Source organism: Trichosurus vulpecula, chromosome 3 (assembly GCF_011100635.1).
Source record: "Trichosurus vulpecula isolate mTriVul1 chromosome 3, mTriVul1.pri, whole genome shotgun sequence".
NCBI classification, from domain to species: Eukaryota; Metazoa; Chordata; class Mammalia; order Diprotodontia; family Phalangeridae; genus Trichosurus; species Trichosurus vulpecula.
The window spans coordinates 408,907,611-408,979,699 of NC_050575.1; the positions used below are offsets into that span (position 1 = coordinate 408,907,611).

The window sequence follows — 72,089 nt, forward strand, 5'->3', positions numbered from 1 at the left end:
GGGGAGGGCCTGCTGGTAGGAATTAAGAGAGTCAAGACACGATCCCTGGGTAATAGAGACTAAGGAATGAAGGGGTCACCCTTCTCAGTCAGCTGTAACAGAAGAGGAAGTTAAAACCAACGGGGAGTGCTAGGTGAAGCAGTAGATAGAGAACAGGCCATGGAGTCAGCAGGACCTGAGTTCAAATCCAGCCTCAGGCATTTGATAGTGACTAGCTATATAATCCTGGGCAATTCACTTAAACCTGATCTCCTGACGAAAAGAACCTGGGAGGCAGATGGGGGTGGGGTGGCTCAGTGTTCAAGACAGGAAGGTGCCAAAGAATCAGGTTAAAACGAAAAAGATGGGAGCAGGGCAGTGTTGTTACTACTCTATTCAATTTCATGCCTATTTTTATAAAGAAACGATCCATAAGGCAGGTATCACTAGCTTCATAAACCATCCTCCAGGTCTATGGAAATGGCTGGATTGCCAATTTTGGTCAAGCCTGTGGATGGACTGCACTCACCTGGGCTGGGGTTTGGTTTCTCCCACGCGCCATTCCCTCTGAATCCAGGCTCCCTGTGTAGGTAGCAAAGGAACCAAGTGACTCCATTTTGTAAAGTTTCTCCGTCTTATCCCTGAACATTGTCTGCCTCAGGGACCTGCTCCCCCACAGATGGAGCAACAGGCAAAGCTCTTCCTCACATATGTCCCAACTACTCAGGGAGTGTCCCTGTTCTAAGCCTTTCTGATAACCAGGAGACAGCCCGGAGCCACCTGGAAAGTGCTTCCCTTCTTTACCTCCACACAGAAAAGCCCATCTGCCCCCCTTGTAACCTGAACCCCAGGCTGCCTGCCTTGGTGCTCATAGTCTGGGTGATTGCTATTTGTTGTACTTCATTAATAAAACTTCTAATTTCCCTCTACCTTTGGTCTCTGGATTTGACCCAATATCTGCTTGGGCCAGGCATTAGTCCCTCTGCATAGTAAGCTGGGGAGGGAGAAGGATCCCAGATCTGGAGAGCTCTTACCCCTCTCCTCCTAGGCAGCAGGCTGCCCCATGGGGATTTAGAGAGGGTGAGACATCATAAGAGTTAGAAAGATTCAGACCCTGCCCTCAGGGGAAAGACTCCAACCTATAAAGGGTGGGAGGCAACAGGGAGAGTCAGGCTTGGAAATGAGGACTGGCTGAACAGAAAGACAACTTCCCTCCATCTCTTGCTCCTCTTCTGCCCCTCTCCCCTTCTCATCTTCCTACAGAGCCCCAGGAGGCAGAGGTGGTTTGGGATCCCAGATAGAATGAGACCAGTCAGAGCCTTAATGACCCCTAAGATGGAGCTCTCCCTCCAACTCTTCCTCTGCCCTCCCTGCATCCCCTCTCTCCAATTAACACACATGTTATCTAAACAATTGACTGAATGCCAGATCTGGTAGGGAGGAAAGCCAGGGAAGTTTGATGATGGGGAGGAATCTGGAATGGAGCCACTAGGGAATGACCAGGGAAGCCTGAGACTGGGAGACAAAACCCAACTTGGGATTGAGCTCCCTGGTAGGGGACCTGAGAGGTCTGAAAGAAGTGAGGGCAGGGAAGCAGGAGGCCTGGGGAAGGGGAGCAGAGGTAGGGTCTGTCCTGAGGTCTAACTAGTATCTGGGTTGGATGCCTGAGACCCTCTGGTACAGCTTAGGCTTGGGAGAAGTTGATTCACTGAGGACCCCTACTCCATTCCCATCAGTATCAATCAATTTGATGTGATTCTATAGAGGTAGCGATGAGAAATTCTCAGTATTTGTCCCCACATCTATGAGCTGCACATTGTAAGTTCGCTTGATCAATCATAGGCAATTAACTAGAGACCCTCCACCCTTGTTTTTCCTTGTCATGGTGACCAAGTCCAGTGTGGTGGAGTTGACTCAACTACATGGAAAAACCTCCCAACATATTTTTGTGCCTCTGGGTCATTGTCTCTTGTTCAACAGGAGCCAGTAACAATCTTATGACCATTTGGTCTCCGGAGGTGCCCCATGCTTTGCCCAAACTGTGACACCCCCACTCCAATGCTGATATGTCATTTTTGGCTCTCAAGGGCTGTTACCAATGAGATTTTGCAGTGGAAAAATTCTTCCTTTGCTAACCCTGTCTTATAATGTTTTGCAACTGCCATTTAGAAAACTGAGTATTTTCACCTTCGCCTATACTTAAGTGGAAGTTGCAGGTAAAACAATTTGGCTCTCACTTATGAAAATTGTGAGATTGTTAACTAAGATATTTTGGTTATTTTTAATGCTAAAACCTAAAACTTGTAATTGATTACTGTGTATGTGTGTGTGTGGAAAGGAGGGGATGAAGCCTTATGTGGATTGGTTCTGCCGATTCAGAGCATCCCTCAGGGCTAGTCAAAAAGCACAAACCACAGCAGCTATAAGAGTAGATGGGGTGGAGAAGAAACTCTTCTCAGGGTTTCTTATCAATTCCCCAGTTTTGTAAACTGCAGAAAGAACTTGTTTGGCTTATGGAGATCCAATGAACTTGGCTTTGTGACAATTTACAAGTATACAGAAAGGATATCTAATGATTAGCTTTTACACCAGGACAAATTTTAAATTTGAGATGTAAGTCCTGGAAAATTTTCTCTTAAGCTGTAATTAGTGAAATTTGCTGTTGATGTAAAAGCTTATAGGACCATAACTGATTTTGAGTTGTCTAAGGGATCATAGTAATCCATCAATAAATCAATAGTCGGTAATCTACCATCTGAGAGAAATGCCACAAACTAGTCAGAGAGAATGTGATACAGGTGGAGGTCTGCATCTGGAAAAACTGAGAGGCCAGTTTTAGCCTCATTCTAAGATGGGATCCTCCTGACTCAGTTTCCCCATTGTGTTCATTTGAAAAGGAGTGTTACCTACCTAGCTATGAGGTGCAATTGATACTGCATGATTGGAAAACTGAATTATCTAAATTCAAACAGAGTGAAGGATGTTTTATAATGTCACACTTGATATAATCATGTACCTGCTTTATCCTTTTCTACCAAATTTCTATATTCTGAATAAATGGTCAAAGACAGGATCATAACGCAAGCATGTGTGAGATCTTGTTGTTTTGACCTGAATGTGTAGTCAAACAACAAATTTACTCCAACAACTGGTCTAATTAATACTCAGGCAGTGGCTGCTGCCATCCTGGGGGTTGGGGCTGGGGCTGGGGCTGAGGTGGGACCACCATCCCCTCTCACTCAGGTGAAGGACCTTTCCCACTGACCTTTGAAGCTGTCTTTGGCATTTGTGGGTTGAGAAGTCTGGAAACTGCCAAAGCTGCCAGTAATTCAGTGCCCTGAAGCTTTCTCCAGTTCCATCTCTGCCCATGAGGCCCACGCTGGGCTGTGCTCTGCTCCAAACTCAGTGCAATAGACCCTTCTTGTTAGCATTCTAGATTGTCTTGGGCTGGAAATGTGCTTGACTCTGTCATTTGTGGTTTCTGCTGCTGGAGAATTGGCTTAGAATCATTTTTTGCAGGTATTTAAAGGAATTTGGTGGGGAGAGCTCAAAAAGGTAGCTGCTTCTGCTCCACCATCTTGGTTCCACTCCCCTGACTTTGTTTTCCCCCAATCTGATATCACTTTTAATTCCCCGTGTATTTGGACCCTGCACATTGAACCTGCTTGTGAGATTTGTGTCTTACAAACTACAGGACATTAACCTATGTTTGACAGCAAACAATGGGTACCAATCCATGTTCCCCTCTTTGCACTGGATGCGGCCTGTGTTCAGTTCCAGTCAACCTCCTCTCTGGGACCTCACTGAGGCAGGGACAGCTGTATGGCCCTTGCCAGCAGGAAGCAGTTTCAGAAGGTGAGACTTTGCCCCTTACCCCAAAAGATATTGTGTCCCATTTGTTTGGGGTGGAAGTAATGTGATACTTATGATGGACCCCTAAAAGACCATGTCTTTGAAAGCATCCCACCCCTGAATTTTCCCATACATTTCAGCAGCCCAGATCACTGGCATCTGGCATAGTCCTCCTTTAGGACTGGCACTTAAACTGATGTTTTCTTACCCAGTGGCCACTTTTGATGTTTCCAAATTTGATTGCATATTGAATGCAGTGCTTTATTTTTTCTTTTGCAAAAAATTTCATGTTTTCTTTTTTCCAATTCCATGCAAAAAGAATATTTAAACAATCTTGGAAAAAAAAAACATTTTGAGTTCCAAATTCTTTTCTTCCCTCTTCCCTTTACTCCAGGCTTGTGATGTAAAACTGTATTTGCAATACAAGATGTTTCTGTGCCCAATGTCAGCAAAGGGTTCCTTATAATCTCCTTCTGACCAGTTGTCTGACACCTTTACTGTTAGTGAGCTGAGAGCTATCCAAGCTGCTGCTATTGCTTTGGTGAGGAATGGCCTTCATCACACTGCTGTCCAGGTCCAACCCCCAGTACTTTTCCTGTGGCCTCCCTAAGTTGTCTTGAAAAATTGTTTCATCCTGACTTTTTGTTAGTTCTTCCTCTCCAGAATTGGATTCAAAGCACCATTTAAAGTTGTTTTGAGGAAGATCTAGGAGAGCTCATGTGAGTTTCTGCCCTTACTAGGGAATCATTGCACCACCTTCCTTCTGAAAGTCATAAATTTAGTCTTTACTTAATGACATTATAAATTTCTGTGGACTGGAAAAAAAAATTGGTGCCTTCCTGTATGTCTTTAGTATGCCTCCCCATCTTGACCAGAATTGGAAAGACACGTCCCCATGGAGTACATTCATAAGGTTTCTTCCTAGTATGTATTGAGAAAGGAATTTATAATTTTCATATTAATCAATATGATATGTGTAATGAATATACTAATAATCTAATTTTTTCAAGAACTAGCTCTCTGGCTTGGGAGTCAGAGCTCACAACTCAGCTTGAACTGATAAATCAAAACTCTGACAAGGGCCACAATCACTATGCCTTCAGTGAAGCAAAGACTCTAGAATCTGTTCCCCTCACAGAACTCTGGTTCTCTCCTTTAGGGGAGGCAATCACAACCTCCAAAGACATGACTCCAGAACTGTTGTGTTGTAGGACTTGTGGATTTCTCCTGGGAAACTACTAAAAGATTGTTTGTAATCCACCTTCTGCTCTCCTTCCCCAGTTGTGACTTAAGTATAAAACCTCTGCTTTTACTTCAGCAAAGGAAGATTCCTCACTCTGACACTGATTAATTAAAAGATTTGATTACTGGCACTCCTGTATCTAGGCCTGCTTTGTGTGGCTCCAAGCATTCTCAGGTTTAGAGATGGCTTAGTAAAAACCCTGTTAACAGAATCCTCTGATGAGAGGATAAGAGATGATTTCAGTCAATTTCTATTTTACCCTATGGTTCTAGAATATTGGAGCAGTTTTCCTTGATAATTTCTTGAAAAATGATGTCTAGGCATTTTTTTTTTATCGTGGCTTTCAGGTAATCCAATAATTTTTAAACTATCTGTCCTGCGTCTATTCTCCAGGTCAGTGGTTTTTTCAATGAGATATTTCACATTGTCTTCCATTTTTTCATTCTTTTGGTTCTGTTTTATAATTTCTTGATTTTTCATAAAGTCACTAGCTTCCACTTGCTCCATTCTAATTTTTAAGGCAGCATTTTCTTCAGTGATCTTTTGGACGTCCTTTTCCATTCTTCTCATTGGCTGGGAGTCCGAATCAGAACTCAACTTTACTCAGGCAAGCAACAGACTTTTATACTGTTTCTGAGCCATTACCTCATGCATTGCTTTGTTACTTTCCTGGAACATCTTTGATACTTTACTGGGACATCCTGCCACGTGTCTCACGTAGCCCACGTAACTCCAATACACTGATGCTGACTATATTGCAACACTCCTGATCATTCCCATGCAGATACCTGTACTGAAACATTTCTGTTCTTTTCCATGAGGATCACAGCTGCGAGGGCGGTTCCTGGCCACTTCCTCTTATCTTTGTACGGTCTTGCCTTGCACAGACCTTGCCTCGGCCGGCCTTGTCTTACACAGGCCTAGGAGGCTTAGCAAGATATAGCTGGATCTCCACATGCCGATCTGCACGTTCTCAAAGATAGCTAGAACAGGCTCAGGCTTAAGGGAGAACCTGTCATTTACCTTTCTCACCACGGACTATCTCAGAGCTGGCCCCTACAATCTTGGGAGGTGATTTATGCAAAGCTTAGCCTTGGATTACTTCCAAGTAAGGCAATAACCTTCACTCATGCTGCTTGATTAGAGTGGGAAAATTATGAAAACAGGCTGCCTGGGTCCTCTACAAATGTAGGCTGCATAATCTAAACTCAACCATCATCGTGGCAAGGCAATCCTTTGACATCTCTGTAACTAATTCCCCATGCCACTCACCACAGCAGCTTTTCCAAATATTTTCATTCATCCTCAATCCTTCCTTATGGCTTGTTTTCTTTCGCCCCAACCCCACCCACCCACACATTCTTGCTTAAGAGCTTGGCCTCCTTTTTCTTTCTTTCATTCATTCTTTTCTTTTTTTTGCAGGGGGGAAGGCAGGGCAATTGGGGTTAAGTGACTTGCCCAAAGTCACACTGCTAGTAAGTGTATCAAGTTTCTGAGGTTGAATTTGAACTTAGGTCCTCCTGACTCCAGGGCTGATGCTCTACTCACTGCACCACCTAGTTGCCCCTTGGCCTCCTTTGACATTGAAAAAAACTGGACATTTATCAGAAGCTCTCTTATTCTCCTTATCTCACATTACTCAGATGCCTTCCTTTCCCTATCAGATAAAAAGGTCCTACTTTTGCTTGCTTTAACTTTGTGCAGATAATCCCATTCTATCTCTCATCTATCTTGGTACCTTCTTCCCCTACTATCTACATTTTTTCACTGTTTTTTACTCTCTCCCACACTAAGGACTCCTTTCCTGTTGTCAGAAATAAAATCATTTCTCTCAAAACACACTCAATGAACCATGCTGCCCCATGAGATATTGTACCATATCTTTCCTCCATTTCATGGCCAGAGAGCTAGAGACAGCCATTTACAACTGGTGCATCCAACTCCTTTCCTTTACTTTCTTTGAAATTCTCTGTAGTCTGCCTCAAGCTTCTCCCCACTCTAATCTGTCCTCTATTCAGCCACTAAAGTGATTTTTCCTAAAGGGAGGCTCTGACTATGTCACCACCCTACCCTCCACTCAATAACCACCAGTACAAAACACAAATACAAGTCATGCAAAGCCCTTTATGACTTAGTCCCTACCTAGATGTACTGTTCTATCCAGTGACCCTGGCCTCCTGGCTGTTTCCTAAACAACACCCTCCATCTCTCAGCTCCACACATTTTCAGTGGCCAGCCCCATTTCAATGGACAGCCCCACTGCCCCACTCTTCCTCCTCATCTCTGCCTCCTGCCTTCACAAATGTTGCTTTTGTTGCTCAGTCACGTTCACCTCTTCATGATTTTGGGGTTTCCTTGGCAAAGATACTAGAGTGGTTGGCCACTGCCTTCTCCAGCTCATTTTACAGAGGAGGAAACTGAGGCAAACAGGGTCAAGTGACTTGCCCAGGGTCACACAGCTAGTAAGAGTCTGAGGCCGGATTTGAACTCAGGTTTCCTGACTCCAGACCTCACAGTGTTTCCACTGCACCACCTATCTGCCCTACTGGCTGCACTGGCTGTCTTATGTCCCAACTTCAGTCTCATCTATGGAAACATTTCCCAATCCCTCTTAATTCTAGTGCTTTCCCTCTTTTAATTATGTTCTGTTCTGCACAATTCCCCAATCTGTTCTGAGGTCCTTCAGTAACTGTATCATCTCTTGCCTCTCTGTGTGTCCTAAGGACTTAATGAATGTTTACTGATCAATTATCTTAGTGACAGATTTCTTCCAGGAGCTTTCATCTTCCTCCTCTGCCAAGAGCACTGGTCTAGGAGTCAGGAAGACTGACCCTGGGGACGACCTGGGCTCACATGAAGTCTCACACACTCATGGCTATGTGATCCTGGGCAAATCCCTTAACATCTGGGCCAGTTTTCTCAACTTAGGTAACCTGAGGATAATGTTTCTAGGCATGGCAGAATCAAGATGGCAGAGTGAGGAAGGAATGCAGTGAACTCCTCTCCACAAACAGCTAAGAGATCTGGACAATGTACCAGACCAAATTCTGATGGGGAAAACCAGAAGAACCTGTGAGTCCTGGGTCCAGGTTGGCACGGGGAGTGGGGTGGGGAAGGGGAGGTCCATGGACCCTGGGAACAAATCTAGTGAGGAAGACACTGCACAAGAAGCATTCCTGCAATGAAATCCTGAGTAACAGGGCAAGGAGATTCAGACCCAAATCAGAAAACTACAACAGGATGGCTGCCACTGGCAGCTCTCTCACCCTCTACCCAGGCCCAGCTCCCACAACCGGGGTCAAGGGAATCTGTGCCAAGCACTGGAATTACTGGGTGGGGAGGCCCTGGGGAATGAAGCAAGGAAGTGCAGAAGCCTGAGGGAAGCAGGGGTATAGCTCAGGCCTGGGATGCCAAGCAGGGTCTGCCTTCCAATGTCCAGCCCAGCCTACAGTGGAATAATAAGGGCAGGAATCCCAAAATAAAGAGAAACTTAACTTCTCTGAGCCAGCCAGCAGAGCTTATTAGTTGGCCAGCAGGGACAGAGCCTGGCAGCAGTCCACTCTTGTATAGACTCAAACCCAGGTCAGAAACTTGGAGAGCTCAGAACAGCAGGGCAATAATCTCATTTTGCTCTGGATCAGATCACTTTGGAAACAATGAGAGCTCATAGGCCTCTATTCTGCCCCTGATATCCTGGAATAAAACAACACTCAGGACTCTAAGAAAGCAGCAACAAGAGCAGCCCAGACATTCCCTCCAAGGTGCTGCAGAGGAAGTAGGCTGAAAGAATGAGCCAACAAAAGAAGAACCTCACCATAATGAATTGTTATGGTGGCAAGGGAATGGGAGACACAAAAAGAAGAGTGACTTCTATCTGCAAGCACTGCCTCTAAAAAACACAGCTTGGGCACAAACTCACCTGAAATTTCTGGAAGCATTGAAGTAAGAGTTAAACATGTTTAGAAGTGGAATTGGGAGTGCTTGAGGGGGAAAAAATGGAAAAGATATGAGTGGTGAGGGAGAAAGAATCAAGGAGGTAACAGACTGGTACAAGGGGTATAAAACCTTGGCCAAGCAACAAACTCTAAAATTTTGAATACAACAAACAGAAGCCACAAGGCAATAACAAATATTAAAACAAATTTAAAAGGTTGCATAAAAGAAGAAAATGTCATTATCTCCGGTTAAAAAAAAACTCACATAGAAAAAAGATAAGGGAAAATTTAAATAACACTGGAGTATCTGAATGCCATGTTAAAAAAAAAAAGCAGCCTCATTATGAGATTTCAAGAAATCTTAAAACTGCCCAGATGTCTTACAACCAGAGCATAAAGTCAAAATAAACTTTCTGAAAGAAATCTCTGAAAACTCCCAGGAACACCACTGCCAAAAACAGCGCTAACAGGTGAATGAGAAAAAAAACAGCAAGCAGTCAGAAACAAAACAAAACAATTCCAGTACCAAACAGCCAGAGGATCACGCACAATTTGGCAATAACCATCACTTAAAGAGCACAGAGCTTGAACTAGGATATGCTAGAAGGTAAAGGATATGGCCTTATAATGAAGAGTAATTTATCCAACAAAACTGACTATAATGATACAAGGGGAAAATGACCCATAAGGAAAGGACTTCCAAGCATTCTTGATGAAAAGACCATAACTGCGGAGAGCTTTTGAAGCTCAAACACAACTGAAGAGATACATAAGAAAGTAAAGAAGAATGAACTAGCCTAGGGGAATAAAAAAAATAAAAAATAAACTACTTTTATTTAAATGTGGAGAAGTTATATGTGTCCCTCAGGGCTCAAGGAGGGAATCAAATTAGAGAAGACCTGGAAGGGGTCCTGATATGTCTTGATCTTTAAAAAAAAAAAAAAAGGTGGAAAGAGAGGAAGAAGAATACATTAAAGTGGGTGGATGGAAAGGAAAGTTAGGAAATAGTATTTGACATAATGATGGGTCATAAGTAGACATCTATACAAACAACTACGATGGAAGACTGAGGCAGAGGTCTGAGCCAATGGCACCTTATTTAAGAATCCATGGTGCCCTCTAATGAAGTGGACCTCAGATCTTCCTCAGGATCTTAGATGGCCCCTTCTTCCAGTACCTTCTTTTATAGTGTTTCATACCAAAATATGGAAAAGAGGCATGGCAAAATACAGCATCTCATTAGTTGATAGATATTGCTCGAGGGCCAAAAATAACATTAGCAGGGGGTGGGGCAGTTCATAGGTTGGGTGAAGCCTGTGGCATCTCCCCTGACAAAGTGGTCATAAGATGATCACCTGTACAGGTTGGATGAGAGAATGGAATGGAGGCATAAAAATAACTTGAGGGCCTTTCCAAAGAATCAAGCAATCCTACCCATCCTGGTTTTGGACATGGAATTTGAGTAAAATGTGATGGAGATCTCTTTGTCCACATTCTTGTGGTTGCCCAAGTGAGGCTCAGAACTTGGTAAACACATAGTGAACATTATGTTAAAGTTTGAGGCCCACTATAAGAACCTAGCTATCCCTATATGATTTATGAAGAATATCAGATTGATTGATATTGACTGGAATAGGGCAAGGGTCCAAATGAATGCTTTTTCATAGTAGGTGAGATCTTATTGCAAAATATTCATAAAATTTGATAGGAAGGTGATGTTTAGAAATTTTAAGGATAAGAAATAAAAGCATGATTGGACCAAAATTCTATTACACTGGTCTCTGAACGCAATTAGCCCAGAGTGTCAAATTGAGAGATACATGAAGCAATTTCTTATATAAGACAATTTGGAAATGCAATAAATTGAATTGATGTCATTAGACTGCCAATAATTTTACCTCGTCTTTTAAATCCATAACATCATATTGCTATTATCTCCTAGTTTTCCTTATGTTGGGATATTTAGGAAACTATTGTGTATGAAATGTTGCCGCTTCTAGAAGAAGCAATTATTTTTGTTGTTCACTCATTCCTTACTCTTTGTCACCTCGGGGACCACAGCTTGCCAAGCCTTTCCATCCTTCAGTGTCTCCCAAAGTTTTTTTTTCCAAGCTCAAGCTCATTGCTTCCATAACACTGTCCACCTCATCCTTTGCCATCTCTTTCTCTTTCTGCCTTTAATCCTTACCAACACCAAAGTCTTTCCAGTGAGTCCTGTCTCCTCATTATGTGGCCAAAGAATTTAAGCTTCAACTTCAGTGTCTGATCTTCTAGTGAATAGTATGAATTAATTGGATTTGATGTTCTTGCAGGCCAAGGGACTCTCAAAAGTCTTCTGCAGCACCACAATCGGAAAGTGTCAATTCTGTGGCAATCAGCTTTCCTTAGATTCCAACTCTTCTAGCCATACATTGCTACTGGAAAAAAAATGGCTTTGACTAAAGGTACCTTCATTGGCAAGGTGATGTCTCTGCTTTTCAGTATGCTGTCCAGATTAGCCATAGCTTTCCCGACAAAGAGGAAGCATCTCTTAATTTGATGACTACAGTTGCCATTTACAGTGATCTTTGAGTCTAAGAATATAAAATCTGACACTGCTTCATTTCTTCTCCTCTCTCTGCCAGGAGCTAATGGAACCTTTGCCATGATCTTAGTTTTTTAATGTTAAGTTTCAAGTTAGCTTTAATACTTTCCTCTTTTACCTTCATCAAGAGGCTTCTTAATTTTTTACTTTCTGATATCAGAATATAATCCTGCACATATCTGACATTAAGCCAATTAGGGTCAAGTGACTGGCCCAGGGTCCCACAGCTAGGAAGTGTCTGAGGTCAGATATGAACTCAAGTCCTCTTCATTCCAGGGCCAGTGCTCTAACCAAGGTAGTACCTAACTGCCTCTGACATTGGTAACATTTCTCCCAGCAATCTTAATTTCGTCTTTTGATGTGTCCAGACCAACATTTAACCTGATGTACTCTGAATATGTGAAATAAATAATGTGGCTATAGACAGTCTTGTACTCCTTCCCCAATTGTAAATCAGTCAGTAAGACTGCGCCTTCCTGTAAAAGCCTTTCCACTTTTATTACTCATAAGGTTTAAAAAAAATTTTAACTATACATTTTTTAAAAATCTCTATAATTTACTTTTAACATTCACTTCCATAAGATTTTGATTTTTGAATTTTCTCCCCCACCCTTGCCTCCCTCCTCCCCAAGACAGCATGCAACCTGATATAGGTTCTGCTTATACATTCATATTAAACAGATTTTCACATTATTCATGATGTCAAGAAGAAGGCTCACTAATGGGAGGAACCAGGAGAAAGAAGAAACAAAACAAAAGGAGAGCAAATAGTATGCTTCCAACTGAATTCAGACTCCAAAATTCTTTCCTGGATGTAGATAGAATTTTCAATGAGTCTTTTGGAGTTGTCTTAGATCCTTGCATTGCTGAGAATAGCTAATTCCATAAAGGTCAGTTATCATGCAATGTGGCTGTTACTGTGTACAGGGTTCTCCTAGTTCTGCTCACCTCACTCGGCATCAGTTCATATAAGACTTTTCAGATTTCTCTGAAGTCTGTCTGCTCATCTTTTCTTGCAGCACAATAGTATTCCATTACATTCATATACCACAACTTATACATCCATATTCCTCAACTGATGGACATCCCCTCAATTTCCAACTTTTTGCCACCACAAAAAGAGCTGCTATAAATATTTTTGTACATGTGGGTCTTTTTCCCATTTTTCTGATCTCTTTGAGATACAGACATAGAAGTGGTACTGCTGGGTCAATGGGTATGCATAATTTTATGGCCCTTAGGGCATAGTTCCAAATTGCTCTCCAGAAAGGTTGGATCAGTTCACACTTAGTGTTCCAATTTTCCCACGTCTTCTCCAGCATTTATAATTTTCCTGTTTTGTCATGTTAGCCAATCTGAGAGGTGTGACAGGATACCTCAGAGTCATTTTGATTTGTATTTCTCTAATTAATAGTGATTTAGAACGCTTTTTCATTTGACTATAGTTTTGATTTCTTCCTCTGAAAACTGCCTGTTCATATACTTAGAAATTCAACTCAGTTCTCTATATATTTTAGAAATGAGGCATTTATCAGAGACACTGGTTATAAATATTGTTTCCCAGCTTTCTGCTTCCATTCCAATTTTGGCTGCATTGGCTTTGTTTGTGCAAAAACTTTTCAATTTGATGTAATCAAAATCAATCATTTTGCATTTCATGATGTTTTCTATCATCTTGTTTGGTCATAAATTCTTCCCTTCTCCATAGATCTGACAGATAAACTATTCCTTGCTCTATCAGTTTGCTTATAATATCTGTCTTTACATCTAAATCATGTACCCATTTTAACTTTATCTTGGTATAGGGTATAAGATGTTGATCTATGCCTAGTTTCTGCCATACTCTTTTTCCAGTTTTCCCAGGAGTTTTTTGTTTTCAACATTCATTTCAACAAGATGCTGAGTAACAAATTTTCTCCCCATCTCTACCCTCACCTCCCACGATGGCATGCATTCTGATTGCCTCCTTCCCCAATCTGACCTCCCTTCTATTAGTGCACTCTGTGCCGCCCCCCCCCCTGCCCATCACTTTTCCTCTTACTTTCTTGTAGGGCAAGATAGATTTTTTATATCCCATTGCCTGTATATCTTATTTCCCAGTTGCATGTAAAAACAATTTTTTTTTCAACATTTGATTTTCGAACTTTGAATTCCAATTTCTCTCCCGTTTTCCCTCCACACTCACCCTCCTTGAGAAAGCAAGCAATTCAATATAGGTTATACATGTATTGCCATGCAAAACATTTCCATAATAGTCATGTTGGGAAAGACTAACTATATAACCCTACATCCAGTCCTGTCCCCCTTTATTCAATTTTCTCCTTTGTCCCTGTCCATGCTCAAGTGTTTACTTTTGACTACCTCCTCCCCCAATCTGCCCACTCTTCTATCATCCCCCCAGTTATCTTCTTCCCTAATACTTTTCTGTAGGGTAAGATACCCAAATGAGTGGGTAGATTATTCCCTCCTTAAGCCAAATCCAATGAGAGCAAGTTTCACTCATTCCCTTTCACCTACCCCCTCTTGCCTTCTATTACAACAGCTTTTTCTTGACACTTTTTTTTTGCCTTTTTTTAAAATTTAATTTATTTGACATATTTAGTTTTCAGCATTGATTTTCACAATAGTTTGAATTACAAATTTTCTCCCCATTTCTACCCTCCCCCCCACTCCAAGATGGCATATATTCTGGTTGCCCTGTTCCCCAGTCAGCCCTCCCCTCTATCACCCCCCTCCCCTCTCATCTCCTTTTCCCTTCCTTTCTTGTAGGGCAAGATACATTTCTACGCCCCATTGCCTGTGTATCTTATTTTTTAATTGCATGCAAAAACTTTTTTTTGTTTGTTTTTGAACATCTGATTTTAAAACTTTGAGTTCCAAATTCTCTCCCCTCTTCCCTTCCCACCCACCCTCCCTAAGAAGTCGAGCAATTCAACCTAGGCCACATGTGTATCATTATGTATAACCCTTCCATAATACTCATGTTGTGAAAGACTAACTACATTTTGCTCCTTCCCCACCCATCCCGCTTTATTGAATTTTCTCCCTTGACCCTGTCCCCTTTCCAAAGTGTTTGTTTTTGATTACCTTCACCCCCATCTGCCCTCCCCTCCATCATCCCCCCCTTTTATTTTTTTTTCTTCCTCCCTCTTCTTTCCTGTGGGGTAAGATACACAACTGAGTACGTATGGTATTCCCTCCTCAGGCCAAATCTGATGAGCGCAAGGTTCACTCATTCCCCCCTCACCTGCCCTCTCCCCTCCTCCCACAGAACTGCTTCCTCTTGCCACCTTTATGTGAGATAATCCACCCCATTCTATCTCTCCCTATCTCCCTCTCTCAGTATGATGCTCTCTCATCCCTTAATTTCATTTTATTTCTTTTAGATATCTTCCCTTCATCTTCAACTCACCCTGTGTCACACATATATATACACATAGATATATACATACATACACATTCACTTATATATATATACATAAACATATATATATATATATATATATATATATGCATATTCCCTTCAGCTACCCTAATACTGAGGTCTCATGAATCATCCATGTCCTCTTTCCATGTAGGAATGTAAACAAAACAGTTCAACTTTAGTAAGTCCCTTGCAATTTCTGTTTCTTGATTACCTTTTCATGCTTCTCTTGATTCTTATGTTTGAAAGTCAAATTTTCTGTTCAGTTCTGGTCTTTTCACTGAGAAAGCTTGAAAGTCCTCTATTTTATTGAAAATCCATATTTTGCCTTGGAGCATGATACTCAGTTTTGCTGGATAGGTGATTCGAGGTTTTAATCCTAGCTCCATTGACCTCCGGAATATCGCATTCCAAGCCCTTCGATCTCTTAATGTAGAAGCTGCCAGATCCTGGGTTATTCTGATTGGGTTTCCACAATACTCAAATTGTTTCTTTCTGGCTGCTTGCAGTATTTTCTCCTTGATCTGGGAGCTCTGGAATTTGGCGACAATATTCCTAGGAGATTTCTTTTTTGGATCTATTTGAGGAGGCGATCGATGGATTCTTTCAATTTCTATTTTGCCCTGTGGCTCTAGAATATCAGGGCAGTTCTCCTTGATAATTTCTTGAAAGATGATATCTAGGCTCTTTTTTTGATCATGGCTTTCAGGTAGTCCAATAATTTTTAAATTATCTCTCCTGGATCTATTTTCCAGGTCAGTGGTTTTTCCAAGGAGATATTTCACATTGTCTTCCATTTTTCATTCCTTTGGTTCTGTTTTATAATATCCTGGTTTCTCATAAAGTCACTAGCTTCCACTTGCTCCAATCTAATTTTTAAAGTAGTATTTTCTTCAGTGGTCTTTTGGACCTCCTTTTCCATTTGGCTAATTCTGCCTTTCAAGGCATTCTTCTCCTCATTGGCTTTTTGGAGCTCTTTTGCCATTTGAGTTAATCTGTTTTTTAAGGTGTTGTTTTCTTCAGTGTATTTTTCAGTATTTTTTTGGGTCTCCTTTAGCAAGTCATTGACTTGTTTTTCATGGTTTTCTTGCATCCTTCTCATTTCTCTTCCCAATTTTTCCTCTACTTCTCTAACTTGCTTTTCCAAATCCTTTTTGAGCTCTTCCATGGCCTGGGACCAGTTCATGTTTTTCTTGGAGGTATCTGTTGTAGGCTCTTTGACTTTATTAATTTCTTCTGTCTGTATGTTTTGGTCTTCTTTGTCAGCAAAGAAAGAATGCAGAGTCTGAGACTAAATCTCGGTGCGTTTTCGCTGCCTGACCATAATCCCAGCCAACTAACTTGACCTTTGAGTTTTTCAGTGGGGTATGACTGCTTGTAGACTACAGAGTTCTATGTTCCACGTTTGGGGGGGAGGTGCCAGCTCTGCCACACCAGCACTGCTCCTTCCCCAAGGACCCCCAACCCGAACTGGGCTCAGATCTTCGGCAGGCTGTGCACCCCTGCTCTGATCCGCCACTTAATTCCTCCCACCAGGTGGGCCTGGAGCCGGAAGCAGCAGCAGCCTTAGCTGCCCCACCTCCGCTGCCCCCGGGGCTGGAAGCCGAACTGCGAACTCCTTCCACTCCCGCAGCTTTTCCCACTAACCTTCTCAGCAGTCCTTGGTGTTTGTGGGTTGAGAAGTCTCATAACTGCTGCAGCTCACTGAATCAGGGCGCTAGGGCCCCCTCCGCCCGGCTTCTGGTCTGGATGGTCCAAGTCGCTCAGGCTGGGCTCTGCTCCACTCCGTTCCCAGCTCCCAGCTCCGTGCGGGATAGACCTTACCCAGAGACCATCCAGGCTGTCCTGGGCTGGAGCCCTGCTTCCCTCTGCTGTTCTGTGGGTTCTGCCATTCTAGAATTGGTTCAGAGCCATTTTTTATAGGTTTTTGGAGGGGCTCGGCAGGGAGCTCAGGCTGGTCCCTGCTTTCCAGCCACCATCTTGGCTCCGCCCCCCCTTTCTTGACACTTTTATGCAAGATATTTTACCCTATTCTATCTCTCCCTTTCTCCTCCTAACATATTCCTCTCACCCCTCAATTTTATTTTTTTTAGACATCATCCCTCCTTATTCAGCTCATCTTGTGCCGTCTGTCTATATGTATATGTATATTCCCTTCAACTACCCTAATACTGAGAAAGGTCTCATGAGTTACAAATATCATCTTTCCATGGAGGAATGCAAACAGTTCAACTTTAGTAAGTCCCTTGCGGTTTCTCTTTCCTATTTATTTGAAAGTAAATTTTTCTATTCAGCTCTGGTCTTTTCATCAAGAATGCTTGAACATCCTCTGTTTCATTGCAAATCCATATTTGACCCTGAAGTATTATACTCAATTTTGCTGGGTAGGAGATTCTCAGTTTTACTCCCAGCTCTTTTGACCTCCAGAATATCATATTCCAAGCCTCTCAATCCCCTAATGTAGAAGCTGCTAGATCTTGTGTTGTCCTGATTGTATTTCCACAATACTCAAATTGTTTTTTTGTGGCTGCTTGCAGAATTTTCTCCTTGACCTAGGAACCGTAGAATTTGGCTACAATATTCCTAGGAGTTTTCTTTTGGGGATCTTTTTTTTTTTTTGGATTTTAAATGATTTCTTTATTGAATTTAGAAGTCACTTAGGGGATACACAGATATAGAACTACTCTGATCAGCAACAAGTATTTTTCCAGACCCCTTTATCTTGGTATATGAGATCCAGTTCACTTTTTCCCCATGTTCAACAGTCAGCTTTGGTAAGAGTTCAGTACACATTGCTTCATCTGTTTCTAAAGCATTATCATTTCCTTTTTGTTTGGGACAGGCTGATGTTTTAGGCTTTTCCTACGGGTGAATTTTACAGGACTCTTCTATCTTCCCCCAACTTTGCTGCTCACATCCCATAACAGTACCTTCCCATCATTCCCTCCACTGAGCAACAAATAGGAATCTGGAAGGAAGTGCACCTGTGACACCCCCAGTGTATGGCCCTTAAACCCTAGTTCCTGTTCACATTTAACCCCCAACACTCTAAAAATTCGGACTTTGCCATCTTCAGCGCCACAGCTAAAAACATTTCCATAAGATGCCATGGAGAGAGAGTGAGTGAGGGCAGGATTAAAGACCTGACCGGGTGCCTGTTCTCCCGCCTCATTTGTTTCGTCTTTCTGTAAGTTTGCCATCCAGAGTGGCTGAGCTTTCTGTAGGTTCCACAGCATTACCTGCATGTCTAGTCCACATGACGATAGGCTCTGAGGTATCTGAGGCCAAAAACCAACAGAAGAACAGATGTTTGAATGTTTCCTCAGCGATCGGCTAACCTGTTTGTTTTCCAAGTCTAAGATTTTGATCATTCCGGAGTCATATGCAGAAGCTAGGAGTTTTTCTGTTTCATTCAATGTAAGACAATTGATTTCCTCTTCATTCATGTGAAAATCGTCAATGGAACCTTTGAAGGATCTGACATCCAGAATGCTAATAACTTCACCATGTGATGCATATAGTTTGTTAGGACAGGTAGGAGAAAATCTGACACAGGTAACATCATCAGTCCCGTGGAATTGTATCTGTCCCAATGGAATCCTTTCTTGGCTCCAAGTTATGAGGTCACCACCTTCTGCTCCTGAAGCCACCAGCCCTTCTTTATATGCACCCAAGCACAGAATAGGAGAAGAATGTCCACCAGTCCATTTGACTGCCATAATAGATCAGAAGCGTCTGTCCAAACACTTGGCCTTCCCGGCGCCTGTTTGGGGATCTTTTTCAAGAGGTGATTGGAGGATTCTTTCAGTTTCTGTTTTACCCTCTGGTTCTAGAATATCAGGGCAGTTATCCTTAATAATTTCTTGAAAGATGATGTCTAGGCTCTTTTTTTGATCATGACTTTCAGGTAGTCCAATAATTTTTAAATTGTCTCTCCTGGATCTATTCTGCAGGTCAGTGGCTTTTCCAATGAGATATTTCACAGTCTTCCATTTTTTTTTCATTCTTTTGGTTCTATTTCATAAATTCTTGATTTCTAATAAAGGCACTAGCTTTCGCTTGCTCCAATCTAATTTTTAAGGTAGTATTTTCTTCAGTGGTCTTTTGGACCTCCTTTTCCATTTGGCTAATTCTGCCTTTCAAGGCATTCTTCTCCTCATTGGCTTTTTGGAGCTCTTATGCCATTTGAGTTAGTCTATTTTTTAAGGTGTTATTTTCTTCAGTATTTTTTTGGGTCTCCTTTAGCAAGTCATTGACTTGTTTTTCATGGTTTTCTCACATCATTCTCATTTCTCTTCCCAATTTTTCCTCTATTTCTCTAACTTGCTTTTCCAAATCCTTTTTGAGCTCTTCCGTGGCCTGAGAACAGTTCATGTTTTTCTTGGAGGCTTTTGATGTAGGCTCTCTGACTTTGTTGACTTCTTCTGGCTGTATGTTTTGGTCTTCTTTGTCACCAAAGAAAGATTCCATGTTACTTAACCCTTGAGTTTTTCGTGAGGGTATGATTACTTGTAAAGAGTACTTTGTTCCTAGCTTGAGGGGATGCGCCGTTGTTTTCAGAGCTATTTCTACACAGCCAGTTCTGCCACACCAACACTCCTCCTCCCCCAAGAACCAGCAGCCTGGACCTGACTCAGATCTTAAGCAGGCTCCGCACTCCTGCTCTGATCCATCACTTATTTCTTCCCACCAGGTGGGCCTGGGGCCGGAAGCACCTGCAGCTGTGGTTCTGTAGCTGCACCACCCCTGCTGCCCCTGGAGGCGTGACCAAACTGCTAACTCCTTTCACTCTGTCTCCTGCAAGTTTTCCCACTAACCTTCTCTGATGTCTTTGGTGTTCGTGGGTTGAGAAGTCTGGTGACTGCCACAGCTCACTGATTCAGGGCACTAGAGCTTGTTCTGCCTGGCTCCTGGTCTGGTTGGTCCTGCCACCGCACACGCTGGGCTCCGCTCCCCTCTGCTTTTTTGTGGGTTCTGCAGCTCTAGAATTTGTTCAGAGCCATTTTGCAGGTTTTTGGAGGGACCTGGCAGGGAGCTCAAACAAGTCCCTGCTTTCCAGCCACCATCTTGGCTCCACTCTGCACACCACCACCCCCACCCCAGTTTTTGTTAAATAGTGAGTTCTTTTCCCAGAAGCTGGAGACTGGATTTATCAAACAGAAAATTACTATAGTTTTTGACTGTTGTGTCTTGCATAATTCACCTATTCTACTGATCCACCACTCTGTTTCTTAGCCAGTACCAAATACTTTGGATGATTCCTGCTTTACAATTTAAGATCTGGTAACACTAAAACACCTCCCTTGCATTTCTTTTCATTAATTCCTTTGGGATTCTAGACCTTTTGTTCTTGTAGATGAACTTTCTTATTCTTTTTTCCAGCTCTACAAAATCATTTTTGGTAGTTTGATTGATATGGCACTGAATAAGTAATTTAATTTAGGTAGAATTATAATTTTTATTATAATAGTTTGGCCCATCCATGAGCAACTGATGTTTCCTCCAATTACTTAGATCTGACTTTCTTTGCGTGAAAAGTGTTTTGCAATTGTGTTCATATAGTTCCTGGTTTGTTTTGGCAGGTAGATTCCCAATTATTTTATGATGTTTACAGTAACTTTACATGGAATTTCTCTTTCTATCTGTTGCTATTAGTCTTTGTTAGTTATATCTAGAAATGCAGATAATTTATGTGGGTTTATTTTATAGCCTGCAACTTCGCTAAAGTTGTTTATTATTCCAAGTAATTTTTAACTTGATTTTCTAGGATTCTCCAAATATGCCATATCTCCTCTGCAGAAAATGATAGCTTTGTTTCTTTGTCTATTCTAATTCTTTCAATTTCTTTTTCTTCTCATTGTTAGAGCTAACATTTCTAGCACAATATGAATAACAGTGGTGATAATGGACGTCCTTATTTCTCCCCCAATCTTATTGGATAATGCTTCTAGCTTATCCCCATTACATATCATACTTGTTGATAGTTTTAGATAGGCACTGTCTCTCGTTTTAACAAGACTCCATCTCTTCCTATGATCTCTGTTTTTAATAGGAATGGGTGTTGTATTTTGTCAAATGCTTATTCTGCATCTTTTAAGATAATCATATGATTTGTTAGTTTTGTTGTGGATACAGACACTCAAGGTTTTTCTCCAGTGTGTTTTCTCTGATATACATTAAGAATGGATCTGAGTCTGAAACTATTTCTGCATTGATTGCACTTATGCGTTTCTTTCCAGTGTAGATTCTCTCATGTTCAGCAAGACTCAACCTCTTCCTGAAAGCCTTTCCACACTGATTATATTCATAAGATTTCCCTTCAGTGTGGATTCTTTGATGAAGTAAGACTACCCCTCTGTGGAAAAGTCATCCCACATTGATTACATGCCTAAAGTTTCTCTCCAGTGAGGATTCTTTTAGGTAAAACAAGATTGGCACTCTTTAGAAAAGATTTTCCACACTGATTACATTCATAAGATTCTTCTCTGGTATGGATTCTATGATGTCTAGCAAAATTGGAACTTCCTCTGAAACCTTCTCAGGCTGATTACATGCATAAGATAGTTTTCCATTGTGGATTCTCTGATGGTTAACAAGAGTGGACCTTTCTCTAAAAGCCTTTTCACACTGATTACATTCCTAAGGTTTCTTTCCAGTGTGGATTCTCTGATGCTTGGCAAGAGTGGACCTGTCTCTAAAAGGCTTCCCGCACTGATTACATTCATAAGGTTTCTCTCCAGTGTGGATTCTCTGATGTACATTAAGAATGGACTTGAGTCTGAAAGTGTTTCCACAGTGATTACATTCATAAGGTCTCTCCCCAGTGTGGATTCTATAGTGTTCAGAAAGACTGGAGCTACCTTTGAAAGTCTTTCCACATCGATTACATTCATAAGCTTTATCTCCAGTGTGCATTCTCTGATGTTCAGTAAGACGAGTCCTCCGTGTAAAAGCCTTTCCACAGTGATTACATTCATAAGGTATCTCTCCAGTGTGGATTCTCTGATGTACTCTAAGACTGGTCCTCTGTGTAAAAGCCTTTCCACATTGATCACATTTATAAGGTTTCTCCCCACTGTGGATTCTCTGATGTACAACAAGAATGTAGCTGAATCTGAAAGCCTTTCCACACTGATTACATTCATAAGCTTTCTCTCCAGTGTGGATTCTCTGATGCTTGGCAAGAGCGGACCTGTCTCTAAAAGGCTTTCCACATTGATTACATGCATAAGGTTTCTCTCCAGTGTGGATTCTCTGATGTACATTAAGACTTGACCTGAGTCTGAAAGCCTTTCCACACTGATTACATTCATAAGGTTTCTCTCCATTGTGGATTCTCTGATGTTCAGCAAGACTGGAGCTACTTCTGAAATCCTTTCTACACTGATTACATCTATAACATTTCTCTTCAGTATGGATTCCCTGATTAAGAGCACAGATTTCTCTCCAAGTAAAGTCACAGGGAAAATCACCCATGAATCTTTGCTCCTGAGTTTCCTCCACACAAAGGCTTAGGTCTGCAGGAATCTTCTTCACTTCAAGTCGGATCTCTCCTTCTGAAAGAAATAAGCAAAAAAAAAAAATACATGTACAGACACATATATAATTATATCCCCTTCTCTTCATTGGCAGAACATAAACTCCTTTACATTCTGTTTCTCCAGGCAAAGAGAAAAGCCTTCAACCTTCAAACATCTTTAAATGGGCAGAACCAATTATTTCAAAATGCCCTTAGTTCATATCCCAAGGATGATTTAATTTACAAAGAGCTTCACACATGGTTACTCCGGATCCTTACAAAAAACCTGTGATATAGGCATAGCATTCTTGGCACATTCACAATTCAGGTCACGAGTTAAGAATGGCTGAGTGGCTTGACCCAAATCCCAGCAGCTGAGGCAAGAACCAAGTCTTGTGACTGGGTATGCTCTGTCCATAATACTAGACACATTTGTTTCCACTTTCAATCTTTCCTTTTCACTTTCAGTTTCATTGTTTGCATTTTCAACCCTTTCTTCATGGATATTATGACATTTGGTGCATATATACTTAATATTCTAGTTATTTCATGATCTCTCACATCTGTAAGTATAATGCAACTTCCCTAGTAATAATTTTCTGTGATTTTTTTCTGTTGCATTATTTGAGGTCACATGAAGAATACCAGTACTGTTTTTGTATTTAACAAAGGCATAAGATTTAGTTTGGTCTATATGGGGCAATCAGGGTCAAGTGACTTGTCCTGGTTCATACAATAGTAAATGTCAAATAGTAAAAGTTTCTGAGGCTGGATTTGAACTTAGGTCATCCTAATTCCAAGGCTAGTGCTCTGTCAGCTGCACCACCTAGCTACCAGTGCCTATTAATTTTCTGGGATAGCAATTACTTACTCCTTTTTTTAAAAAAAAAATGTGTCTAAATGCCTCTGTTCACTAAAATAAAAATAAAATCCTTGTAATAAAAATTGCACATGTAGAACCTATATGAGATTGTTGACCATCACAAGGAGGGGAGCAGGGAAGGACTGAAAGAATTTGGAATTTTAAATTTAAAGAAATGTTGAAAACTTGTTTTAATATCTAATAGGAGAAAATAAAATATTATGTTAAAAATAAAATCCGTTTTTATTGAAAAAAAAAGTCCTTGTAATAAGCAGAAGTCTGAAAATGTATGGCGTTTCCCATCTCCAAAAATGTTCTAAATAGTGGTCCAAAGGATTTGAACTAAAAATTTGTCAGTGGCACCTTAAGCAGCAAATAACTACCCCATTTTGTTGCTAAGATATTTATCCTCTGGGACAACAAGCATGGGTATGTTTCAACCAGTATAAGATACTTTCTGCAGTGATTCCAAATCATGATGGTCAGGCATATAATGCTTTTGGGGTTCATGCAATGAGAATATCACATTCTGACTGCTTCTGACTGTGTTGTTTCCAAACTTGCAGGAAGGTTGGACATTCATGTGCAAATGGTCACAGGCATGCACAGACCCTCACTGGCTGGTTGTTATTGCACCAGAGTGGTCCTCTCATTCCTGGGTTCCCTTGTAATCACATCTCATCAAAACTGTAATTACCAGAGCAAGATGTTATTGGGGTTGGCATTCTTGCCACAGAGATACCAGGCTCTTTAAACCCATGATTGCTATGCCTGATGACCTAGGGCTGACAGGCCCCAGGCTCTAACTCAATCTCTGTATTCAGGTCTCTCTCCTAATTGTCAAATGCATGTTCTGGCTTCAGTCATGGTTCCGTCTCTTTCTTGCATCCAATCACCTCTAAGTTAGGTCCTAACCCTGAAGGAACCTGACTACACCCAACATTGAAGATCACAGAGGCTTCTTTCTAGGCTCCTGATGCATCACATACCATGGGATACCTTCAAGTTTCTACCTCCTAGCTCCCTAAAAGGAAATGGTCATCACCTACATGAATCCAGTCAATGATTCTCCAAGAATCAGACAGAGACTGAGTCATAGAGATCAGGAAAGGGCCTTGGGTGATGATTTATGCAAAGCTCGCACCCCTCACTCTTACTCATGCTGCTAGATGAGAGTGAGAAATTCATGAAACGAGGCTGCCTGGGTACACAACAAATGTAGGCTGCATAATCTCAGCTGGACCCTCACTGTGGCAAGGTAATCCTTTGAAATCTCCCCAACTAATTCCCCATGCCAGTCAGTACAGTAGCTTTTCCAAATCTTTTCATTCATCCCCAACTCTCCCTTATGGCTTATTCTCTGCCCTGCCCACCCCCATCTGCACCTTCTTACTTAAGAACTTGGCCTCTTATTTCATCAGAAAAACTGGACATTTATCATGAGCTATCTTATTCTGCCTATCTCACATAAATCAGATGCCTTCCTTTCTTTTTGGCCCCAGCATCAGATGAAAAGGTCATCCTTTTGCTTGCTAAAGCAAATCACTTTGTGTGTGCAAATAATCCCATTCAATCCCTCATCTACCCTTGGGATATTCTTCCTCTAGAATCTCCATGTTTTCACTAATTCTCACTCTCTCCCACACTAAGGACTCATTTCCTATTGTCACAAATGAAACCATTTCTCCCAAAACAATCCATGCATCTCCCTGAGATATTGTCCAGTATCTTTCCTCCATATCATGGCCAAATATCTAGTGAGGGCATTTACAATGGGAGTCTCCAACTCCTTTCCTTTCTTTCATGAAATGATCTGCAGTCTGGCTCCCAACTGTATTATTCAACTGAAACTACTTTCTTTAAATTACCAATAATCCTAAAATTAATAAATTCTATGGCCATTTCTTGATCCTCATTCTTCTTGACTTCTCTGCAGGCTTTGGCACTGTCAGTTACCCCCTTTTTTTGATACTTTCTCTCTAAGTTTTATTGACTATCTCCTGGTCCTCCTTTTACCATATAAAAAACGAAACCCATTCTCTTTCCCCCAACCCTCCCATCTGTTTACATTCCTAATGTTATCTGAAGCATCCTCAATAGTCCAGGTTCAGAGATGAAGTGTCATGCTCTCCTCTTTGACTCTCACACATTCACCTTCCTGACCACCATGTTCAATCTACTGCAAAGTACCATGATTCCACCTGTGTGACATCTATCCCATACATTTCTTCTGGTCTAACACTGCCACATTCTTAGTTCAGACCCCCATCACCTCACACCTGAGGTATTTCACTGCTCACTGGTTGGTCTGGCTGCCTCATCTCCCCCCAGTCCAATCAGTCCTCCACCCCATGATCAAGTTCATCTTCCTGAAGCACTCACCTGACAATGTCACCACCCACTCAACAATCTACAATGGCTCTCCAACAAAAGGATCAAATATGAAATGCTCCCTAGGTGTGCTAAAGCATTTCATCACTTTCCCCTCTCCTATTCTTCCAGTCTTTTTTCACCCCAGCTCCCCCAATATATGCTATAATCCAGTGGTATGCGCCTCCTTTCTCTTCTGTGAACAGGACACTCCACCTCCTGACTCCCTGGGTTTTTCTCACTAACCCTTTTGCCTAGAATGCTCATCCCGGCTTCCCCAAAGCCCCAGTTAGAGCCCACCTTCCACAATAAGGCTTTCCCAATGCTCCTTAACATCAGGGCCTTCCCTCTCTCACCCAGCTCCCATTTGTCCTCTCTATATGGGATTTCTACTTTGTTGGAATATTGTCTGCTCCACCAGGCTGTGAAATCCAGGAGAGCCAGGGGCATCCTTTGTATCTCTTCATGACTCCAGTGCTTCGCAAAAGGCCTGGCACACAGCAGGCACTTAATAAATGTGTGCTGACTTGAAGGTCAAAGAAAGAGCTCATACTGGAGGGCCTAGCCCTTTTCAGCACTTTGAGGAGATTCTGTGCCCCCACATTCCAAGCAATGACTTCTTATAAGATGATAAATTTATCCCTAGAAGGGAGATGAAAAGCCATGGAGTCTAACCCTCTCATTTTACAATTGGGGAAACTCAGGCTCCATGGTTCAGTGAATGGTCTACAAAGCCACTGCTAGTAAAAAAGCCTGAAAAAGAATTCCAAGGCAGGACATCCTGGCCCCAAATCTAGCAATTCCTTCATGACCACACAGAGCAGCCTCTCGTAATTACGGCTCTCATATACCTGCTTTCACCTCACTCACCTGGACAGAGGGTCCTCAGGCCTTCTTCCTCCAGCATCCATGGTGCTTCCCTTTGCTCAAAATAGGGGATTACATCTTCTCTGGGAACTGGAAACCCTGGCAATAGGGAATCAGTTAGGGAAGAGGATGGAGAAAAACGTGTAATTCAGTTCTCTTTAGGGAAAGGGATGTGGACACAGAGCTGCTCCATTTTGAGGATCACTCCATTCTGGTCACATGTAGGAGTCCATAATGACACACTAGTGCTTGTGATGCAAGTATCTCAAAGTAGGGTGTGTTGTACAACCTATTCTGAGAAACAGCCAAATCCTCTGCCCGATCCTGTTATGCTCCATTCTGGCAGAAACTCCTAGACCCAAAACTGAGTAAAAGGGTAATTGTGTCAGATCAGCCTCAAGCCCAAACAACAGGGACCTTGATGAATCATCCTTTGCCCAGCCCCCCTACCTGGCTCCTCACTCCCTGAGTTCTATATAAACCTTGTGCACTATTTCTTCAGGGGGTGTTTGCCTGCTTGGGTGAGAATCTCCTGCTGGCAAACTCAACTTAGTTAGTCCAAATTCTATTTCTCAGTCAGTCTCAGTTATTCCTGGCATCCACAGGGGCATGCAAACAAAGATTTCAGGGTAGTTTCCAGGATTCCTGAAGGATAGTTTCCATAGCATTAATTTTGGGGAGTTAGGAAAGGTCTGGGAGAAAATCACGCAGCCAACTTGGAATCATAGAATTTGATCTTGTGTACCTTCTTCATGAAAGGATGGACTCATGGCGTGGTTTCCATTGTCTAGAAATCAGAGGCAGCTGATAGTGCAGTGGAGAGAACCCTGGGTCTGGAGTCAGGAATGCCTGGCTTTAAATGCAGCCTCAGACATTTAGTAGCTGTGTGTCCCTGGACAAGCCACTGAACCTCTGTTTGCCTCAGTTTCTCAAGGGGCAAATGGGCATAATAATATCACCTAACCTGGAAGGTTATCATGAGGATGAAGTGACATGATATTGTAAAGAAAGCCCTTGGCCCAGCCCCTGGCAAAAAGAAGGTGAATGTAGATGCTTATTCCCTTCCCTTCCTTTCCCACCATCTGTGCTGGAAGTGTAGGGTAATAGGAAGGAAGATTAAGGACAAACCTGCCACACCAGTCACAAGTGAGAGCTATAAACTACCAATGTATGCTTGTTAAATAGAAGAATATTCCACATATTAGGCCCATCCTCCAGAAGGAGGCATTGTAAGGAAAAGCTGCCTGGGCAGTTTTCAGAGATTTGGCAGCAAAACTCATGTCAGATAGAGGTTAGACCAAATAATTCCTAAGATTAGTCCCTCGTCTCAAATTTTTCCATGCTGACTGGATCTTTGACCTGAAGATGCTTAGAATTGGTAAAAGACTGCATCAGGAGCAAGAAAGGAAACCCTCAGTTTACTATCACACAACACAAAGACTTTTTGTAGGAAAACCAGGTAGCATGAGGAATCTGTCTCTTGGACACAGGAGACAAACACTTTTCTTTAACAATTGATAGATGCTCTAGACCCAGCATACCAGGGAATGAAGATATTCCCTTTGTAGACTCAAAGTTCCCAGGGGAAGTGTCCTTACCCAGGGAGAGCAGGTTCTGGGCATTCTCCAGCATGACCTCCTTGTACAATTCCTTCTGAGGGTAGTCCAAGAGGCCCCACTCCTCCTGGGTGAAGTCCACAGCCACATCCTTAAATGTCACTGTCTCCTAAATGATCAAAAGTTATATAATGTCGAGTTGAAAGACACTTCAGGGTCAAATAGTCCAATTCTCATTAATTTATAGGAGGAAACTGAAGCCCAGAGAAGGGATGTGCCCAAAGATCGTACCCTTTATGTGTCAGTCACCTTTTGAAACCACAGTCAGTAAGATCCTGATGGAATTTTCAGAAAAACATTTTATATCATCATTTGGAATAAAGCTGAGAAATGCCTGATTATGGAATGTGTCTCGCTGTGGAATCAGGGAGATGGTGTGTATTCTATCTGTGAGGTAGGTTCATCGGTGAAGGAAAAAGAAAGAGCAGGTGATGTGAAATTTCTTCCTTAACATAACTGGTATAAGTGATATATTCTAAAAAAGTCTATGAGAAGATGGTAGGTAACAGTGCATTCTGGGAGGAAAAAATGAACATTGAATATGATCACTGAAAAGACAATAAAGTAAAAGAAAAGATCTAGTTTGTTTCTGCATGGTTGAAATAAAGTTTTATCCTGAGTACAAAACCGGCCTCAGACACTTGACACATGTACTAGCTGTGTGACCTTGGGCAAGTCACTTAACCCCAATTGCCCTGCCAAAACAAACAAACAAAGAAAAAAAACTGAAAAAAAAAGAAATAAAGTCTTATCTAGAAGAAACTATGAAGAGGATTCTAAAAAGATATTCATCAGACTCTGGACTGCACTGAGGGTTAAGAGACAGGTCCCAGCAAATGAAGCAGCCTATCTGTTGCTACATTGCAAAAACAAAACTGAAGAAAGGGGAAAGAATCCAACCATAGAGAGTTACTATGGGAAAACAGGAGACCAACGTTCATCTTCAGAGGAGGATATCGAAGCAAAAAAATCCTCTTCTACCCCAAAGGATAATGTCCAATTGCCAAACCTGCCAAACAAAATTCATAGAAGCTCTTGAATGAGAGCTTAAAAATCAAAGGAGATAGACTGAGGAAAAACTAAAAAGAAAAATAAGAACAATCCAAGAAAAACAAGATTATGAAAAGAAAGTCAACCAATTAGAAATGGAAATCGACAATCTTAAGAAAGAAAATGTGTAAGTAAAAATAAGACAGGGATAATGATGCCTAACTTCCATGGCTGGCTGTAAGCATCAAGTGAGATATTGGTAAGATGCTTAAAGCAGTGCCTGGCACTTAGTAGGTGGCTGATAATAAATGCTGGTTTTCTTCCTTCAGCCAGTCTTGAAATTAGACTGACCACTCACCTGATGCTGTCAAAGGTAGCACCCTCTCCATTTGTGAAGGGGCCACTATCTCTTGGAGTTCTGTACTTCTTCTGTCAAATGGTTAGGCCACTTTTCTTCCCCCTGAAACGTGACAAAGCTATCCCAAGGACCTGACTTACATAGTGGGCAAAGGCTCCATGTGCTTCCCTTCAAGCAGTATCCTAAGGGTCTCTGGACAAATTAGTGTGGCCGCCTGGCAACCTAAAGGCATAAAAGTCTACCCAAGTAAAATCAGGGTCCTTTAGCTATGACATGTTTCCCCAAATGGCACACTGCCACACCTTGCTCTTCTGACCAGATGGGCTCCCATATGGAGGTGAGGGGAACCTTGTCTGCTCAAGGTAAAGTGCTCTAACATCCTTATTGAATGTCCTTTTTATGCTAAACCTAAATAAAGCTCTTTTCCCTTGTTGAATGACCTAGGAGTGTCTGATTTTTATTTAACATTTAACTGACGAGTCAGTTCCATCCATTATTCCCTTCCCAGGTCAATCTAGGACCTGCTCCAGCCTATGGGAGCCTGAGATTTTCCAAGAAGCTGTCTGAGGTATCTTGACTACACTCTGTCAAACCTTCCTTTTCTCCTCATTGCTCTCATGGTCTCTGCCAGTGCCTGGCACAGTGCACAGGGTAGACCAAATTATCTCACCAGGAAGGCAATTTGTACAGAAATATGGTATGTGTTGAAGCTAGACCTGATGCCAGGACCAACAGAGGCAAGGGTGAGAATCCTAGGAACCTCTTTTAAACAGAAGAGAAGCTGTCCATCATTCAATCACTGTGCCAGGGTAGGTCTTAGAAACACAGGAGCAGCAGGATGGCCCCAGAGCAGTCTGTACAAGAAATCTTGGGCTTATATACCTAGGGTCTTTCTAAATGCTCATTGACTTGACCTGAGAACTGGTAAAGGAGAGGGCTTCAGAGGGACCTGGAAAGGCTTGTGTGAACTGAGGCAGGAGGACACGAGCAGCACCAGGAGAACAATTTCTGCTCTGATGGCTACACAGCAAAGGACAAGAGCTGGGAGAGCCTTCAGCACTCTGCTCCAAGCCTGCCCAGACAAGACTCAGGGTGAAGGGATTTCCTGGGCCCTCAGTCACTACAAGGGAGAACTTGGCCACAAGAAAGAGAGAGGAGGAGGAGGAGCTGTGCATAGTGGGAGGGGATGCTGGTAGGAATTAAGAGAGCAAAGACATGATCCTTGGGTAATAAATAGAGACTAAGGAATGAAGGGGTCACCCTTGTCAGTGAGCTGTAACCAAGGGGAAGTTAAAACCAAATGGAGGAGGGGGTGGTAGGTGGTAAAGTAGATAGAGCATGGGCCATGGAGTCAGCAGGACCTGAGTTCAAATCTAGCCTCAGGAATTTGAGACTGATTAGCTGTGTGACCCTGGGCAAGTCACTTAACCCTGATTACCTAACAAAAAGAATCTGGAAGGGCAGATTGGGGGGGAGGGGCAATGCTCAAGACAGGAAGGTACCCATGAATCAGCTTAAAACACAGAATTTGGGATCAAGGCAGTGTTGTTACTACTGTATTCAATTTCATGCCTCTTTTTGAAAAGAAAAATCCATAAGGCAAGTATCTCCAGCTTCACAGACCATCCTCTAGGACTATGGAAATGACTGGATGGCTGATGTTGCTCAAGCCTATGGATGGACTGCACTCACCTGGGCTGGGGCTTGGCTGCTTGCAGGGGCCATTCCCTCTGAATCCAGGCTCCCTGTTTAGGCAGCAAAGGAACCAAAAGTGACTCCATTTTGTAAAGTTTCTCCATTTTATCCCTGAACATCGTCTGCCCCAGGTACTTGTTTTGCCCACCCGTTATGATCCCACAGACCATAAGCCAAAGCTCTTTCTCACAAATGTCCCAACTAATCATGGAGTGTCCTAATTCTAAGCCTTTCTGATAATCAGGAGACAGTTTGGAGCCTCCTGGAAAGCCCTTCCCTTCTTTATCTCTGCACAGAAAAGCCCATCTGACCCACCTGTAACCTTAATCCCAGGCTGCCTGCCTTGGTGCTCATACTCTGGGTGATTGCTATTTGTTGTACTTTACAATAAAACTTCTAATTTCCCTCCACCTTTGATGTCTGGATTTGACCTAATACCTGCTTGGGCCTGGCCTTGGTCCTCTGCAGAGTGAGCTGGGGAGGGAGAAGGATGCCAGAGAAGGAGAGGTCTTTTCTCTCTTCTCCTAGACAGAAGGCTGCCCAATTCGGATTTACAGAAGGTGAGGTCCCATAGACCCGGGCACTGCCCTCACAGAAAAGAGGCAACAGGGAGGGCAGGCTTGGAAATGAGGAGGGTCTGAACAGGAAGACTACTTCCCTCTCTCTCTTATTCCTCTTCTGTCTCCCTCCCCTCTCCATCCTCCTACAGAGCCCCAAGAAGCGGAAGGGGTTTGGCATCCCAGATGGGATGAGATCAGTCAGAGTCTCAATGACCCCTAAGATAGAACTCCCCCTCCATCTGGTCCTCTGCCCTCCCTGATCCCCTCTCCCCAATTAACACACACATTGTCTAAACAATAGACTGACTGCCAGATCTAGGAGGGAGGAAAGGAGGGAAGCTAGAGGATGGGGAGGGATCTGGAATGAAGCCACCAGGGAATGACCAGGGAAGCCTGAGACTGGGAGACAAAACCCAGCCTGGGATTCAGCTCCTGGTAGGGGACCTGAGAGCTCTGAAAGAAGTGGAGGCAGGGAAGCAGGAGGTCTGGGGAAGGGGAGCAGAGGTAATGTCTGTCCTGAGGAATAACTAGGATCTGTGGAGGATGCCTGGACCCTCTGGTGCAGCTTAGGCTTAATAAGAAGTTGATCCATTGAGGACCTCTACTCCATTCCCATCAGCCTATCAATCTGATGTAATTCTATACAGGTAATGATGAGAAATTCTCAGAATTTGGCCCTACAGCTGTGAGCTACATGTTGTAAGTTCACTTGCTTAATAGTAAGAACTTAACTAGTGACCCTCCACCCTTGTTTTTCCTTTTCATGGTGACCAAAACCAGTGTGGTGGAAGTGACTCAACTACATGGAAAATCCCCCAACTTATTTTTGTGCCTCTGGGCCACTGCATCTTGTCCAACAGGAGCAGGTGACCATCTTTTGACCACTTGGTCAGTGGAGGTGCCCCATTGTTTCAACAATCCAGTTAGCAGCTGCTGAGGGGGTGTAAAACCAACAACAACCAGCTCACAGAAGGCTGCAAGCCCAGGTATTTTTGATCTGTACTAAGGAAAGTAACGTTAAGGCATTAACAATCTTACTTTAATCAAGCATACAAATATCATTCACTTATTTCAGGGGAAAAAGCCAGCACCCTGAACTTCAGAGCAAATACAAATTACAAACAGACCAAATACAATTCACAGTAACCAAGAAAACTATCAACATCTAAGTTCAGCCAGAAGGCCCTTAGAGTGGCTGCCCAGAGTGCAGCACCTCTAGGAGTGAGAGCCTTAAGCAAATAGCTCTGCCTTCCCTTTTTATGTACTCTTTAGCCATCATCAAACATTATCTGAGCAACCAGAATTTAAGCTACTATTGGCTCAGGAGATAGCACCTCCCTTCACTGGCCCCACCTGGAGCCCCAACTTAGTTACCAATTCACACCCACATAGGCTTAGCACCTAATAGACAGGGGTTTGGGCCTGGGGCTTAGCACCTACTGAGACTCAATCAAAGACGCTGAATTAATCAAAGGAAACAAAGGCCAAACTCTTCAAGGATCCCCAATATACCCATGCTTCATCCAACTTGTGATAACCCCTCTCCCCTGCTAATATGTCATTTTTGGTTCTCAAGAGCAGGGTCCGTTCACCAATGAGATTCTCTATTTTGCCAAGCCTCTTTGGCATAGTTGGGTCAGAAAAAGCCATGTATTAATCCACATCATACACATCTAAGTCACATAGTAATATGGGTTCAAATCAAAGGGCCCCATCATAAGCCTTAAACTCTAATGTAATGATCATTACTTGTTTACCAGCTATGGAGCTCCCATGTACAACCACAAGAATGTTGACAAGGATATTTGCATCCTGCTTTGCTCAAATTCCATGAGGAAATTAAGCCTGGGAGGTGGCATGGTATGGAAAGTGTCCCCTCCCCCACCCCCATATGTTCTGGGAACATACATATAACTCCTGCCTAAGCTGAGGAGAAGCCCCTCTAGCTTGTGACCACAGGGTCAGTGGAGATGTTTCCTGCTTTCCCCAATCCAGGACCCTGTTTATTTATTGGTTTGCTTATTTTAGCCTATGCACCATACATCAACCAATGGGATTATTCTGTATTTGATATAGCCACTCCAGAATGTCTAGATATTCAGCCCTTAACAATTGGGCCCTGGAAGGAGAGGGTATCTCAGACCATGAGGAAGAACTGAGGCCCCCTTCATTAAAGGGGACCATAGACTCTTTCATAAAGTGCCACTGGCTTAGAGCTCTGCCTCAGTCTCTCTAGTTTTAATCCCCACACTTTGAATCCCTCAAGGGAGTCAAATAACTGGGATCAGATAGGGAAGGAGCCCAAAAGACAAGGATTCAGACAAAGGGGGATCAGGAAAGAGCTTTGGTTCCTGCATACAAGGTGGGGTTTGAGGGCAGGAAGGGAACCGGGTCTGAAGGCAGGACAACTGAATCTCTAACTGGGAGGTGGGGGCAGGGAGAAAGGACAACTGGGTCCTGATGAGAAGGTTGAAAGCAGGACACCTGGATCTCTACGGGCAAAGTCAGAAGTATGGGAAAGTGTGATCCAATGGGAAATCTTGAGAGGGTCAGCCAGGATGTTTAGCAAGTGATTGGGAATCTGGAAAAGTGTTAAGGGCAGCAAGCTAGTCCAGAAGCCAGGCCATGGAGGGATGCTTCTGGCAGACCTGGAGAATGAGCCCTAGAAGCAAAGACAGCCAGCAAAAGCCAGGATATGTGTGAGGGCCCTGGCTCAGACCTACCTAGGATCTGCATGCGCAGAGAGGGCTTCCGGAAGGCAGAGTGATCTCAGGTCAAAGGGAAAGGAGAGATAGCTTGGGTCCAAGGGAAAGCAGAGAGATCTCAGCTGTAGGGAAGGCAGAGAGAGCTGAAGTCCAAAGGAAAAAAAGAGTAAGCTCCAGGGAAGGCACAGTAGTCTCAGCTCCAAGACTTCCTGCTTCCCACCAACCCACTCTGGGAGGGTCCTCCTAGTCCCAAGAGCACCACCCGGTCCAACCCCTGAGACCTCTACCCCATGGCTGAGCCCTTTTCCTGACTGCTTCTCCTCCCCAAACCCACCCCTCTATCACGTGGAAAGCCTTCTCCACAGCAAAGATCCCCCCTTCCCCCTAAACTCCTCCCAGGCTTCCAAACTCCGCCCCAGTGCTCCAACTCCACCTGGGCCACTACCCTCCAGGCTGGTCCTCTCTGAGCTCCTCCTCCCCAGGGCCTCCCCAACCTCCCTCTCTCCCAGACTCACCCCCTCCTCCTTCTGAGCAGAAACCCTGCCTGGATAAAACTGCAGCACCAGACTAGCTGAAAGTGATGGACCCTATAGTTTGAGGAACTGGCAGCAAATGGCTCTGGTGAAAATCGGGATGCCCTATGCAGTTTGTAACTGGAAATTCAGACTGGCTGGGACTGAATTTTTCCCAGTCAGACAAATTCTCCCTTAGTGTTCTCCCTTAGTAAGTGTGATGTGTGACCCTCCTTTACTTTTTTCATTATTTTTTTGTATTCTTGACTTTTTGTTTTTCCAAATGAATTTGGTTATTATTTTTTCTCATTTAGTAAATTTTTCTTAGTAATTTAATTGGGATGGGGTTGGAGATATAAATTAGTATGGGTAAAGTAGTCATTGGTATTATGTTGGCTTGGCTTACCCATGAACAACTTCTATTTCTGCAATTATTTAAATCTGTTCTTCTTTGTATAATAAGACATTTTTTGATAATTTTGTTTATTTTGGCAGGTATGCTCACAGGCATTTTATACTGTTTAGAGTTATTGTAAATGTGGTATTTTTTCTATCTCTAGCAGAGCTTTTTTGGATACATACAGGAATGCTGATGTGTGTTTCTTTAATATCCCACCACTTTGTAAAATTATTCATATTTTCAACAAACTTTTTATTTGACTCTTCGGGATTTTCCAAGAATATGTCATCTTGTCTACCAAAAGAGAGAGTTTCATTACCGCATTCCCTGTTCTGATTCCTTCTACTTCTTTTCCTTGTCACATTGCTATTGCTAGGATTTCCACTACAACACTGAATAATATTGGTGACAGTGGGCATCCTTCTTTCACACCTGATCTTACTGGTAAGGCTTCTAGTTTTTCCCCATGACAAATAATGCTGCCCAATGGCTTTAGATATAGGCTTGGAAAAATCCATTTATACCAAAACTTTCAAGTGTTTTCAGTAAAAATGAGTGTTGGACTTTATCAAAAGCTTTTTCTGCATCTCTTGATATAATCACATGAACTTTAAATAACTTTTATCAGAGATATAATCAATTATCTTAATAGTTTCTTTAAACTAAACCCTCCCTGCATTCCTAGTATGAATCTCAAGTGATTATAAGGTATAATCTTTGTAATGTATTGTTGTAACCCTTTAGTTAGTACTGTTTTTTAGTATTATTGCATCCATAATCACTAATGAAGTTCATCCATAATTTTCTTTTCCTGTTTTTGCTCTTCTTGGTTTAGGTGTCAATATCATATTTATTTCATAGAAGTAGCTTGGTAAAAATCCCTACTTTGCCTACTATTCCAAATAATTTATTTAATATTGGAATTAGTTGATCTTAAATGTTTGACAAAATTCACTTGTAAATCCTTCTGGTCCTGATGCTCAATTATAGCCTGTTCAATTTCTTTTTCTAAAATATGTCTATTTAAAAATTCTGTTTCCTCTTCTGCGAATCTAGTCAATTTATATTTTGATAAATATTCCTCCATTTATCTAACATTGTTGAATTTATTGGCATATAACTGAGAAAAATAACACCTTATACTTGTTTTACTTTCATCTCTGTTAGTGGCATATTTACCCTTTTCACTTTTTATACTAGTGATTTAGTTTTCTTCTCCCTTTCTTTAATCAAATTAACCAGTTGTTCATTTTTTTTTTCAGAAAGCCAACTGCTAGTTTTCTTTATTAATTCAATGTTTTGGTTTTTTACTCTCAATTTGATTAATCTCACCTGCAATATTTAGGATTTCCCATTTAGCATCTACTTGGGGATTTTTAATTTATTCTTTTTCTAGTTTTTAATTGCATACCCAATTCATTACTCTGCTTTCTCTCTTTTATTGATGCAAACATTTAGAAACGCGAATTTTCCTCCAATCACTGCTTTTTGTGTATCCCATAGGTTCTGATATGATGTCTCATTATCTTCATTCTCTTTAATTAAATTGTTCATTAGGACTATGATTTGTTCTTTAACCCACTCATTCTTTAAGATTAGGTTGTTTCATCTCAATTAATTTTCAATCTGTTTCCTTAGTCCCTTTTTAAATACAATTTTTATTGCATTATGATTTGAAAAGGATACTTTTAATATTTCTGCTTTTCTGCTTTTAACTATAAAATTTTTATGGACTAATGTGTGATCCATCTTTATAAATGGACCATGAACCACTGAGAAAAGGTGTATTCCTTTCTACATTTGTTCAGTTCTCTCTAGATATCTGTCATATCTAGCTCATCTCAAATTCTATTTACTTCCTTAACTTTTTTCTTATTCATTTTTTGGTTAGATTTATGTATTTTTGGTAGAAAAAAAATTAACATCCCCTACTATTATAGTACTGTTATCCATCTTCACCTGAAATTCATTTTTTTTTTTAAGAATTTAGATGCTATAGTATTTGGTGCATAAAGGATCAGTATTGATATTACTCCATTATCCATATGTAGTTATGCTGTTTATCTCTTTTCATTAAATCTATTTTAATCAATTTTTGTCTGAGATCATAATTGCTAACCCTGCCATTTTACATCAGCTGAAGCACAATGAATTCTTCTCCAAGCCTCCATTTTGACTCAGTATGTATCTCTCATTAAATGTGTTTCTTGTAAACAACATATTGATGGATTCTAGTTTTTAATCCATTCTCCTATTTCTGTTTTATGGGTGAGTGCATCCCATTCCCATTCAAAGTTGTCATTACTATTTGTACCATCTTATTTTTCCTCACTATTTTCCTAATTAGCCTCTCATTTTACCCTATCCCCGTAACCTCATCTTCTCCCTTTGCCTTCTTTTTCCTTATAAAACCCATCCCTCCCAAAATCCCTCACTTATTTTCTCCTCCCCACCCTCTTAATCGTAATCTATATACCTCTCTCCATCTTGCCCCCCCCTTCCCAGTTTTCTCACCTCTTTAGAAGACTGCTAACCCCAGCCCAGGCTCTGAGGCTCTTTTCTTCACTTCCAGATCCCACCTCTGCCTCTGGCTAAGTCTGGGTTGATGAGGCCATGTTCAGCTTTAAGCAAACTAGATAATGCTTCCTTAGGTAAGCAAATTCAATAAAGCAGCCAAGTTTTGCTGAGAATATTCTACCTAAAGAAGAGATGGTTTTTCCTGTGACTTAAAAAAAAAGTGGAGATGATGACATTTAATCTTATTTCCCAGTCTTTAGGCAAAGCTTTCTGTGGTTTTATTCTTGTAATTTCTCACCTAGCTGAGTGACCCTCTATTGCCTTCCAGGTCTTATAAGGTAGGAGGGATCATTGTGCATAGTGAATGTTGGGAACCAAATTCACCACCCTGAACTATGTCACCTTGGTCAGAATGTCTGCTTTGTCAACAATGAAATCATTTTGCCTGAGAAGATTAAGATCAATCCTGCATCATTTTCTTATTGATCCTATTTACAAGTAATTGATTTTGTACTGTAGCTACTTAAGTCAGGGCCCTTTGTATCTGAATTTGGTTTAAAGACTCAGCGGGCCTGTAGTGAACTAAAATAAGTAGATATTGATTTAATATTTTATATTTGACTGCATTACTCCAATCTGCATTTTATATTTTATTCTACTCTGTAAGTGATCCTACTCTATAACCTATGTAATAGGCCCAGTGGCTTTTGGGAATGCTTTAGGAATGTCTCCCATAAGAATTTGGCCAACTTTTTCTGCCTAATGAAGGTGGTCTTTATTAGGCAAAGCCTAAAAATATCTTCCAGGGCATATTTACCATCATCAATGCTGTGCCATTGTTCTGCCTCCCTGGGACTCACCAGAATCTTTGTCAATTGACAAATGTCAGGGAGGCTTGGGTTATAAGCAGACCAAGTGATTTGGAATTCTCCTGTCATACTGCCTGGGGCTTCATGGCCTTTGGAAAACTCCTTGGCCATAGCCCAAAGTTCAGTTTTAGTCCAGGTATAAAAGAGTAAGTCCTTTTGGTGTCCTTATCCCTCCTGGCCTTTGTCATTTATCTTAAAGGGAAGCTGGAACATAGGACCCAAAGCCTCAGAGCTCCCTCCTTCCCTCTCTCCTTTCCTGATCTCATTCTGAAGGAGTGGGTTTTCTTTTGGGAGGGGTGGATATATTTTCTTTGGGCTGGGTGATTTGATCTAACATGCAGGCCATTCCCTGACTTCTTGTTTTGATTGAGCTACAGTTCTCTCATCATGGAGGGCCCAAATCTTCTCTTCTGCCTTTCCCCAATTCTTTTTAATTCCATTTGAGGTTTCCTTAAAAGGAATCCAAGTTACAACAAGCTTCTCCTTTGGTAGTTTTGAGTAGCCATTTATTAAAAGCATTGCATTTCTTAAGGTAATTTATTTTACTCCATTCAAAAGAACCCCAGATTGGCCAACAGTGAAAGAGGTCATTTTGGTTCAATTTCTGCTGATTAGTTAAATATCTGAAGGTTTGGGGCATATAACAGAGACATATGGCTAACTGCTGTCCCCTTGGGGAATAGCTTCAGAAGTCTGGTTACTCTAGGGAACTTGGCCAAGATCTTACTTTATTCTGGAATTTGTCTTTTCATCAAGTAATGTGGACTACCTAAATAAACTGGGGCTTTAATCAGTTCCTAACCCTGACTAAACTGTAAACTCTGTTCCTCATTAGTCCTGATCTACAGGTTTTCACTAGTCCCCACCACAGGGTCTTCTTCTGGTTCCCACACACATCGTGTCTGCCCTTCAGAGCCCACAAGAGTCTCTACCCTGTGGCCACAATGACAGAGACAATATCCACAAACCCCTGAGCCCTTTGGCCCTTAGCCATTGATCAATGTTACCCTTGCCTGGCCTTTATCCACCCTTGCACCTTTTTTTCTCCCAATAAATGAAGTCAAGTGAAAGAGACAGGAGCTTAGGATTCAAGCAGGGAGGCAGTTACTAGATGGCAGGCTGGACATCAAAAGGTTGAAGTTAGTACCAAAGCAGCTGGACCACTCCTCCAATGGTCATAGAAAAGCTCCTCATCATCATGAATCCCACTTGTGACACCCTCCAAATGCAGAAGAGTCTAAGATGAATTGAAAGCAGAAAAGTTTTATTAGCAGGAAAAGAAGATAGTAAAGAGGCCCACCAGTTCAAAGTACAAAGGAGTCAATTACTTGTGGCTGAATGAGTAATTGAGGTAAATGTCCTCCTGAACAGAAGAGGTGAGAGAATTCACCCTCCCCCACCTGGGGAAAGGAAAGAGGAAAAAGGGCAACAGCTATAGCAGGGGGCCCACTGCCAACAGCCCTGGACCCTGGGCACAGTCCTAGAAACCAGGAAGCATCATCCAGTTTCAGCACATGCTGCTCACTGCACCCCTTCTCCAACAACGGTGGGGAGAGAGGAAAGTGGGATGGGTCAGGGGAGTGCAAGGTGAGAAGCCACCCAGCCTCTGCTCTTGGTAAGCCCACTCTTTTAAAGTTGTAGTTTTAAAATGTTAATGATGAGATGTTGATTCTCTGTGTAATTTGGAAATGCATTCAACAAAATTGAAGTCACCTGATTGGTAACGGGTTTGTTTCAAATTGGTAAACTTGTTTCCATCATGTTAAGCAACTTTCCATAACTTGGATGCTATTAGAGTATGAAATGAGAGAAACTAAAAAGACAGTGGAAATATTGTTTCCCTGCTAACCTGTCCTATAAAGTTTTGTAACTGCCATTTAGAAAACTAGTTTGACCTTAGCCTACAGCGAAGAGGAAGTTGCAACTAAAGCAATTTGGCTCTCACTTTTGAAAATTGTAAGATTGTTCACAATTTGGGTTATTTTGAATGCTAAAAGCTCAAACTGGAAACTGATTACTGTGTACGTTTGTGCAGAAAGGAGGGGGTGAAGCCTTATCTGAATTGTTTCTGCCCATTCAGAGCAATCCTCAGGGCTGCTCAAAAGGAACAGTCCTCAGCAGCTCTAAGGGTAGATGGGGTGAGAGGAATCCCCTTCTCAGGGTTTCTTGACAACCTCCCTGGTTTTGTAAACTGCCAAAAGTGTTTATATGGATTATGGAGATCCAATGACCTTGGCTTGCTGAGAATTTGCAAGGATACAGAAATGATACTGTTTGGGTTTTACAGCAGGACAAATTTTAAATTTGAGATGTTAAGTCCTGGTAAATTTCCCCTAAGCTCTGATTAGTGAAACTTGCTGTTTGACATAAAAGCTCATAGGACCGTGACTGAATATGAGTTCCCTAATGGTTCATAATAATGCATCAATAAATCAATAGTCAATAATCCACCATATAAGAGAAATGCCACAAGCTACTCAGAGAGAATGTGATACAGGTGGAGGTCTGCATCTAGAAAGGCTGAGATGACAATTTTAGCCTCATTCTAAGATGGGATCCCCTGCCTCAGTTTCCCCATTGTGTTCCTTTGAAAAGGAATTTTCCCCACCTGGCTATGAGGTGCAATTCATACTGCATGGTTGGAAAACTGTGAATTATCTGAATTCAAGCAGAGACAATGATGTTTTCAAATGTCATACTTAATATAATCATGTCCCTGCTTCATCCTTTTCTATCAAATTTTTGTAAGAACAAATGGTCAAAGATAGGAGCACAATGCAAGCATGTGTGAGATCTTGCTGTTTTGACCCGAATGTGTAGTCGAACAAGAAATTTACTCCAACAACTGGGTGAATTAATACTCAGGCTTGTCATCTGCCTCCCTGCATAGTCATATGAATTATTATCCCATAGAGTAAAGGCTGGGATAGTAAAAGGTGTTTCAGATTTGAGTTATTCAGACTAAACTTATATACCTTTCTATACCCTAAACAACTTAGCAATTAGATTAGTCTATTAATTACTGAAACTAAATCAGAGGCATCTTTCCTTTGGTTTTGGGGACAGATTTTCAGTGCAATCAATTTTCTTAGAGGGAAATTTACCCAAATTAGCCCAGGCTTTATACTCTTGATCTAACACCTCTGATTTCTTCCCTTCATTAAACATTTTCCCCCAGGTGACATAATATTGAAGCGAGTTCATTTATTAATTCTGGGGCCATTCTATTTTCGAGAACATCCAGATGTCTTTCTTCACTCAGTCCCAGAGTTTATGAGCCTATTTCCTCCCTTTTTTGGTTTTATTTCCCCTTATTTCACCATTCTGTTAAAGTCAGACAAAATTTAACCTTCACCAGTAACCTCCATGTTCCAGAGAAAGTCATGTCCTTGTGGTGCACATTCACAAGGTTTCTTCCTAGTATGTACTGAGAAAGGAATTCATGATTTTCACATTAATCAACATGATATGTGTAATGAATATACTAATAATTTAATATTTTCAAGGGCTGGCTGTCTGGCTTGGCAATCAGAGCTCACAATGCAGCTTGAACTGATTAATCAAAACTCTGACAAGGGTCACAATCACTGGACCATTAGTGAAGTGAATCAAAGATTCTAGGAACATGTTCCCCTCACAGAATGCTTGTTCTCTACTTTAGGGGAGGTGGTTATGACACCCAAATACATGACTCCAGAACTGTGTTGTGGGACTTGTGGATTTCTTGTGGGAAACCACTAAAAGATTCTTTGTAATCCACCTTCTCCCCTCTTCCCCAGTTGTGACTTAAGTATGAAACCTATGCTTTTACTTCAGCTAAGGGAATACTCCTCACTATGACATTGATTAAATAACTTGATTACTGGCACTCCAGTTTCTAGGCCTGCTTTGTGTGGTTCCAAGCATTCTCAGATTAGACACTGACTCAGTAAAAACCCTGGTAACAGAATCCTCTGATGAGAGGATAAGAGATGATTTCTGGCTGAAGGCCTTCTTCACCCTGAGGTCATAAATGGCTTGTATGCAGAATTGTCTGCTGTCTACAAAGCTCTATACTCCATTTCCATGCCTCTCCTCAACCATGTCAGTAATGAGATTTGTATCTTATATGAATTCTCTGATGTGAAAAGAGGGCTGACTTTTGCCTGAAGGCTTTACCACATGGACTGTATTTTCTCCAGTGTGGATTTTCTGATGTTTAGTAGACTGGAGCTGACTCTAAAAGCCTTTCCATACTGATTACATTCACAAATTTTCTCTATGCTTGATTCTCTGATGTTCCTTTAGATGAATCCTCTGTGTAAAATCCTTTCCACATAGAGTACTTCCATAAAGTTTCTCTCCAGTGTGGATTCTCTGATGATTAACAAGATTAGAGCTGCTTGTGAAAGTCTTTCCACACTGATTACATTCATAAGGTTTCTCTCCAGTGTGGATCCTCTGATGTAGGGTAAGACTGCCCTTCTGTGTAAAAGTCTTTCCACATTGATTACATTCATAAAGTTTTTCTCCAGTGTGAATTTTCTGATGTAAGCTAAGCTTGCCCCTATTTGTAAAAGCCTTTCCACACTGATTACATTCATAAAGTTTCTCCCCAGTGTGGATTCTCTGATGTTCATTAAGAGCATTCCTCCATGTGAAAACCTTTCCACATAGAGTACATCCATAAGGTTTCTCTCCAGTGTGGATTCGCTGATGGTTAACAAGATGTGAGCTGGTTGTGAAAGTCTTTCCACACTGATTACACTCAAAAGGTTTCTCTCCAGTGTGGATTCTCTGATGTTCAGCTAGACTGGAACTGACTCTGAAGGCCTTTCCACACTGATTACATTCATAAGGTTTCTCTCCAGTGTGGATTCTCTGATGTTTAACTAGGGTGGAGCTGACTCTGAAGGCCTTTCCACACTGATTACACTCAAAAGGTTTCTCTCCAGTGTGGATTCTCTGATGTCTGGCAAGACAGGCCCTCAGTGTAAAGGCCTTTCCACATTGATTACATTCATAAAGTTTTTCGCCAGTGTGGATTTTCTGATGAAAGCTAAGGTTGCCCCTATTTTTAAAAGCCTTTCCACACTGATTGCATTCATAAGGTTTCTCTCCAGTGTGGATTCTGTGATGGTCATTAAGAGCATTCCTCCGTGTAAAAGCCTTTCCACATAGAGTGCATCCATAAGGTTTCTCTCCAGTGTGTATTCTCTGATGATTAACAAGATTGCAGCTAACTCTGAAGGCCTTTTCACATTGATTACATTGAAAAGGTTTCTCTCCACTGTGGATTCGCTGATGATTAACAAGACTGGAGCTGCTTGTGAAAGTCTTTCCACACTGATTACACTCAAAAGGTTTCTCTCCAGTGTGGGTTCTCTGATGTTCAGCTAGACTGGAGCTGACTCTGAAAGCCTTTCCACGTTGATGGCATTCATAAGGTTTCTCTCCAGTGTGGATTCTCCGATTTTCATTAAGATGATTCCTCCGTGTAAAAACCTTTCCATATTGATTACATCCATAAGGTTTCTCTCCAGTGTGGATTCCCCAGTGAAGAGCAGAGATTTCTCTCCAAGTTAAGTCACAGGGACCATCACCCATGAATCTGTGCTCCTGAGTTTCTTCCACAGAAAGGCTTAGAACTGCAGGAGTCTTCTTCACTTCAAGTCTGATTTCTCCTTTTGAAAGAAACAAGCGAGAAAATATATACACAGATACATGTGTAATTATATCCCCTTCCCTTCATTGGCAGAACATAAACTCATTTACATTCTCTTTGCTCAGGCAAAGAGAAAGGTCTTCAAACTTCAAAAGTCTTCAAATGGGTAGAATCAATTATTTCAAAATGCCATTAGCTCACATGGCAAGGATGATTTAGTTTACAAAGAGCTTCACACATGGTTACACTGGATCCTCACAACAATCTAATTTCAATGGACATTTTATCAACTCTCTTATTGTATTTAGTACTTATTCAATTAAGAAATTCCTTTCCTATACTATGGTTAAATATACATGGAGATCATAAATTTTGAGTGACACACACCTGCTGAGTTGCAACTGTCCTGAAATGTATTTAAGACTTCTCATTCTTTTGTTCAGACAGACAGATTTGATCTGACTCCATACATATATGTATGCTGCTGCTTTAAGCGAATAAACAATATGAATTTACATGTCACCTAGCTTCTTTGCCTCCTTTAACCAAACTTAAAGGTTGACAATTTTCACTCCAAAATAGTCTCTTTTCAAGTAGATCAACTAAGAGTGAGGTTCACTTTCTGTTGCTTCTTCTTCAACTATGTCCATGTTTGCATACTATACTGGGAGCTCCCTGACAGTAGAGACTTTCTTTTGCTTTTCTTTGTACCCTCAGAGCTTAGCATACTGCCTAAAACACAAAGTGCTCAATCAGTCTTTACTGACTGCCTGACTGGTCCCAGTGCTGACAGCAGGCCCCAGCCTCTAACTCAATCACTGCATCCTGCTCTCTCCCAGTTGTCAAATGTATGTTCTCATTTCTCTCTTGCACCCACTCACCTCTAAGTAGTCACCTTTGTTAGGTTCTAACCCTTGTGGAACCTGACCAAACCCAACATTGAAGATCACAGAGGCTTCATTGTAAACTCCTGAAGGGTCTCCTAGCAGGGGACACCTTCAAGTTTATACCTCTCAGCTCCCTAAACAGAGGTGGTCCTGACCTCCATGAACCTGGTTAATGATTCTCCAAGAACAGGATAGAGATTGAGCCATAGAGATCAGGAAAAGAACTTGGGCTGATGCAAAGCTTAGCCTTGGATTACTTCCAAGTACGGCAGCAGCCTTCACTCCTACTCATGTGCTACTGGATGAGAGTGAGAAAATCATGAAACCAGGATGTCTGGGTCCACTACAAATTTAGGCTGCACAATCTCAGCTGGACCTTCATTGAAGCAAGGCAATTCTTTGACATCTCCCTAACTCCCTATGCTACTTACCACAGCAGCTTTTCCAAATCTTTTCATTCATCCCCAACCCTCCCTTTTAGCTTGTTCTCTTCTCCCCCTCCCCCACCCATCCACACCTTCTTGCTTAAGAACTTGGCCTCCTATTTCATTGAAAAAGTGGACATTTATCAAGAACTATCTTACTCTCCTCATCTCACATTCCTCAGATCTCTTCTTTTCCCTTTTGGCCTTAGTATCAGGTAAAAAGGTCATCCTTTTTTGTGCTAAAGCAAATCACTTTAGGTGTGCAAATAATTCTATTCCATCCCTCTTCAACCTTGATACCTTCTTCCCCTAGAATCTTCATTTTTTCCACTAACTTTCAGTCTCTCCCACACTAAGAACTCCTTTCCTGTTGTTACAAATAAAACCATTTCTCTCTTTCCTCCATTTAATGGCCAAATAGCTACAGATGGCCATTTACAACTAGTGTCTGCAACCCTTTTCTTGCTTTCTTTGAAACTCTCTGCAGCCTGGCTTCCAACTTTCTTCTTCTAGTGAAACTTATTTTTCTAAAATTAGCAACAATCCTGAAGTTGCTGAATTCGATGGCCATTTCTTGATGCCTATTCTTCTTGACTTTTCTGCAGGCTTTGGCATTGTCAGTTACCCCTTTTTCTTGATACTCTCCTATGGAAGCATTAGTGACTCTACTCTCTCCTGGTCTTCCTTTTACCACATGCAAAATAAAACCATTCTTTTTCCCCTGCAACCCTCCCATCTACCTATAGTCCTAGTGTTATCTGAGGCATCCTCAATAGTCCAGGATCAGAGATGAAGTGTCATTCAGTCCTCATCGACTTTCACACACTCACAGTCCAGACCCTCATGTTCACTCTGGAGCAAAATCCTGGGATTCTACTTGTGTGACCTCTCTCCCATACACCCTCTTTTCTTCCAGCACTCTCACTGTCTTCTCGCTCTCAGTCTCACTTATCAATCGCCTCACACTTGAGGGATTTCAGACCTACTGGTTGTCCTGGCTGCCTCATCTCCTCCCAGTCCAATCAATCTTCCAATCAACTTTCAAGTTCCTCTTCCTAAAGCTCTCATCTGACCATGTCACCACCCACTCAGCAACTTCCTCTGGCTCCCCAGCAAAAGGACCCATTGTAAAATCCTCCCTAGGACTGCTAAAGCACTTTATCACCTCTGCCTCTCCTACTCTTCCAGGCTTTTTTCACCTTGTTTCCCACCCCATGCCCCATATATGCTATAATCCAGTGGTATGGGCCTCCTTTCTCTTCTGTGAACAGGACACTCCACCTCCTGACACCCTGGGTTTTTCTCACTATCTCTTTGGCCTAGAAAGCTCATCCTGGCTTCTCTGAAGCCCCAACTAGAGCTCACCTTCCATAATAAGCCTTTCCCAGTCTTCCCCACTTTAGGGTCTTCCCTCTCTTGCCCAGCTCCAATTTAACCTGTCCACACTGGCTTTCTACGCAGTTGTTGGACTGTTCACCAGACTGTGAAATCCAGGAGTGCTGAGGACATCCCTTGCATCTCTTTATGACCCCAGGGCTTAGCAAAGGGCCTGGCAGGCAGCAAAATCTTCATAAATGTTTGTGGGTTTGAAGGTCTAAGAAAGAGCTCATCTTGGAGCACCTAACCCCTTTTGGTACTTTCAAGAGATTTCCTCCCCAAATTCCAAATAGCAACTTCTTACAAGATGATAAATTTATCCCTGGAAGTGAGCTGAAAGGCCATGGAGTCTAACACACTGGGGAAACTGAGGCTAAATGGTTTATTGACTGGCCCAGGAAGCCACTGCTAAGAATAAACCAGAAAAAGAATTCCAAGGCAGGCCTTCCTGGCCCCAAATCTAGTACTTTCTTCACCACAACATATAGCAGCCTCTCATAATCACAGCTCCCATATACCTGCTTTCACCTCACTCACCTGGACAGAGAGTCCTCAGGCCTTCTTCCTCCAGCATCCATGGTGCTTCTCTTTGCTCAAAATAGGAGATCACATCTTCTCTGGGAACTGGAAACCCTGGCAATAGGGAATCAGGGAAGAGGATGGAGAAAAATTTGTAATTCAGTTCTCTTTAGGGAAAGGAGTGTGAACACAGAGCTGCTCCTTTCTGAGGATCACTCCATTCTGGTCATATGTAGGAGTCCATAATGACACACTAGTGCATGTGATGCAAGTATCTCAAAGTAGGATGTGTTGTACAACGCTGTTCTGAGAAACAGCCAAACCCTCTGCCCCCATCCTGTTATGCTCCATTCTGGCAGAAACTCTTAGACCCAAAACTGGGTAAAAGGGTAATTGTGTCAGATCAGCCTCAAGCCCAAACAACAGGGACCTTAATGCATCATCCTTTGCCCAGTCCCCCTACCTGGCTCCTCACTCCCTGATCTCTATATAAACCTTGTGCACTATTCCTTCAGGGGTGTTTGCTTGCTTGGGTGAGAATCTCCTGCTGGCAAACTCAACCTAGTTAATCCAAATTCTACTTCTCAGTCAGTCTCAGTTATTCCTGGCATCCACAGGGGCATGCAAGCAAAGACTCCAGGATAGTTTCCAGGATTCCTGAAGGATAGTTTCATAGCATTAATTTTGGGGAGTTGTGGGGAGAGGTCATGGAGAAAATCATGCAACCAACTTGGAGTAAGAGAATTCAATCTTGTGTACCTTCTCCATGAAAGGGTGGACTCATGGCATGGTTTGTCTAAAAATCAGAGGCAGCCAGTAGTGCAGTGGAGAGAACCCTGGGTCTGGAGTCAGGAATGCCTGGCTTTCAATGCAGCCTCAGACACTTAGTAGCTGTGTGCCCCTGGACAAGTCACTTAACCCCTGTTTGCCTCACTTTCTCAAGGGGCAAATGGGCATAATAATATTACCTAACCTGGAAGGTTATCATGAGGATGAAGTGACATGATATTGTAAAGAAAGCCCTTGGACCAGCCCCTGGTAAATAGGAGGTGAATGTAGATGCTTCTTCCCTTCCCTTCCTTTCCCACTATCTGTGCTGGAAGTGTAGGGTAATAGGAAGGAAGATTAAGGACAAACCTGCCACACCAGCCACAAGTGAGAGCTATAAACTACCAATATATGCTTGTTAAATAGAAGAATATTCCAAATATTAGGCCCATCCTAAAGAGGGAGGGGCTGTAAGGAAAAGCTGCCTGGGCAGTTTTCAGAGATTTGGCAGCAAAATTCATGTTACGTAGAGGTTAGACCAAATAACCCCTGGGATTAGTTCCATTTCTGAGATTCTTCCACACTGATTGAGTCTGTTTCTTGGACACAGGAGACATACACTTTTCTTTAACAATTGATAGATGCTCTAGACCCAGCATACCAGGGAATGAAAATATTCCCTTTGTAGACTCAGAGTTCCCAGGGGAAGTGTCCTTACCCAGGGAGAGCAGGTTCTGGGCATTCTCCAGCATGACCTCCTTGTACAATTCCCTCTGAGGGTAGTCCAAGAGGCCCCACTCCTCCTGGGTGAAGTTCACAGCCACATCCTTAAATGCCAGTGTCTCCTAAATGATCAAAAGTTATATAATGTCGAGTTGAAAGACACTTCAGGGTCAAATAGTCCAATTCTCATTAATTTATAGGAGGAAACTGAAGCCCAGAGAAGGGATGTGCCCAAAGATCGTACCCTTTATGTGTCAGTCACCTTTTGAAACCACAGTCAGTAAGATCCTGATGGAATTTTCAGAAAAACATTTTATATCTTCATTTGGAATAAAGCTGAGAAATGTCTGATTATGGAATGGGTCTCCCTGTGGAATCAGGGAGATAGTGTGTATTCTATCTGTGAGGTGGGTTCATCGGTGGAGGAAAAAGAAAGAGCAGGTAATGTGAAATTTCTTCCTTATCAGAACTGGTGTAAGTGATATATTCTAAAAAAAAGTCTATGAGAAGATGGTAGGTAGCAGTGCATTCTGGGAGGGAAAATGAACATTGAATATGATCACTGAAAAGAGAATAAAGTAAAAGAAATGATCTAGTTTGTTTCCTGAATGGCTGAAATAAAGTCTTATCTAGAAGAAACTATGAAGAGGATTCTAAAAAGATATTCATCAGATTCTGGACTGCACTGAGTGTTAAGAGACAGGTCCCAGCAAGTGAAGCAGCCTATCTGTTGTTACATTGAGGGCTTGAGGTCACTCTGGGTATAAGGTTGTCACAGTCAGAACAACTTATGCACTTACTTTCCTTTTTCCATAGCATATATTCCTTAATTACATAATTAATTACTTCCCAATAAGAGTAACTATAATGGAGAAAGGTAACCTAGGTGGCGTTGTGGAGAGAATACTGGGCTTAGAATCAGGAAGACATGTTTATGAGTTCAAACATGGCCTCAGAAGTGTACTAGCTGTGAAACCGTGGGCCAGCCACTTTGTTTGCCTCAGTTTCCTCAACTTTAAAATGAATGATAGAAGGAAATGACAAACTGCTCCAGTATGTTTGCCAAGAAAAATCCTAATGAGTTTACTAAGTGTTGAATGTGAATGAAGCGACTGATGAACCAGGAGTGTTCCTTTATTGCTTAAAAAAAAAAAAGCAATATTTCATTAACTTGGGTTTTGTTTGAGCTAATTTATCAGAAGACTTTAGCCAGTTTCTATATGAAAAATAAATGATCTAAACATACCTCTAGAATTCTAGAAACCTGGGTAACAAGATTCAAGAGAATGAGTTAAGGGGCCAACTGATGGGCCTTATATAGGAGAGCTTGGCCAGATCTGAGAATATTCTTATACATGGAAGGGGTCATCTATGTTTCCAGTCTGATACATGCACAACATGTTTGGCCAACGAGCTTGGAATCCAATGGTCTTCCATTTCAGTTTTGTCCATTTGAATCATAAGCATAGGATTCACTTTATCAGAGATTCTGATATTTGGGAACAATCCCCCATCCTGTGCATAGAATTGCTGATTTATTTTTTATCATTGTGATTTTTTTTTTAAATCTGATTTAGTGTCTATTTGTAATCCATGTTTCACCTTTCACTTTTTTATTCTTTTATTTTACTTTGGTACAATTGAGGAATTTATTCATCTTTTACACTTCTTGAGATTCCCAAGAACTGCTAAATCTTTTTCTTTTCTCTGAGGTCCCTTGAGTCACTTGTTTTTCACTTAAGAGTCAGACATGGAGGAGATTCTGGGAAGACGAAAGGGTAGGTCAGAAAAGTTCAAGCTCTCAAAATTGTCCTCCACAAGAGATAAAACAGCACCTCAGGGTGAACAAAGAATAGTGAAAATAAATAAGGGTAGGGGCAGAACAGGGATCCTCCTGGAACAATCACAGAAGATCTGAAGAAAAATTCCAGGATGTGTTTTAGTCCCTGTGAAGAGTGAACACCTCCAGGCTAGGTCCTTGGTCAGCTGAAACAACAAGCTGGGTTGGGAGGCTGCCCCTGCCCAAGCCCCAGGAACTTTTATGCCTGCAACAGTGAGGGGAGGTGGGTGTATGAGCCAGGGAAGATTGATGGAACCTCTGCTGACAAGGAAGGTCAGACCCAGCTGTGCTGCAGAGACCCTGGGGAGGTAACAAGGAACCAGAGCAAACCCAGGGGGACAGGAATGCTGCTGGCTGTGGGCACTTACAGGAGGCTAGAGGTCTTTGTTTGAGTTCAAGGTCAGAGTGGAGAACTGAAGGAGGAGCTGAGGCCAGAGGCTCCATAACCCACACCCCAGTACTAGAGGTGTTTACAAAAATTAAACTACTAAAAAAAACAAAAACAAAATTGAACAGTCAAAGGGGAAAGAATCCAACCATAGAGAGCTACTATGGCAAAACAGGAGACCAAGGTTCATCTTCAGAGGAGGATATTGAAGCAAAAAAAATCCTCTTCTTCCCCAAAGAATAATGTTCAATTGCCAAACCTGCCAAACAAAATTCAGAGAAGAACTTGAACAAGAGTTTAAAAATCAAAGGAGACTGAGGAAAAAAGAAAAAGAAAAATAGGAACAATCCAAGAAAAACAAGATTATGAAAAGAAAGTCAACCAATTAGAAAAGGAAATCCACAATCTTAAGGAAGAAAATAGTTTCTTGGAAATCAGAATTGGGCAAGAGGAAGCCAGAGAAATTATAAGAGATCAAGAAATAATAAAACAAAACATAAAGAATGAAAAAATAGAAGAAATGTGAAATATCTCAAAAGAAAAACAACTGATCTGGAGAACAGATCAAGAAGAGAAAACATAAAAATAATTGGACTACCTGAAAGTCATGATCAATAAAAGAATCTTGATACAATAATACAAGAAATAATTAAAGGAAATTGTCCTGAAGTATTAGAAGAGGGGAAAGTAGAAATAGGAAATCCACCAATCACCACATGAAAGAGATCTTATGAGGAAAACCCACAGGAATATTGGAATCAAATTCTGACCCCCTCTTATAGACAAAATACTAAGAGTAAAAAGAAAAAAACAATTTCCATATGGTGGTACCACAATTAGAATCACGAAAGACCTAGCAGTGGCTACACTAAAATACCACGAGTCTTGGAACATTATATATCGAAAAGCAAAAGAATGGGGGTTCCAGCAAAAAAATATCATAGCCAGCAAAGCTAAGCCTAATTCTGAATGACCAAAAAAACAAAAGAATGTTTAATGAATTCTTAGACTTTCAAGATTTTGTTAACACCACCACCAACGAAAACAACAACCTGAACTTAAGAGGAGATTTGACATACAAGAGCCAAGGGAAATAGAAGGTACATACCAATGCCCAATTAAATGGGACTCAATCAGGACAGACTGTTTACCTTATAAGTATGGAAAATGTAACACCTATGTCTAAGATTGTTATTAGCAATTGGGTAGTTCATAAGAAAGATTGGAGTAGGCCTGAGCATGATATGACTTCAAAAAGTAAGACCATTCAGAAAGAACTAAGAAGGGTAATTATCTTATACAAATGAGGTGTCAGAGAAAGAACCAACACAGAGGAATTAGATGGGGGAGGAGGGCTGTCAGTTCTGGAAACCTACTTTCATTGGGAATGGGTTCCAGAGGGAACTATACATATACACACACAGACACACATATGTATACATATATACATATACATAAATATATATGTAAATGAGTATAAAAGTCTTCTAAATTCAGAAAGACATAGAAAGCCAAGGGAATGGGGGGAGAGGTGAGGATTAGGGAGCAGTCTTTAGAGGGGAGGGTGAGGGAATATGTTAAAGGGGGTATAAAAGGGTGTTTAGAATTATGAGGACGGCAAGATAAGGGAAGGATTGTTGGAGAGGGGTAGGTCAAGAAATAGGAGGGCAAGGTAGTGGGTAGAAAGAAAGTAAAGAAGTCAGGAGGGATAGGAAATAAGAGATACACACATATAAAAATAAAGATTAGGATTAGATTCTGTCAGGGAAAGTACGTGTTTAGATATGTAAGTATGGAAGTACATACATATATATGTGGATAATTGTATACCTGTATGTATATATCTGGATCTATATATAAATGTCTTCATGCTTAATTTTAGCCTGGGGCGGGGAGAGGAAGGGGGGAAAAGGGAAAAAAAGAACAAAGTAAAAACTGCATAGCAGAGAACAAAAGAAAACTTACAAAGAAGCACAGAAAAGGTGGACAGTTTCCAACACAATGCACAGAATTTATTATACAGGCTTTCTTGAAATGGAAACATTGCTCTATATGTCGAATCTTCTCTCCCGTTCTGCTGTGCATATGACATGTTTTTTCTCTTATTTTGTAATTAAGTTTCAATATTTAAGTTCACTGTGTTTCTTTTCCTTTACTGTGTATTTAAGTTTTAGGAAATAAAAATTTTTTTAAAAAGTCAGACATGACTGAAGCCACTGAACAACTTATTAAAACATCCTATAAGCTTATAATCTGGACCCTGCTTTAACTTGTTTCTTCCACCCCCTCATTGTTATGCCCCACCCCTGCCTCAATATCATTACTGCTATCAATGTAACAAGAGGTTCTTTTTCAGGAAAAAGATTCTTTTCTATGGCACTGAGCTTTAGGGAACGAGTCATCCCAAATGTCTCCAGGAAGGAGTTAGCTGGCTCCCAAAGGACAAATCACCAGGTGTGAAGCTTTCCTTTATACCTAGATCTTTCTGTCTTCAAATCCCTGTAACTTCCTAATGGGCACCAGCTTCCAGGGCCCTCAGTTGGGCATGCTGGGCACCATCTTCCACTTCTCAGTATCTCACCCACACTCCTCGTGTCAAATCTGTAGCTGAGCATTGTCAAATTTACACTTTCACCATCTCTGGAATATACCCCCATCCTGGGGTAGGCCCTCATCACCTCATACCTGGACTAGGGCTATAGCTGCTGGGGAGTCTGCCTGCCTCAACTCTCTCCAGGCCATACCCCAGTCAGCTGTCAAACTGATCCAAAGGAGGGGGGTTCTGACCATGTTATACTCTCATTGCATAAACTACAGTTGCTTCCTGTTATCCTCCAAAATCAAATATAAAATCCTTTGTAGCATCCAGAGCCTTTCATAACCTGGTCCCCATCCAACCTTTCCATTCTTCCCGTACCTTAACTCCACATGCTCTTGAACTCAGTGGCATTGGTCTTTTTGTGCAGTCCTCACACAAAAAACTCTGTCCTGATTTGGCCTGTGTCCATACCTCCCGTGTCCTCCCTCATCTCCACCTCCTGCCTGCCATCAAGTCCCAACTGAAATTCCACCTTCTAGAAGAAGCCTCTCTACTAGCTGTGTGGCCCTGGGCAAGTCACTTTACCCTGATTGCCTTGGGAAAAAAGAGAATACTTTCCAGATGCTCTCCATTCTAATGACATTGTTCTAACCATGCCTTATTCTTCTAGCAAATAGCCATGGTTGTCTTCTCGCTTACTAGAATGGGGGCTTCTCTATAACAGGGACTGTTTTTTGCCTTCCTTTGTATCCCTACTGATTAGCTGCAGTACGGTCTCAATCAAACCCTGTGGACTGACTCTAGGCTTGCCAGAAAGGACTGTTGATTCATCTTAAAGTCATGGAAGGGGCTTGACTGGCTAGATAACCTCTGTTGGGGTATTGTTGGCCTCTTCAATAAGAAGACCAATATGACCTCCAGAATTTGACTTGGGCACTCATGGCCACAGTAGGAGACAACCAACTCGAGCTAAGAATTATACAAAAAAGAGACAGGCCAAGTTCAGCAACTTCAACAAAAAGACAGCTACCCCATTCTGACTAGAGAGACAATAAGATACAACAGAACCTACTCAACCCATCCAAGAGGGCAAATGGGGCCAGACAAGCTCTAGAAAGTCTAAGAACTGAGCATGGCTGTCTAGGTGAATAGAAGAAAAGACTACATAAAAAGAAGAAATAAAATGGGGCAAAAAGTCCAAGTGGGTAAAGCCAGGTCAGAATAATCCTATGAAAAAGTCAAGATTTGGGTAGAAAAGTCTTGGTCCCCAGGCCTAAAGTTCTCCTACCCCTCGATGTTCAGTACCAACCCCTTAGCCACTATATAGCCTTCATGCAACCTCATCACTAATTAGAATAATTTCTTGATCTCTATATCTTCCAAAGATTGTGGGAGAGGTTCTGTTATGTCTTGATCTAAAGGAAAAGATGGAAGGAGGAAGAGGAATACACAGGTGGGTAGATGGAAAGGAGGGTTATGAAATAGTATCTCTCATAATGATAGGGCACAAGTAGACAGTTATACAAACCAGGAGGAGGGAGTGGGTGGGAGCATCTTATGTATGAACCTTAGCCCTCTAGTCAAAGGAAGCAAGAATACACACAACACAGAGGTGGGAATAGAAATACATTTTACTCACTAATGTAAAGGAGGGAAAGGAGAGAAAGGGAAGGGTGAATTTAAAAGAGGACAGATTATGGGAGGGATTAGGCCTAAGCCAAAAAATTCAAAGGACGTATAAGAATCTTTATAGTTCTTTTTGAGGTGGTAAAGAAAGGGAATCTGAGAGATTGCCCATAAATGGGGTATGGATGCCTAAGTAAGGTCCATCAATGTAATGGGATACTACTACATTAAACCTGAATTAGCATAATGACCAACCAAGACTCTAGAGGGCCAAGGATGATGAAACATGTTGCCTACCAGTTAGAGGTGAAGGACTCAGGTAGAGAATGAGAAATATTTTTTAGGACACAGCACTGTGGATTTTTCTTTTTTCAGATTGACTATAAGTTCTGTGTAATGTTTTTCTTGCATTCACAATGTGGGGGAGGAAGAAAGTAGGAGGATGAGAAGGAGGATCCCGGCTAATAGAACTGGGAGTATTCTTGTTTGTGTGTGTGTGTGTGTGTGTGTGTGTGTGTGTTGGAAACCAAAAATGGGCTCCTTAGCACTTAGTCAACAAGTGCCCTTGACTAGTTTGGCTTTTTCCCCTGAACTGAATGCTGTTTGTATGTTGGACTGGAGTAAGCTTGTCGGCCCCTTCACCTTGCTTCCCTTGCTTAAGCTGATGGAAAGAACCTGTGCTTTCCCAGTCAACCCCTTCACCTTGCTTAAGCTGATGGAAAGAACCTGTGCTTTCCCTGGCGTACCTTACACCCCCGCAGAAGCCAGATGGTTAAAAGCAGCTCCCGTTGGAGCCAGAGGCTGCTATAGCTACAGCCTCAGCCACAGTCACAGCCACAGCTGAAGCAGGAGCTGCCAGTGGCAGAGCTGACCTACGGGAGGAAGCTGAACAAGGACTTCAGGCCAATGGGTAATCTTTTTACCATAGAGGAGGAAGCATGATTTTGCTTTACGCAATCATGCTTCTCTGTAGCCTCCTGGTTACTCTTTCAAGGCGTATTTATTGGGCCTGGAAGCTTTTGATCAATATATCAAAATGGGGTTGCTGGTTCATGGGTTGGTTACTGTGGAGCCTAAATATATGTTTTGATTCTTCTGCCTTCTACTTTGAGAGTTTCTTATATCCGGCGGTTCTGAACCTTTCAGACATGTATATGATCCTCTTTGAGATTATAAACTCTGCCTTCCTAATACATTTGGAGACGAGGATGGGATTGCTAGGTATAAGATCTCTATTTAGAAGCAGAACAATTTCAGAGGAAGAGATGAATATCCCAGGATGGGAGGATCCATTTTATTCCTCCCTAGCAAAAGAATTGGCTAAAAAAGCTGGACCCTGTGAAAACTGGGAACCAAGGCTACGGAGAGGAGATCCTAGGGATTTGGAAAAGTGTTTACAAGAAGTTGGGATTCAGTCAGGGGCATCACTATCTAGGCAAAGCTGGATAGTGTTATCAGCCTACTGGCTAGTATACGAAAGATTGAGATTAAGTGAAAGACATGGGGGCACTCCTACCCCACAGCAAGAAGGGGAATCTCAGATAGCAGGAGACCAAACTGACTCAAATGAGAACTTTTCTATTAATGTGGCTAGGAGCAACAGGAGACCAAATAAGCCAAGAGTGCATTCCAACCCAGCCCAGAAAGAGCCTGACTGCCTGCTTCGTCCTAGCCATGGTGGCAGAGGAAGTGAGTGGGGGGAAAATGAGACAACGTTAGGGGCTGAGGCACAAAACACTACTGGGGTTCAGGATGTCCCTCACACAGAGAATAGGAGATGGTTAAATGATCAGACAAGGGCTCGACCCATACAAAGGAGGAAGACAAAAACCTGAGGTGAAGATTCAGTTACAAGGGAAATTCAGGAAGATTCCTCACCGCAAGAGGTCACAGATATTTTGAGTAGATTCAGCCAAAGAATAGGAGAACCATTAATATCTTGGATGGTAAGACTCAGTGATCAAGGGGCCAGTGGAATATCAGTAGATAGGACAGACTGTATGAGATTCATAGGTATCAGCCATGATCCTCTAGTTCAACAAGCTTTTAGGGAACATCATCAGCAAGGAGATGGTGATAGCAGGACTACTCTGTTGGCGTTAGCCGCTGTGGGATGCAATAAGAGATATGCTACTGATTCTATGTGGCCCACTGAGCACAGACCCTGGTATTCACTTAGAGATTGTATCATGAGACTAAAGGAGGAGGTGATGAAGACTGCCATTATGATAGGAACCGCAGACAAATATTACAATGATCCAATGGGACTGCCTCATAGGAATTTAATAATTAGGACAGCTCCCCCTACTTATAAACAACTAATTTTGAATTTATTACTTGGAGAAGTAGGGAGCCGTCTTACAACAGTGATAAATAAGATTTTACAGTTACATAACTTAGGTGACTGGGGAAGGGATAGATCTCCTCGAGAGAGAAGGGTGAATAACCAGCAAACTTGGCGGCAAAGGAGAGTAACAAGGAAAGAAATGTTTACTGCTCTATTGAGAGCAGGGGTAGGTTTTGAAATGATAGATGGCATTCCAACCAACGAATTATACAGAATGTACAGAGATAAAGGACTTGATAACAGGAGAGATAGGGAAATAAGAACTGCTCCTGCAAATGCTACAGATGTTGAACCTTCAAACCCAAGTGAATCACATGAAAGGGAATACTAGGGAACAGGCCGAGCCCCAGTCCAAGTTAAGGAAATACACAGGCTGGATTGCAGACCTCACATTAACTTGACCATATATTGGAAAAATGGGTCAAGTATGGTAACTGAGGCATTAATAGATACTGGGGCCGAGGCCACCCTTATTTATGGAAATCCAGACAAGTTCAGCCATGGAACTCCTATTACCATTACAGGACTAGGAGGGACTGAAATATCAGCCAGGCAAGTTAAATTAATGATGAAAATTGGACAGTTGCCCAAGAAAGAATATAGTGTGGTTATTGTGCCTATTCCCGAATACATCATTGGAATAGACATATTGAAGGGTATGACCTTAAATTTACCCGAAGGGAAATACCAATTTGCTGTGAGGAAAATGGGCATTAATGCAGTCTTAGTGGGGAAAACCAAGATGGATCCAATCACTTTGCCCAAACCTTCTAAAATAATTACTTTGAAGCAATATCGTGTGCCAGGTGGGCAAGATGAAATTGCCAACACTATAAGAGAATGTGTTGAGGCAGGAGTGTTATACAACTACTCAATGGAACAACCCTGTCTGGCCAGTCCGAAAGTCAAATGGGACATGGAGGATGACAGTAGATTATAGACAGCTGAACAAAGTGACTCCTCCCTTGTATGCTGCTGTTCCAGACACGGTTACTTTAATAGAGAGAATACAAAAACATGAAGGGACTTGGTATGCAGTTATTGATTTGGCCAATGCCTTCTTTACAATCCCAATAGACCCCAAGCAATGGAATCAGTTTGCTTTTACTTGGCAAGGCCGACAGTATACATTTACACACCTGTCGCAAGGATATATTCATAGCCCAACTATTTGCCACAGGATTGTAGCTGAACATTTGGATGAATTAAAGTTACCTGGTGTACAGCTTACACATTACATAGATGACATCATGATACAGGGAAAGAATATAAAGGAGGTGGAGGAGAGTTTAGCATTATTAATTGACCATATGAAAAGCAAAGGATGGGAAATCAACCCCGCAAAGGTTCAAGGGCCAGCTCAAACTGTAAAATTCTTGGGGATACAGTGGAATAGAGGACTGCGAGAAATTCTCCCACAAGCTTGACAAAAAATCCAGGATTTTCCCACCCCTACCAATAAGAAAGAGGCCCAAAAGTTCATAGGGCTATTTGGTTATTGGAGACACCACATCCCACATTTGGGACAGATTTTAAAACCCTTGTATAAAGTCACCAGAAAGAAATATGAATTTGATTGGGGACTTGAACAAAGTAGAGCTTTTGAGGAAGCAAAGGCTGCTATCCAATTAGCTCTAGACTTATGGCCTATGCAAAATGGGCCAGTGGAGTTACAAGTGACTGTACAAGATGACTATGCAAATTGGAGTCTGTGGCAAAAACAACAAAGCCGAAGTGTACCTTTAGGCTTTTGGTCAAGGAAACTGCCCTCATCTGGAGTGCAATATACACCTTTTGAGAAGCAGCTGTTAGCTGCATATTGGGCTTTAGTAGAAACTGAGCAACTAACTCTGGGTCATGAAGTGGTATTAAGGCCTGGAATTCCAATTATGACTTGGGTAATGAGTACCCCAGCTTCTCACAGAATTGGACATGCACAAGAGGCAAGCATAATCAAATGGAAGTGGTATATTCAGAATAGGTCCAGAGCAGGCAAAAATGGAATTTCTGCTCTACATGAATCTGTGGCGAACATTGATACTGAGAGCAATGAAAAGCCCCTTGAATCTAAGCAACAGATGGTACCATCCTTAGTGAAATGGAATAATGGATATGACGGACTAAATGAAGAACAGAAGAAACATGCTTGGTTTACTGATGGGACAGCAAAATATCTAGGACAGAAGAGACATTGGAAAGCAGTAGCCTATAACCCCTGTACAAGGCGAACTCTGGAAAGTTCTGGGATAGGTGGAAGTAGCCAATATGCTGAACTGATGGCAGTGCATCAGGCCATCAGAGCAGAGAAAGGAGGACAGTGTCATATATTTACTGACTCGTGGGCGGTAGCTAATGGATTAGCTACGTGGATGCCTATATGGAGGAATCAGAATTGGGAGATTCATGGCAAACAAGTTTGGGGTAAAGAGTTATGGGAAAATATATGGAACATGTCTTTGGTTACAGATCTGTCAGTTTTTCATGTTGATGCTCATGCAACCCTGACCACACCAGAACGTGAGTACAATGCACATGCGGATCGACTAGCAAAGATTGCTACTGAATGTATTGTCCCTACTCCGACTCCAACTGATGACCCAGCCTTAGCAAGATGGGTCCACCAGACTGCTGGCCATTTAGGGGTCCAGGCCACCCATCGATGGGCACAGGATCGAGGTATCAGTATTTCTCATGCATTGTTAAAACAAATAACAGAGGAGTGTTGTATATGCCAATTAGAAAAAGAACGAACTCTTCCTAGGATAGTTACTGGAGAAATAGCAAGGGGAAAAGTTCCAGCCCAAATTTGGCAGATAGATTATATTGGCCCACTACCCCAGGATAAAGGATGTAAGTATGTATGTACGTGTGTTGACACCTATTCAGGTGTACTAGTGGCTTGTCCTTATAAAGATGCAACTCAGAAAAACACCTGTAAAACTCTAGATATTGTAAGTTTATATTATGGAACCCCAATGCAGATTCAAAGTGACAATGGGTCACATTTCAAGGGCAAAGAAGTGAAAAGATATTGTGTGTTGAATAATATAGAATGGATATATCATATTCCATATTACCCACAAGCATCTGGGCTAATTGAAAGAATGAATGGATTGTTGAAAGAACAGCGGAGAAAATTAAGCTCTAATCATATCGACATTGGAAGGATAATTTGTCTATTGCCTTACATAATTTGAATAATAGGCCCTTAGGGGGGAGTACACCTCTAGCCAGAATGATGACCCCAAATCTGCAGATCAGAGAACAGCAAACATGTGAAATCCAAAACATTGAATTTTGGACTGTGAGGGAAGATGTCCCACTACCAAGTCCAGGAACACCTGGTTCAGCAGGATATGATTTACATTGTATAGAGAATTTTAGGTTGAATAGGAAAGAGATAAGAAAAACCCCTACTGGAGTATGTATGAGAATCCCCAAGAATCATTTTGGACGGATATTACCTAAACCAGGATTAGCAGCTCAAGGAGTACATGTATTGGCTGGAGTGATAGATTCGAATTATCAAAAAGAAATTGTTGTAACACTCCAGAATTTGGGTGAAAAACCTGTACCATTTTGTAGAAATGATAGGATAGTTCAAGTGATTATTATCCCCTGTGAAAAAATACCCTTTGTGAAAACTGACCCTCCTCCCAAAATAACTACTAGAGGGGCAAAAGGGTCTTGCTCCATTGATAGAATAAAGTCAGGAGCTAAGGTATGGGTAAAATGGAAGCCAGATGATATTCCAAAGGCTGCAGAAGTTATAGCCCATGGGAAGGACAACACTGTAACAGTTGTCTATTCAGGGGAAAATAATTACCAAATCGTACCCCTGAACCATATATTTTACCGTGAATAGGTTATAATAATAGATTCACAGACTCCACAGGTATGGCTGATGCTGGTAAATGCCATAAGCCACTCAGAGGAAAGGTGACCTTGTGTGATTAATGGATGAAAACTTGTACATTTGGGGAAAGGCTGGGAGGACAATCCTAGTCTCTATCTAGGATGGGATCCTCTTAGTTTAATTTTCCCATTGTGTTTCCTTGTACATCTGGGGAAAGGCTGAGAGGACAATCTTAGTCTCTATCTAGGGTGGGATCCTCTTGGCTTTCTCATTATGTTCCTTTTGAAAAGAAACATTTCCCACCTGAGTTTGGCTCTGATGTTGGATCTTTGCATAACTGAAATCTCAACCAAACTTGAGATGATTTTATTTGAAGGATAATAGTCCATACTTGTCTACTCTTTTTGTCCTTTGTTTTGGCTAACGTTGTTGCTAGTTCTGTTTCCTTTAGGCTTAAGCACCCTGCACTTTCTGGTGACTGCCTAAGCACATAGCATTCTTGGAATTCCTGCCAGCTCGTTAAAGAACTGACCTCTGGAATGGGACTTTTTGGGGCAGGGCCATCTCTACATCCAATTTCAGCATGAAGAAGCTATGGAAAATGAGACCTTCACCCCTTACCCCAAGATTTTGAGCCCCAATCATTCAAGGGGGTGGGAATGATGATAGTGTTCTATGTTTACTTATTTTGTGTTATCCTTGCTATGTTGTTTTATTATTATGATATTATTGATCCTACGTAATGGATACAAGGATCTAGGGGTGGACATTTGAATTATTAATAATTATTTTTGGGATGATTGATTGAAGAGATTATCTTGCTGGGACCTAGGGGTGGATCACATTTGAATCATAAACCAGTATTTAGGAATGTCACCAAATGATATGTTTTGCTTTATAATGAATGATATGTTTTAGTTTCCTTTCTAATTGGATCACAATGTATGTTCTAGGATACATGGCTGATTAGATTATGTATCCTATAACAAGGGGTAGAGTGTGTTGGCAACCAAAAATGGGCTCCTTAGCACTTAGTCAACAAGTGCCCTTGACTAGTTTGGCTTTTTCCCCTGAACTGAATGCTGTTTGTATGTTGGACTGGAGTAAGCGTGTTGGCCCCTTCACCTTGCTTCCCTTGCTTAAGCTGATGGAAAGAACCTGTGCCTTCCCAGTCAACCCCTTCACCTTGCTTAAGCAGATTGAAAGAACCTGTGCTTTCCCTGGCGTACCTTACACCCCCGCAGAAGCCAGATGGTTAAAAGCAGCTCCCGTTGGAGCCAGAGGCTGCTATAGCCACAGCCACAGCTGAAGCAGGAGCTGCCAGTGGCAGAGCTGACCTACGGGAGGAAGCTGAACAAGGACTTCAGGCCAGTGGGTAATCTTTTTACCATAGAGGAGGAAGCATGATTTTGCTTTACGCAATCATGCTTCTCTGTAGCCTCCTGGTTACTCTTTCAAGGCATATTTATTGGGCCTGGAAGCTTTTGATCAATATATCAAAATGGGGTTGCTGGTTCATGGGTTGGTTACTGTGGAGCCTAAATATATGTTTTGATTCTTCTGCCTTCTACCTTGAGAGTTTCTTATATCCGGCGGTTCCGAACCTTTCAGACATGTATATGATCCTCTTTGAGATTATAAACTCTGCCCTCCTAATATAGTGTGTAGATGTGTTATATACACATATACACATTGGAACTCTGATCAATGCAATGATCCATCAATTCCTGAGGACTCGTGACAACATCCTTGCTCACCCCTTGATGGAGAGGTGATACTCAGAGTGCAGACTGATAGAATTTTCTTTAGCTATAACCATTGAGAAATTCTGTTGAACTTGACTACATATATTCTTGTAATAGGGGCTAGTTTTTCTTCCTTTCTCAATGGGGGAGGGGTGTGGCAAAAAGGGAAGGGAGAGAAGGCTAATTTCTGATGTAAAGAAACCTTGAATTTAAAAAATGAAGTAAAAAACATTTCCCCCCAAATATTCCTAACTGTTTAAGTAAAAATAAGACAGGGATAATGATGCCTATCTTCCATAGCTGGTTGTGAGCATCAAGTGAGATATTGGTAAGATGCTTAAATCAGTGCCTGGCACTTAGTAGGTGGCTGATAATAAATGCTGTTTTTCTTCCTTCAGCCAGTCTTGAAATTAGACTGACCACTCACCGGATGCTGTCAAAGGTAGCACCCTCTCCATTTGTGAAGAGGCCACTATCTCGGAGTTCTGTACTTCTTCTGTCACACGGTCAGGCCACTTTTCTTCCCCCTGAAACGTGACAAAGCTGTCCCAAGGACCTGACTTACATAGTGGGCAAAGGCTCCATGTGCCTCCTTCCAAGCAGTATTCTAAGGGGCTCTGGACAAATTAGTGTGGCCGCCTGGCAACCTAAAGGCATAAAAATCTACCCAAGTAAAATCAGGGTCCTTTAGCTATGACACGTTTCCCTTAATGGCACACTGCCACACCTTGCTCTGCTGACCAGATAGGGCTCCCACATGGAGGCGAGGGCAGCCTTGTCTACTGAACCTAAAGAACTCTTACATCCTTATTGAATGTCCTTTTTATGCTAAACTTAACTAAAGCTCTTTTTCCTTGTTGAATGACCTAGGAGTGTCTGATTTTTGTTTAACATTTAACTGACTTGAGTCAGTTCTATCTATTATTCCCTTCCCAGGTCAATCCAGGAATTGCTCCAGCCTATGGGAGCCTGAGATTTTCCAAGAAGCTGTCTGAGGTATCTTGACACACTAACTACACTCTGTCAAACCTTCCTTTTCTCCTCATTGCTCTCATGGTCCCTGCCAGTGCCTGGCACAGTGCACAGGGTAGACCAAATTATCTCACCAGGAAGGCAATTTGTACAGAAATATGGTATGTGTTGAAGCTAGACCTAGTGTCCAGGACCAACAGAGGCAAGGGTGAGAATCCTAGGAACCTCTTTTAAACAGGAGAGAAACAATCCATCATTCAATCACTGTGCCAGGGTAGGTCTTAGAAACACAGGAGCACCAGGATGGCCCCAGAGCAGTCTGTACAAGAAACCTTGGGCTTGTATATTTAGGGCCTTTCTAAATACTCATTGACTTCACCTGAGAACTGGTAAAGGCGAGGGCTTCAGAGGGACCTGGAAAGGCTTTTGTGAGCTAAGGCAGGAGGACACGAGCAGCACCAGAACAATTTCTGCTCTGATGACTGCACAACAAAAGACAAGAGCTGGGGAGCCCACAGGACTCTGCTCCAGGCCTGCCCAGACAAGACTCAGGGTGAAGAGTTTTCCTGGACCTTCAGTCACTACAAAGGAAAGCTGGGCCACTAGAAAGAGAGAGGAGGGGGAGGAGGAGCTGTCTGTAGTGGAAGGAGCGCTGGTAGGAATTAAGAGAGTAAAGACATGAACCCTGGGCAATAGAGAGTAATGACTGAAGGGGTCAGCCATGTCAATCAGCTGTAATGAAGGGAAGTTAAAACCAAATGGGCAGTAGTAGGTGAAGCAGTGGATAGAGATCAGGCCGTGGAGTCAGCAGGACCTGAGTTCAAATCCAGCCTCAGGAATTTGAGACTGATTAGCTGTGTGACCCTGGGCAAGTCACTTAACCCTGATTGCCTAACAAAAAGAACCTGGAAGGGCAGACTGGGGGGAGAGGCAGTGCTCCAGACAGGAAGGTACCCATGAATCAGCTTAAAACACAGAATTTGGGAGCAAGGCAGTGTTGTTACTACTGTATTCAATTTCATCCCTTTTTTTGAAAAGAAAAATCCATAAGGCAGGTATCTCCAGCTTCACAGACCATCCCCTAGGACTATGGAAATGGCTGGATGGCTGATGCTGCTCAAGCCTGTGGATGGACTGCACTCACCTGGGCTGGGGCTTCGCTGCTTCCAGGGGCCATTCCCTCTGAATCCAGGCTCCCTGTGTAGGTAGGAAAGGAACCAAGTGACTCCATTTTGTAAAGTTTCTCCATCTTATCCCTGAAGATTGTCTGCCCCAGGTACTTGTTTCCCCCACCCTTTATGGTCCCACAGACCATAAGCCAAAGCTCGTACTCACAAATGTCCCAACTAATCATGGAGTGTCCCAATTCTAAGCCTTTCTGATAATCAGGAGACAGTTTGGAGCCTCCTGGAAAGCCCTGCCCTTCTTTACCTCTGCACAGAAAAGCCCATCTGCCCCACCTGTAACCTTTTTTTTTTTTTTAAATGATGTATCTTAAATTTAATAATTTATTGGAAATTTGTGGGGGGTTTTCCTGCATTGAAATTTTATTGTATCATGTAACTGTATAGTATCATTGTATGTTTTTGGCAGGGCAATTGGGGTTAAGTGACTTGCCCAAGGTCACACAGCTAGTGAGTGTGTCAAGTGTCTGAGGCCAGATTTGAATTCAGGTCCTGACTCCAGGACCAGTGCTCTACTCACTGCACCACCTAGCTGCCCCTCCACCTGTAACCTTAATCCCAGGCTGCCTGCCTTGGTGCTCATACTCTGAGTGATTGGTATTTGTTGTACCTTACAATAAAACTTCTAATTTCCCTCCACCTTCGAAGTTTGGATTTGACCTGCTTGAGCCAGGCCTTGGTCCTCTGTAGAGTGAGTTGGGGAGGGAGAAGGATGCCAGACAGGGAGAGGTCTTTCCTCTCTTCTCCTAGGTGGGAGGCTGCCCAGTTGGGATTTACAGAGGGTGAGGTCCCATAGGAGTTTGAAAGACCCAGGCCCTGCCCTCACAGGAAAGAGGCAACAGGGAGGGTCAGGCTTGGAAATGAGGAGGGGTCTGAACAGGAAGATTACTTCCCTCCCTCTCTTATTCCTCTTCTGTCTCCCTCCCCTCTCCATCTTCCTACAGATCCCCAAGAGGCAGAGGGCTTGGAATCTCAGATGGCATGAGATCAGTCAGAGTCTCAATGACCCCTAAGATAGAACTCCCCCTCCATCTGGTCCTCTGCCCTCCCTGCATCCCCTCTCCCCAGTTAACACACACACATTATCTAAACAATAGACTGACTGCCAGATCTAGTAGGGAGGAAAGGAGGGAAGCTAGAGGATGGGGAGGGATCTGGAATGAAGCCACCAGGGAATGACCAGGGAAGCCTGAGACTGGGAGACAAAACCCAGCCTGGGATTCAGCTCCTGGTAGGGGACCTGAGAGCTTTGAAAGAAGTGGGGGCAGGGAAGCAGGAGGCCTAGGGAAGGGGAACAGACATAGGGTCTGTCCTGAGGACTAACTAGGATCTGGAGAGGATGCCTGGACCCTCTGGTGCAGCTTAGGATTAATAAGAAGTTGATCCATTGAGAACCTCTACTCCATTCCCATCAGTCCATCAATCTGATGTAATTCTATACAGGCAATGATGAGAAATTCTCAGTATTTGGCCCTACAGCTGTGAGCTACATGTTGTAAGTTCACTTGCTTAATAGTAAGAAGTTAACTAGTGACCCTCCACCCTTGTTTTTCCTTTTCATGGTGACCAGCCCAGTGTGGGGGAAGTGATTCAACTACATGGAAAATCTCCCAACTTATTTTTGTGCCTCTGGGCCATTGGAGCAGGTGACCATCTTTTGACCACTTGGGCAGTGGAGGTGCCCCATGCTTCATCCAACCTGTGACACCCCCTCTCCCCTGCTAATATGTCATTTTTGGCTCTCAAGAGCAAGATCTGTTAACCAATGAGATTCTCTATTTTGCCAAGCCTCTTTGGCATAGTTAGGTCAGAATAAGTCATGTATTAATCCACACCATACACATACATTACCATTAATCCATATCATACACATCTAAGTCACATAGTAATATGGGTTCAAATCAAAGGACCCCATCATAAGCCTCAAACTCTAATGTAATGATCATTACTTGTTTGCCAGCTATGGAGCTCCCATGTACAACCACAACAATGTCGACAAAGATATCTGCATCCTGCTTTGCTCAAATTCCATGACCACAATAAGGCTGGGAGGTGGCATGGTATGGAAAGTGCCTCCCCCGCCCCCACATTCATATGTTCTGGGAGCATACATATAGCTCCTGCCTAAGCTAAAGAGAAGCCCCTCTAGCTTGTGACCACAGGGTCAGTGGAGATATTTCCTGCTTTCCCCAGCCCAGGACCCTGTTTATTTATTGGTTTGCTTATTTTAGCCCATGCACCATACATCAACCAATGGAATTATTCTGTATTTGGTATAGCCACTCCAGAATGTCTAGATACTCAGCCCTTAACAAATGGGCCATGGAAGGAGAGGGTATCTCAGACCATGAGGAAGAACTGAGGCCCCCTTCATTAAAGGGGACCATAGACTCTTTCATAAAGTGCCACTGGCTTAGAGCTCTGCCTCAGTCTCTCTTATTGTAGGTTGGATAGTTTTAATGCCCACACTTTGAATCCCTCAAGGGAGTCAAATAACTGGGTTCAGATAGGGAAGGAGCCCAAGAGTCAAGGATTCAGATAAATAGGGATCAGGAAAGAGCTTTGGTTCCTGCATACAAGGTGGGGTCTGAGGGCAGGAAGGTAGGACTTGGGGAACCTTAGGGGGGATGGGTCTGAAGGTAGGACAACTGAATCTCTAACCGGGAGGTGGGGGCAGGGAGAAAGGACACCCAGGTCCTGATGAGAAGGCTGAAAGCAGGACACCTGGAGCTCTATGGGCAAAGTCAGAAGTATGGAAAAGTGTGACCCAATGGGAAATCGTGGAGAGGATCAGCCAGGATGTTTAGCAAGTGACTGGGAGTCTGGAAAAGTTTTAAGGGCAGCAAGCTGGTCCAGAAGCCAGGTCATGGAGGGATGCTCCTGGCAGACCTAGAGAATGAGCCCTAGAGGCAAAGACAGCCAGCAAAAGCTAGGATATGTGTGCGGGCCCTGGCTCAGACCTACCTGGGATCTGCATGCGCAGAGAGGGCTTCCGGAAGGCAGAGTGATCTCAAGTCAAAGGGAAGGTAGAAAGATGTCCGCTGTGGGGAGGGCAGAGAGAGCTGAAGTCCAAAGGAAAAAAAGAGAGAATCTGAGCTCCAGGGAAGGCGGAGTGATCTTAAGTCAAAGGGAAAGGAGAGATAGCTTGGGTCCAAGGGAAAGCAGAGAGATCTCAGCTGTAGGGAAGGCAGAGAGAGCTGAAGTCCAAAGGAAAAAAAGAGTAAGCTCCAGGGAAGGCACAGTAGTCTCAGCTCCAAGACTTCCTGCTTCCCGCCAACCCACTCTGGGAGGGTCCTCCTAGTCGCAAGAGCACCAACCCCTGAGACCTCCACCCCATGGCTGAGCCCTTTTCCTGACTGCTTCTCCTCCCCAAGCCCACCCCTCTATCACGTGGAAAGCCTTCTCCACAGCAAAGATCCCCCCTTCCCCCTAAACTCCTCCCAGGCTTCCAAACTCCGCCCCAGTGCTCCAACTCCACCTGGTCCACTACCCTCCAGGCTGGTCCTCTCTGAGCTCCTCCTCTCCAGGGCCTCCCCAACCTCCCTCTCTTCCAGACTCACCCCCTCCTCCTTCTGAGCAGAAACCCTGCCTGGATAAAACTGCAGCACCAGACTAGCTGAAAGTGATGGACCCTATAGTTTGAGGAACTGGCAGCAAATGGCTCTGGTGAAAATCGGGATGCCCTATGCAGTTTGTAACTGGGAATTCAGACTGGCTGGGACTGAATTTCTCCCAGTCAGACAAATGCGTTCTCCCTTAGTAAGTGTGACGTGTGACCCTCCTTTACTTTTTCCATTATTTTTTTGTATTCTTGACTTTTTGTTTTTCCAAATGAATTTGGTTATTATTTTTTCTCATTCAGTAAATTTTTCTTGGTAATTTAATTGGGATGGGGTTGGAGATATAAATTAGTTTGGGTAAAGTAGTCATTGGTATTATGTTGGCTTGGCTTACCCATGAACAACTTCTATTTCTGCAATTATTTAAATCTGTTCTTCTTTGTATAATAAGACATTTTTTGATAATTTTGTTTATTTTGGCAGGTATGCTCACAGGCATTTTATACTGTTTAGAGTTATTGTAAATGTGGTATTTTTTCTATCTCTAGCAGAGCTTTTTTGGATACATACAGGAATGCTGATGTGTGTTTCTTTTATATCCCACTTTGTAAAATTATTCATATTTTCAACAAACATTTTATTTGACTCTTTGGGATATTCCAAGAGTATGTCATCTTGTCTACCAAAAGAGAGAGTTTCGTTACCGCATTCCCTGTTCTGATTCCTTCTACTTCTTTTCCTTGTCATATTGCTATTGCTAGGATTTCCACTACAACACTGAATAATATTGGTGACAGTGGGCATCCTTCTTTCACACCTGATCTTACTGGAAAGGCTTCTAGTTTCTCCTCATGACAAATAATACTGGATAATGGGATTAGATAAATGCTTTATTTTTAATCAATTTGAAGAACAGTCCATTTATACCAATACTTTTAAGTGTTTTCAGTAAAAATGAGTGTTGGACTTCATCAAAAGCTTTTTCTGCATTTCTTGATATAATCATATGAACTTTAAATAACTTTTATCAAAGATATAATCAATTATCTTAATAGTTATCTTTAAGTGAAACCCTCCCTGCATTCCTGCTATAAATTCCAAGTGATTATAAGGTATAATCTTTGTAATGTATTGTTGTAACCCTTTAGTTAGTACTGTTTTTTAGTATTATTGCATCCATAGTCACTAATGAAGTTCATCCATAATTTTCTTTTCCTGTTTTTGCTCTTCTTGGTTTAGGTGTCAATATCATATTTATTTCATAGAAGTAGCTTGGTAAAAATCCTTTCTTTGCCAACTATTCCAAATAATTTATTTAATATTGGAATAGATTGATCTTTAATGTTAGACAAAATTCACTTGTAAATCCATCTGGTCCTGATGCTCAATTATAGCCTGTTCAATTTCTTTTAATAAATTTGTCTATTAAAAAATTCTGTTTCCTCTTCTGCTAATCTAGTCAATTTATATTTTGATGAATATTCCTCCATTTACCTAACATTGTTGAATTTATTGGCATATAACTGGGAAAAATAATGCCTTATACTTGTTTTACTTTCATCTCTGTTAGTGGCATATTTACCCTTTTCTCTTTTTATACTAGTGATTTAGTTTTCTTCTCCCTTTCTTTAATCAAATTAACCAGTTGTTCATTTTTTTTTTCAGAAAGCCAACTGCTAGTTTTCTTTATTAATTCAATGTTTTGGTTTTTTACTCTCAATTTGATTAATCTCACCTGCAATATTTAGGATTTCCCATTTAGCATCTACTTGGGGATTTTTAATTTATTCTTTTTCTAGTTTTTAATTGCATACCCAATTCATTACTCTGCTTTCTCTCTTTTATTGATGCAAACATTTAGAAACACAAATTTTCCTCCAATCACTGCTTTTGTGTATCCTATAGGTTCTGATATCATGTCTCATTATCTTCATTCTCTTTAATTAAATTGTTCATTAGGACTATGATTTGTTCTTTAGCCCACTCATTCTTTAATATTAGGTTGTTTCATCTCAATTAGTTTTTAATATCTGTTTCCTTAGTCACTTATTAAATACAATTTTTATTGCATTATGATTTGAAAGGGATACTTTTAACATTTCTGCTTTTAACTATAGAATTTTTATGGAATAATGTGTGGTCAATCTTTATAAATGGACCATGAACCACTGAGAAAAAAAGGTATATTCCTTTCTATTTTTGTTCAGTTCTCTCTAGATATCTATCATATCTAGCTCATCTCAAATTCTATTCACTTCCTTAACTCTTTTCTTATTCACTTTTTGGTTAAATTCTCCTCCAAGCCTCCATTTTGACTCAGTATGTATCTCTCATTAAATGTGTGTCTTGTAAACAACATATTGATGGATTCTAGTTTTTAATCCATTCTGCTATCTATTTCTGTTTTATGGGTGAGTTCATCCCATTCCCATTCGAAGTTGTCATTACTATTTGTACCATCTTATTTTTCCTCACTATTTTCCTAATTAGCCTCTCTTTTTACCCTATCCCTGTAACCTTATCTTCTCCTTTTGTCATCTTTACCCTTATAAAACCCAGCCCTCCCCAAATCCCTCACTTATTTTCTCCTTCTCACCCTCTTAATCTTAATCTATATACCTATCTAACAGTCCCTTCTCTATCTTGCACCCCTTCCCAGTTTTGTCACCTCTTTAGAAGTTTAGAAGACTGCTAATCCCAGCCCAGTCTCTGAGGCTCTTTTCTTCACTTCCAGATCCCACCCTGCCTCTGGCTAAGTCTGGATTGATGAGGCCAAGTTCAGCTTTAAGCAAACTAGGCAATACTTCCTAGCCTTAGGTGATAAACTAAATT

General features: G+C 41.9%; 2 protein-coding genes and 1 pseudogene across 2 annotated transcripts; all 3 read right to left on the reverse strand.

Annotated features, from left to right (window-relative positions):
- Window positions 1–17,655: 17,655 nt before the first annotated feature.
- LOC118844320 lies at window positions 17,656–18,752 on the reverse strand (annotated as a pseudogene).
- Window positions 18,753–21,641: 2,889 nt separating this feature from the next.
- Window positions 21,642–22,343, reverse strand: LOC118844321 (zinc finger protein 2 homolog; the record flags this gene model as incomplete). The annotated part of the gene is made up of 1 exon (XM_036752192.1): window positions 21,642–22,343. A coding segment is annotated over one exon (687 nt), but the record flags the coding sequence as incomplete, so codon positions are not given.
- A 21,107-nt stretch (window positions 22,344–43,450) lies between these two features.
- On the reverse strand, window positions 43,451–44,443 carry LOC118842775 (zinc finger protein 2 homolog; the record flags this gene model as incomplete). Its single annotated transcript, XM_036750117.1, has 1 exon — window positions 43,451–44,443. A coding segment is annotated over exon 1 (993 nt), but the record flags the coding sequence as incomplete, so codon positions are not given.
- Window positions 44,444–72,089: the final 27,646 nt, after the last annotated feature.